The sequence below is a fragment of the Xyrauchen texanus genome, unplaced genomic scaffold (assembly GCF_025860055.1).
Source record: "Xyrauchen texanus isolate HMW12.3.18 unplaced genomic scaffold, RBS_HiC_50CHRs HiC_scaffold_53, whole genome shotgun sequence".
Classification (NCBI taxonomy): Eukaryota; Metazoa; Chordata; class Actinopteri; order Cypriniformes; family Catostomidae; genus Xyrauchen; species Xyrauchen texanus.
Window position 1 is genome coordinate 12097 of NW_026266500.1, and position 59056 is coordinate 71152.

At 44.0% G+C, this 59056-nt stretch overlaps 1 protein-coding gene, 7 non-coding genes and 1 pseudogene across 8 annotated transcripts; all 9 read left to right on the forward strand.

Annotated features, from left to right (window-relative positions):
• Positions 1–10230: 10230 nt before the first annotated feature.
• On the forward strand, positions 10231–10302 carry trnap-agg (transfer RNA proline (anticodon AGG)). Its single transcript has one exon. It is a non-coding gene; the product is annotated as a tRNA-Pro (tRNA).
• Positions 10303–20801: 10499 nt separating this feature from the next.
• LOC127642225 (uncharacterized) lies at positions 20802–21944 on the forward strand. The gene has a single exon (XM_052124893.1). It carries the CDS (start codon positions 20802–20804, stop codon positions 21942–21944), a length of 1143 nt encoding a protein of 380 aa, XP_051980853.1.
• Positions 21945–26966: 5022 nt separating this feature from the next.
• trnap-ugg (transfer RNA proline (anticodon UGG)) lies at positions 26967–27038 on the forward strand. The gene has a single exon. It is a non-coding gene; the product is annotated as a tRNA-Pro (tRNA).
• Positions 27039–37916: 10878 nt separating this feature from the next.
• Positions 37917–37988, forward strand: trnap-agg (transfer RNA proline (anticodon AGG)). The gene has a single exon. It is a non-coding gene; the product is annotated as a tRNA-Pro (tRNA).
• A 1789-nt stretch (positions 37989–39777) lies between these two features.
• Positions 39778–39849, forward strand: trnap-agg (transfer RNA proline (anticodon AGG)). Its single transcript has one exon. It is a non-coding gene; the product is annotated as a tRNA-Pro (tRNA).
• Positions 39850–40715: 866 nt separating this feature from the next.
• Positions 40716–40786, forward strand: trnap-agg (transfer RNA proline (anticodon AGG)). The gene has a single exon. It is a non-coding gene; the product is annotated as a tRNA-Pro (tRNA).
• Positions 40787–44658: 3872 nt separating this feature from the next.
• trnap-ugg (transfer RNA proline (anticodon UGG)) lies at positions 44659–44730 on the forward strand. Its single transcript has one exon. It is a non-coding gene; the product is annotated as a tRNA-Pro (tRNA).
• An 869-nt stretch (positions 44731–45599) lies between these two features.
• On the forward strand, positions 45600–45671 carry trnap-ugg (transfer RNA proline (anticodon UGG)). Its single transcript has one exon. It is a non-coding gene; the product is annotated as a tRNA-Pro (tRNA).
• Positions 45672–52795: 7124 nt separating this feature from the next.
• On the forward strand, positions 52796–54145 carry LOC127642226 (uncharacterized; annotated as a pseudogene).
• The last annotated feature ends 4911 nt before the right edge of the window (positions 54146–59056 follow it).

Consider the following 59056-nt stretch of genomic DNA (forward strand, 5'->3'; position numbering starts at 1 on the left):
TTCGGAAACTGCCAGTGTTGCTGAAATGACTAAGGTGGGTGAGAATTAGACTGAAGATCCATCCTCTTTAGGTTCCACGGTGTAGTAGCTAGCACTCTGAATCCAGCAATCCGACTTCAAATCTCAATGGGACCATTAATGGTGAATAAGTGAGAAATCAATCTGTTCATGTGTATGAAGCTTACAAAATGTAATTATTGCCTACAAGATCTTTCTGCTCTATAAAACCAACGAGGCAAGGAAGTGCAACTTAAATCGAACCACAACATCCACTGTTGATATTTCCACTTTCATCTACTGTTTTTAACCTGTGATTACCCCTTTTTCTTGCACTTTTTATGACAACAAGAAATCAATTGCGAGTGTTGCCACCTAATTAGTGCAAATAACTCCAAGAGTATGAGCACGTTGCGTGTTCAGAGTATGCGCATTTAGAACACTCTGGCCGCATATTTTCAGTGCTCAACTTTCAGCTGATGACAAATTTTTATACTGTCAAGTAGAGATATATTCTGGATTTTCATTGGCAGGTACTTTGCAGCCCATAGGTCCAAAATAGTTGGCTCGTTGATCTAGGGGTATGATTCTCGCTTAAGGTGTGATAGGTCCCGGTTTCAAATCCTGAACGAGCCGACTGTATACCATGTGCAGTTGGTTTGTGAGGAAGGTCTGCAGCAGGGGACTTCATGGATTTAGGTTGTCTTTTTCTAGTGTACTGCACCTCACATTTTTTATTACTAGATTTTCAGGAAATCAATGCTAAGGTGCTTATTAGTTACAGCTTGCCTGGTGCTAATCACACCTAGATTGCAGTTTCTTTCCGGTATCACCTACAGAGGGGACTTTAAGGGAGTTTTTTTGCAGGGGAGTTAAAGGCCTCAAAATGCTCTCATAGCCTCTCGCTCTGTGTTCTCCAGGCATATGTCAACACGAAGAGTGCTTCGGAAACTTCTAGATTTTCAGGAAATCAATGCTACACACTGCCAGCGACATCGCGCACGACAGCGACTCAATACCATTCATTTTCAATGCGATCACAGCGACTTCCGGCGACACGAGCTGTCGCGACAATTGGCGCTAGATGTGGGCATGTCCAGCGGCAGCGACAAAGTTGAGAAAAGTTAAACTTTGGAGCGACTAACGGACGCGACAGCCAATAGGAGAGAAGACGGGAGAGCTCACGTGATCCTTTCTCTCTCTCTCTCAGCTCCTGCAGTAACGGAAAGATGGATGAATGGCTAATTATTGCTGTTAGAAATTTTCCAGTGCTCTATGATATTTCTCTTCCCACGTACAAGGACATTTTTAAGAAAAATACTGCGTGGAAAGGTGTATCTGAGATCACGGGGATTTTATGGACCCAGACAGACCAGCATTTGAATTTTACGCCGCAGATAAACAGCCGCTATGGCAAACAGCGCGCCTTGTTTCTCATTCATCTTTGATATAAAGCATTTTATGTACTGATTCCATTTATATTTAGTCTTTTCCCTCCAAAATATTTATTTTTAGTGGCAAGAAAAGAGATTCGCTGTCAACAGCAATGGAATGACATCCGTGAATGTCATTTATAAGCGTTACTAGGCAACCAGTAGTGGGAACACGCACTAGCGACTTCACCGCCAGCAACTGGCGACCTGCAGCGATAAAGTCGCTGGCAGTGTGTACGCACCTTTAATGGTGAATAAGTGAGAAATCAATCTGTTCATGTGTATGAAGCTTACAAAATGTTATTATTGCCTACAAGATCTTTCTGCTCTATAAAACCAACGAGGCAAGGAAGTGCAACTTAAATCGAACCACAACATCCACTGTTGATATTTCCACTTTCATCTATTGTTTTTAACCTGTGATTACCCCTTTTTCTTGCACTTTTTATGACAACATGAAATCAATTGCAAGTGTTGCCACCTAATTAGTGCAAATAACTCCAAGAGTATGAGCACGTTGCGTGTTCAGAGTATGCGCATTTAGAACACTCTGGCCGCATATTTTCAGTGCTCAACTTTCAGCTGATGACAAATTTTTATACTCTCAAGTAGAGATATATTCTGGATTTTCATTGGCAGGTACTTTGCAGCCCATAGGTCAAAAAAGGTGGCTCGTTGATCTAGGGGTATGATTCTCGCTTAAGGTGTGATAGGTCCCGGTTTCAAATCCTGAACGAGCCGACTGTATACCATGTGCAGTTGGTTTGTGAGGAAGGACTGCAGCAGGGGACTTCATGGATTTAGGTTGTCTTTTTCTAGTGTACTGCACCTCACATTTTTTATTACTAGATTTTCAGGAAATCAATGCTAAGGTGCTTATTAGTTACAGCTTGCCTGGTGCTAATCACACCTAGATTGCAGTTTCTTTCCGGTATCACCTACAGAGGGGACTTTAAGGGAGTTTTTTGCAGGGGAGTTAAAGGCCTCAAAATGCTCTCATAGCCTCTCGCTCTGTGTTCTCCAGGCATATGTCAACATGAAGAGTGCTTCGGGAACTGCCAGTGTTGCTGAAATGACTAAGGTGGGTGAGAATTAGACTGAAGATCCATCCTCTTTAGGTTCCACGGTGTAGTAGCTAGCACTCTGAATCCAGCAATCCGACTTCAAATCTCAATGGGACCATTAATGGTGAATAAGTGAGAAATCAATCTGTTCATGTGTATGAAGCTTACAAAATGTAATTATTGCCTACAAGATCTTTCTGCTCTATAAAACCAACGAGGCAAGGAAGTGCAACTTAAATCGAACCACAACATCCACTGTTGATATTTCCACTTTCATCTATTGTTTTTAACCTGTGATTACCCCTTTTTCTTGCACTTTTTATGACAACATGAAATCAATTGCAAGTGTTGCCACCTAATTAGTGCAAATAACTCCAAGAGTATGAGCACGTTGCGTGTTCAGAGTATGCGCATTTAGAACACTCTGGCCGCATATTTTCAGTGCTCAACTTTCAGCTGATGACAAATTTTTATACTCTCAAGTAGAGATATATTCTGGATTTTCATTGGCAGGTACTTTGCAGCCCATAGGTCAATAAAGTTGGCTCGTTGGTCTAGGGGTATGATTCTCGCTTAAGGTGCGAGAGGTCCTGGGCTCAAATACCGGATGAGCCCACTGTGTACCATGTGCAGTTGGTTTGTGAGGAAGGTCTGCAGCAGGGGACTTCATGGATTTAGGTTGTCTTTTTCTAGTGTACTGCACCTCACATTTTTTATTACTAGATTTTCAGGAAATCAATGCTAAGGTGCTTATTAGTTACAGCTTGCCTGGTGCTAATCACACCTAGATTGCAGTTTCTTTCCCGGTATCACCTACAGAGGGGACTTTAAGGGAGTTTTTTTGCAGGGGGAGTTAAAGGCCTCAAAATGCTCTCATAGCCTCTCGCTCTGTGTTCTCCAGGCATATGTCAACATGAAGAGTGCTTCGGAAACTGCCAGTGTTGCTGAAATGACTAAGGTGGGTGAGAATTAGGCTGAAGATCCATCCTCTTTAGGTTCCACGGTGTAGTAGCTAGCACTCTGAATCCAGCAATCCGACTTCAAATCTCAATGGGACCATTAATGGTGAATAAGTGAGAAATCAATCTGTTCATGTGTTTGAAGCTTACAAAATGTAATTATTGCCTACAAGATCTTTCTGCTCTATAAAACCAACGAGGCAAGGAAGTGCAACTTAAATCGAACCACAACATCCACTGTTGATATTTCCACTTTCATCTACTGTTTTTAACCTGTGATTACCCCTTTTTCTTGCACTTTTTATGACAACAACAAATCAATTGCGAGTGTTGCCACCTAATTAGTGCAAATAACTCCAATAGTATGAGCACGTTAGCGTGTTCAGAGTATGCGCATTTAGAACACTCTGGCCGCATATTTTCAGTGCTCAACTTTCAGATGATGACAAATTTTTATACTGTCAAGTAGAGATATATTCTGGATTTTCATTGGCAGGTACTTTGCAGCCCATAGGTCCAAAATAGTTGGCTTGTTGATCTAGGGGTATGATTCTCGCTTAAGGTGTGATAGGTCCCGGTTTCAAATCCTGAACGAGCCCACTGTATACCATGTGCAGTTGGTTTGTGAGGAAGGTCTGCAGCAGGGGACTTCATAGATTTAGGTTGTCTTTTTCTAGTGTACTGCACCTCACATTTTTTATTACTAGATTTTCAGGAAATCAATGCTAAGGTGCTTATTAGTTACAGCTTGCCTGGTGCTAATCACACCTAGATTGCAGTTTCTTTCCGGTATCACCTACAGAGGGGACTTTAAGGGAGTTTTTTTGCAGGGGAGTTAAAGGCCTCAAAATGCTCTCATAGCCTCTCGCTCTGTGTTCTCCAGGCATATGTCAACACGAAGAGTGCTTCAGAAACTTCTAGATTTTCAGGAAATCAATGCTACACACTGCCAGCGACATCGCGCACGACAGCGACTCAATACCATTCATTTTCAATGCGAGCACAGCGACTTCCGGCGACACGAGCTGTCGCGACCATTGGCGCTAGATGTGGGCATGTCCAGCGACGCGACAAAGTTGAGAAAAGTTAAACTTTGGAGCGACTAACGGACGCGACAGCCAATAAGAGAGAAGACGGGAGAGCTCACGTGATCCTTTCTCTCTCTCTCTCAGCTCCTGCAGTAACGGAAAGATGGATTTTCCAGTGCTCTATGATATTTCTCTTCCCACGTACAAGGACATTTTTAAGAAAAATACTGCGTGGAAAGGTGTATCTGAGATCACGGGGATTTTATGGACCCAGACAGACCGGCATTTGAATTTTCGCCGCAGATAAACAGCCGCTATGGCAAACAGCACGCCTTGTTTCTCATTCATCTTTGATATAAAGCATTTTATGTACTGATTCCATTTATATTTAGTCTTTTCCCTCCAAAATATTTATTTTTAGTGGCAAGAAAAGAGATTCGCTGTCAACAGCAATGGAATGACATCCGTGAATGTCATTTATAAACGTTACTAGGCAACCAGTAGTGGGAACACCCACTAGCGACTTCACCGCCAGCAACTGGCGACCTGCAGCGATAAAGTCGCTGGCAGTGTGTACGCACCTTTAATGGTGAATAAGTGAGAAATCAATCTGTTCATGTGTATGAAGCTTACAAAATGTAATTATTGCCTACAAGATCTTTCTGCTCTATAAAACCAACGAGGCAAGGAAGTGCAACTTAAATCGAACCACAACATCCACTGTTGATATTTCCACTTTCATCTACTGTTTTTAACCTGTGATTACCCCTTTTTCTTGCACTTTTTATGACAAGAAGAAATCAATTGCGAGTGTTGCCACGGTCCGGGTATCGTTCGTTCATTTGTTTTTGCTTTCATATATAAAAACGAAAAAACGAGAAAACTACTCCTTTTTTCGTTTTTTCGTTTTTTTTTTGAAAAACGAAAAAACTAAATTATGACTTGATTTTTGGTTTTCCTGTTCTTGCACGGAAATCAGAAAAACGACTTGATATTCCGATTTTCCCCTGTGGGTGGGGCTAAATCTGATTGGCAGGATATGCATTCATTGTTTTTCAAATTAAGAGTTTTCCAAACACTGTATTTGTTAGCCTGTAAAATTAATAGTCTATATGCATGCTATTTGTCACCCAATTATTTGGCTTCACTGACTGAAAAAATCTATTGAAATAGCCTAAATTCAAGCCTAAAAGCCTGTTCACGCACTGACAGTTGTCATTATACAAATTTAAATAATACATTTATTCTTTGTTTTAGATGTTTTTATGAACTTAAATTCTTATGAATAATATATTTTCTATAATGTCTATTTGTTATTTATGGCCTGTATGCACATACACATAAATATGCTTTGAGGTTCCTAGTAATATGCCACATGCAGGCTATAGTCAAAGTTTAGTGCTATATTACATCGTCATTATAATACAATATAATGCAGGATTGTCATCTGTCCTCTTATGTCAGATTCTTAAATTTAGTCAACAAATTCAATCAGAATGCAAAGACACTGTGTTTGGTGTATGGTTACTATGACCAAATAAAAGGAAGTCGGTATCAATATAATACATTTTTGGATTGAGATTTTGGATTGAGATTGACCCAGGCTGTTTAGCCTGTGTCATGTGGATTTACACATACACAGCAAATTATAATTGCATAAATTATGTTAAGAGATTAATGTTTTAAATGTAAAAAATTGTATGTAGAAATATGAAATTATTGGAAAAAAATGAAACGTCTACTTTTTAACTATATGAAACTAACACCGCCATTAGGTGGCGGCAAGTCTCTAATGAGGGAGTTGATTCCTTTATTCCAGGGGGTCGACAAGTAAGGTTGGCATCGGGCCAAAAAATATTTTTGACACTAGATGGCTGGCCAGAACATAGTCAATGGATAATTTAAGAAATTAATTGATGAAAAATGCAACTAGAATTGCATGTGACAGACTGTTACAGTGTCTTTTGTAACTGGTGGTGAGCTGTTACTCTGTTAAATCCTGTAGTAGGACAGTCATTAACAAAAAGCCACATTTGTGTGGGGGTGTCCGGTTTTACACTGAATACATTAATAAAGCAGTAGGGATGAGTCACGATTTTCGAATATTCGATTTGTTGATTTAATTATAGAATATCGAATAGGTCGTGCGATTATTGTCTAAAAAAGATTGATGAAGTGTTTCTGCCAAATGCCTCTGTTGCAGCAGATATGTATCATCAAGAAGTTGGGTCAGCTCTGACCAGGTTGTCCATGTTTGGCAGTAATCCCATCACATCAGTAGAGGACAGAGCCAGTGTGGAACAGCACTTCACAGAACAGTGGCCTGACATTTCTGTTCTTTTTGATGAGGCAGTGAACTACAATGGCACACCTTTCAAAAATGCGTTGATGTGTCTAATAAACACAACAAAAAGATTTGCCTAAAAATTGTTCATGTTTTATTGATTATCTGATGTTTCAACGATTTACTTAATCAAAATAAATGCATGTAACAAGCTAAAATTTCTATAAGTGTTTCCATGCATATTGAAATATAATTTCATTTACATCTTAGTGAAAGCTACCCTACATTTCAGATGACAAATGTGGATATTTGTAGGCCTATGAGAATATTAATTCATGATTCAAAAGTGTAACAGTTGTTACTTATTTTTATATATTTGATATAGTCTATTGGTGAAGTAGCTTTTTTAATATAGAACTGCTTTTGAAATTATTATACAAATGTAAAGTCATTCTGTTGGATAATATTTGTTCCTTAGTGTAAAATGGAAGTATGGTAATTTTATTATATGAGCAAAAAACTATATGCTGTAACAGTTTTAGAACTAGACAAATCTCTGCATTAATAATATGGTATTAAATGCATTAATAGGCTAATATAAAAATTGCTGTGTTTGCTCGGGATTTGAACCCGTGTCATGATCGTAACGTAAGTTCTACCACTCGGCCATGAGTGTACTCACTGAGAAATGCCCAAACATTCGTTTCTCTAGTGTGTGTTCGCTCACATGAGCGAGAAGCGCTCTTCATTCGTTTCATTCCTCAATAGAATAGTAAAAAAATATCAGCTTAATTGCACCTAATTTATTTTTGTTTGTTTATTTGATTTTTTTTTTTTGTTATCGCGCTGCTCCCCGGCCCGGGGTTATAGGCTTATGTCGCCAACCGACGTCAAGATAGGCCTACAATATGAAATATATAGGCTATATATTGTTCTTGTCTCTATTTTTTCTATTTTTCTGGGCTAAAAATGTTTTATTCTGTTTACCATAGTTGTAGTATTTCATCTTTACTGTTAATTGACATTAACCCCACTTACAGGTGAAACTCGAAAAATTTGAATATCGTGCAAAAGTTAATTAATTTCAGTAATTCAACTTAAAAGGTGAAACTAATATATTATATAGACTCATTACAAGCAAAGTAAGATATTTCAAGCCTTTATTTGATATCATTTTGATGATTATGGCTTACAGCTTATGAAAACCCCAAATTCAGAATCTCAGAAAATTAGAATATTGTGAAAAGGTTCAGTATTGTAGGCTCAAAGTGTCACACTCTAATCAGCTAAACACCTGCAAAGGGTTCCTGAGCCTTTAAATGGTCTCTCAGTCTGGTTCAGTTGAATTCACAATCATGGGGAAGACTGCTGACCTGACAGTTGTTTAGAAAATCATCATTGACACCCTCCACAAGGAGGGAAAGCCTCAAAAGGTAATTGCAAAAGAAGTTGGATGTTCTCAAAGTGCTGTATCAAAGCACATTAATAGAAAGTTAAGTGGAAGGGAAAAGTGTGGAAGAAAAAGGTGCACAAGCAGCAGGGATGACCGTAGCCTGGAGAGGATTGTCAGGAAAAGGCCATTCAGATGTGTGGGGAGCTTCACAAGGAGTGGACTGAGGCTGGAGTTACTGCATCAAGAGCCACCACACACAGACGGGTCCTGGACATGGGCTTCAAATGTCAAACGTCTTACCTGGGCTAAAGAAAAAAGAACTGGTCTGTTGCTCAGTGGTCCAAAGTCCTCTTTTCTGATGAGAGCAAATTTTGCATCTCATTTGGAAACCAAGGTCCCAGAGTCTGGAGGAAGAATGGAGAGGCACACAATCCAAGATGCTTGAAGTCCAGTGTGAAGTTTCCACAGTCTGTGTTGGTTTGGGGAGCCATGTCATCGGCTGGTGTTGGTCCACTGTGCTTTATTAAGTCCAGAGTCAACGCAGCCGTCTACTGGGACATTTTAGGGCACTTCATGCTTCCTTCAGCAGACAAGCTTTATGGAGATGCTGACTTCATTTTCCAGCAGGACTTGGCACCTGCCCACACTGCCAAAAGTACCAAAACCTGGTTCAATGACCATGGTATTACTGTGCTTGATTGGCCAGCAAACTCGCCTGACCTGAACCCCATAGAGAATCTATGGGGCATTGCCAAGAGAAAGATGAGAGTCATGAGACCAAACAATGCAGAAGAGCTGAAGGCCGCTATTGAAGCATCTTGGTCTTCCATAACACCTCAGCAGTGCCACAGGCTGATAGCATCCATGCCACGCCGCATTGAGGCAGTAATTAATGCAAAAGGGGCCCAAACCAAGTACTGAGTACATATGCATGATTATACTTTTCAGAGGGCCGACATTTCTGTATTTAAAATCCTTTTTTTATTGATTTCATGTAATATTCTAATTTTCTGAGATTCTGAATTTGGGGTTTTCATAAGCTGTAAGCCATAATCATCAAAATGATATCAAATAAAGGCTTGAAATGTCTTACTTTGCTTGTAATGAGTCTATATAATATATTAGTTTCACCTTTTAAGTTGAATTACTGAAATTAATGAACTTTTGCACGATATTCTAATTTTTCGAGTTTCACCTGTACATTTCAAAATGCGGCAATTGCTGCTGTTTTGCACAATATCCATTTGCGCCACCTGGCGGTCATTTCACGAATGACTTGAAATGCGACTGGTTTATTTTTCTCTGCGGCGATAATAGGCATTTTGGTTGACTACTGTAGGTGTTTGCCAATGACTGTCTTGAAAGGCATCCTCAAAACTGTAGTGAGCAGGAGTATAGGGACGGCAAAAGTAACCTATATTGCGATGGAATGCAATATAAACTATAAGAAGCGCCTTCTCTCCATTCAGCCTTTTGTCTGATAACCACCGTGACAACTTCAATGCGTGAACATGTTTACATTTAGGCTATTTCAATAGATTTTTTAAGTCAGTGAAGCCAAATAATTGGGTGACAAATAGCATGCATATAGACTATTAATTTTACAGGCTAACAAATACAGTGTTTGGAAAACTCTTAATTTGAAAAACAATGAATGCATATCCTGCCAATCAGATTTAGCCCCACCCACAGGGGAAAATCGGAATATCAAGTCTTTTTTCTGATTTCCGTGCAAGAACGGGAAAACCAAAAATCAAGTCATAATTTAGTTTTTTCGTTTTTCAAAAAAAACGAAAAAACGAAAAAAGGAGTTGTTTTCTCGTTTTTTCGTTTTTATATATGAAAGCAAAAACAAATGAACGAACGATACCCGGACCTGCCACCTAATTAGTGCAAATAACTCCAAGAGTATGAGCACGTTGCGTGTTCAGAGTATGCGCATTTAGAACACTCTGGCCGCATATTTTCAGTGCTCAACTTTCAGCTGATGACAAATTTTTATACTCTCAAGAAGAGATATATTCTGGATATTCATTGGCAGGTACTTTGCAGCCCATAGGTCCAAAATAGGTGGCTCGTTGGTCTAGGGGTATGATTCTCGCTTAGGGTGCGAGAGGTCCCGGGTTCAATTCCCGGACGAGCCCGCTGTATACCATGTGCACTTGGTTTATGAGGAAGGTCTGCATCAGGGGACTTCTTGGATTTAGGTTGTCTTTTTCTAGCGTACTGCACCATAGATTTTCAGGAAATCAATGCTAAGGTGCTTATTAGTTACAGCTTGCCTGGTGCTAATCACACCTAGATTGCAGTTTCTTTCCCGGTATCACCTACAGAGGGGACTTTAAGGGAGTTTTTTTGCAGGGGGAGTTAAAGGCCTCAAAATGCTCTCATAGCCTCTCGCTCTGTGTTCTCCAGGCATATGTCAACATGAAGAGTGCTTCGGAAACTGCCAGTGTTGCTGAAATGACTAAGGTGGGTGAGAATTAGACTGAAGATCCATCCTCTTTAGGTTCCACGGTGTAGTAGCTAGCACTCTGAATCCAGCAATCCGACTTCATATCTCAATGGGACCATTAATGATGAATAAGTGAGAAATCAATCTGTTCATGTGTATGAAGCTTACAGAATGTAATTACTGCCTACAAGATCTTTCTGCTCTATAAAACCAACGAGGCAAGGAAGTGCAACTTAAATCGCACCACAACATCCACTGTTGATATTTCCACTTTCATCTACTGTTTTTAACCTGTGATTACCCCTTTTTCTTGCACTTTTTATGACAACAACAAATAAATTGCAAGTGTTGCCACCTAATTAGTGCAAATAACTCCAAGAGTATGAGCACGTTGCGTGTTCAGAGTATGCGCATTTAGAACACTCTGGCCGCATATTTTCAGTGCTCAACTTTCAGCTGATGACAAATTTTTATACTGTCAAGTAGAGATATATTCTGGATTTTCATTGGCAGGTACTTTGCAGCCCATAGGTCCAAAATAAGTGGCTCGTTGGTCTAGGTGTAGTATTCTCGCTTAGAGTGCGAGAAGTCCCGGGTTGAAATCCTGGACGAGCCCACTGTATACCATGTGCAGTTGGTTTGTGAGGAAGGTCTGCAGCAGGGGACTTCTTGGATTTAGGTTGTCTTTTTCTAGCGTACTGCACCTCACATTTTTTATTACTAGATTTTCAGGAAATCAATGCTAAGGTGCTTATTAGTTACAGCTTGCCTGGTGCTAATCACACCTAGATTGCAGTTTCTTTCCCGGTATCACCTACAGAGGGGACTTTAAGGGAGTTTTTTGCATTGGGAGTTAAAGGCCTCAAAATGCTCTCATAGCCTCTTGCTCTGTGTTCTCCAGGCATAGGTCAACATGAAGAGTGCTTCGGAAACTGCCAGTGTTGCTGAAATGACTAAGGTGGGTGAGAATTAGACTGAAGATCCATCCTCTTTAGGTTCCACGGTGTAGTAGCTAGCACTCTGAATCCAGCAATCCGACTTCAAATCTCAATGGGACCATTAATGGTGAATAAGTGAGAAATCAATCTGTTCATGTGTATGAAGCTTACAAAATGTAATTATTGCCTACAAGATCTTTCTGCTCTAAAAAATCAACGAGGCAAGGAAGTGCAACTTAAATCGAACCACAACATCCACTGTTGATATTTCCACTTTCATCTACTGTTTTTAACCTGTGATTACCCCTTTTTCTTGCACTTTTTCTGACAACAACAAATCAATTGCAGTTGGTTTGTGAGGAAGGTCTGCAGCAGGGGACTTCTTGGATTTAGGTTGTCTTTTTCTAGCGTACTGCACCTCACATTTTTTATTACTAGATTTTCAGGAAATCAATGCTAAGGTGCTTATTAGTTACAGCTTGCCTGGTGCTAATGACACCTAGATTGCAGTTTCTTTCCGGTATCACCTACAGAGGGGTCTTTAAGGGAGTTTTTTTGCAGGGGGAGTTAAAGGCCTCAAAATGCTCTCATAGCCTCTCGCTCTGTGTTCTCCAGGCATATGTCAACACGAAGAGTGCTTCGGAAACTTCTAGATTTTCAGGAAATCAATGCTAAGGTGCTTATTAGTTACAGCTTGCCTGGTGCTAATCACACCTAGATTGCAGTTTCTTTCCCGGTATCACCTACAGAGGGGACTTTAAGGGAGTTTTTTTGCAGGGGGAGTTAAAGGCCTCAAAATGCTCTCATAGCCTCTCAATCTGTGTTCTCCAGGCATATGTCAACATGAAGAGTGCTTCGGAAACTTCTAGATTTTCAGGAAATCAATGCTACACACTGCCAGCGACATCGCGCACGACAGCGACTCTATACCATTCATTTTCAATGCGAGCACAGCGACTTCCGGCGACACGAGCTGTCGCGACCATTGCCGCTAGATGTGGGCATGTCCAGCGACGCGACAAAGTTGAGAAAAGTTAAACTTTGGAGCGACTAACGGACGCGACAGCCAATAGGAGAGAAGACTGGAGAGCTCACGTGATCCTTTCTCTCTCTCTTTCAGCTCCTGCAGTAACTGAAAGATGGATGAATGGCTAATTCTTGCTGTTAGAAATTTTCCAGTGCTCTATGATATTTCTCTTCCCACGTACAAGGACATTTTTAAGAAAAATACTGCGTGTAAAGGTGTATCTGAGATCACAGGGATTTTATGGACCCAGACAGACCAGCATTTGAATTTTCGCCGCAGATAAACAGCCGCTATGGCAAACAGCACGCCTTGTTTGTCATTCATCTTTGATATAAAGCATTTTATGTACTGATTCCATTTATATTTAGTCTTTTCCCTCCAAAATATTTATTTTTAGTGGCAAGAAAAGAGATTCGCTGTCAACAGCAATGGAATGACATCCGTGAATGTCATTTATAAACGTTACTAGGCAACCAGTATTGGGAACACCCACTAGCGACTTCACCGCCAGCAACTGGCGACCTGCAGCGATAAAGTGGCTGGCAGTGTGTACGCACCTTTAATGGTGAATAAGTGAGAAATCAATCTGTTCATGTGTATGAAGCTTACAAAATGTAATTATTGCCTACAAGATCTTTCTACTCTATAAAACCAACGAGGCAAGGAAGTGCAACTTAAATCGAACCACAACATCCACTGTTGATATTTCCACTTTCATCTACTGATTTTAACCTGTGATTACCCCTTTTTCTTGCACTTTTTATGACAACAAGAAATCAATTGCGAGTGTTGCCACCTAATTAGTGCAAATAACTCCAAGAGTATGAGCACGTTGCGTGTTCAGAGTATCGCATTTAGAACACTCTGGCCGCATATTTTCAGTGCTCAACTTTCAGCTGATGACAAATTTTTATACTGTCAAGTAGAGATATATTCTGGAGTTTCATTGGCAGGTACTTTGCAGCCCATAGGTCCAAAATAGGTGGCTCGTTGGTCTAGGGGTATGATTCTCAGCTTAGGGTGCAAGAGGTCCCAGGTTCAAATCCTGGACGAGCCCACTTTATACCTTTAGCAGTTGGTTTATGAGGAAGGTCTTCAGCAGGGAACTTCTTGGATTTAGGTTGTCTTTTTCTAGCGTACTGCACCTCACATTTTTTATTTCTAGATTTTCAGGAAATCAATGCTAAGGTGCTTATTAGTTACAGCTTGCCTGGTGCTAATCACACCTAGATTGCAGTTTCTTTCCCGGTATCACCTACAGAGGGGACTTTAAGGGAGTTTTTTTGCAGGGGGAGTTAAAGGCCTCAAAATGCTCTCATAGCCTCTCGCTCTGTGTTCTCCAGGCATATGTCAACATGAAGAGTGCTTCGGAAACTTCTAGATTTTCAGGAAATCAATGCTAAGGTGCTTATTAGTTACAGCTTGCCTGGTGCTAATCACACCTAGATTGCAGTTTCTTTCCCGGTATCACCTACAGAGGGGACTTTAAGGGAGTTTTTTTGCAGGGGGAGTTAAAGGCCTCAAAATGCTCTCATAGCCTCTCGCTCTGTGTTCTCCAGGCATATGTCAACATGAAGAGTGCTTCGGGAACTGCCAGTGTTGCTGAAATGACTAAGGTGGGTGAGAATTAGACTGAAGATCCATCCTCTTTAAGTTCCACGGTGTAGTAGCTAGCACTCTGAATCCAGCAATCCGACTTCATATCTCAATGGGACCATTAATGGTGAATAAGTGAGAAATCAATCTGTTCATGTGTATGAAGCTTACAAAATGTAATTATTGCCTACAAGATCTTTCTGCTCTATAAAACCAACGAGGCAAGGAAGTGCAACTTAAATCGAACCACAACATCCACTGTTGATATTTCCACTTTCATCTACTGTTTTTAACCTGTGATTACCCCTTTTTCTTGCACTTTTTATGACAAGAAGAAATCAATTGCGAGTGTTGCCACCTAATTAGTGCAAATAACTCCAAGAGTATGAGCACGTTGCGTGTTCAGAGTATGCGCATTTAGAACACTCTGTCCGCATATTTTCAGTGCTCAACTTTCAGCTGATGACAAATTTTTAAACTGTCAAGTAGAGATATATTCTGGATTTTCATTGGCAGGTACTTTGCAGCCCATAGGTCCAAAATAGGTGGCTCGTTGGTCTAGGGGTATGATTCGCGCTTAGGGTGCGAGAGGTCACGGCTTCAAATCCTGGACGAGCCCACTGTAAACCATGTGCAGTTGGTTTATGAGGAAGGTCTTCAGCAGGGAGCTTCTTGCATTTAGGTTGTCTTTTTCTAGCGTACTGCACCTCACATTTTTTATTACTAGATTTTCAGGAAATCAATGCTAAGGTGCTTATTAGTTACAGCTTGCCTGGTGCTAATCACACCTAGATTGCAGTTTCTTTCCCGGTATCACCTACAGAGGGGACTTTAAGGGAGTTTTTTTGCAGGGGAGTTAAAGGCCTCAAAATGCTCTCATAGCCTCTCGCTCTGTGTTCTCCAGGCATATGTCAACATGAAGAGTGCTTCGGAAACTGCCAGTGTTGCTGAAATGACTAAGGTGGGTGAGAATTAGACTGAAGATCCATCCTCTTTAGGTTCCACGGTGTAGTAGCTAGCACTCTGAATCCAGCAATCCGACTTCAAATCTCAATGGGACTATTAAGGTGCGTACACACTGCCAGCGACATCGCGCACGACAGCGACTCTATACCATTCATTTTCAATGCGAGCACAGCGACTTCCGGCGACACGAGCTGTCGCGACCATTGGCGCTAGATGTGGGCATGTCCAGCGACGCGACAAAGTTGAGAAAAGTTAAACTTTGGAGCGACTAACGGACGCGACAGCCAATAGGAGAGAAGACTGGAGAGCTCACGTGATCCTTTCTCTCTCTCTTTCAGCTCCTGCAGTAACTGAAAGATGGATGAATGGCTAATTCTTGCTGTTAGAAATTTTCCAGTGCTCTATGATATTTCTCTTCCCACGTACAAGGACATTTTTAAGAAAAATACTGCGTGTAAAGGTGTATCTGAGATCACAGGGATTTTATGGACCCAGACAGACCAGCATTTGAATTTTCGCCGCAGATAAACAGCCGCTATGGCAAACAGCACGCCTTGTTTGTCATTCATCTTTGATATAAAGCATTTTATGTACTGATTCCATTTATATTTAGTCTTTTCCCTCCAAAATATTTATTTTTAGTGGCAAGAAAAGAGATTCGCTGTCAACAGCAATGGAATGACATCCGTGAATGTCATTTATAAACGTTACTAGGCAACCAGTAGTGGGAACACCCACTAGCGACTTCACCGCCAGCAACTGGCGACCTGCAGCGATAAAGTGGCTGGCAGTGTGTACGCACCTTTAATGGTGAATAAGTGAGAAATCAATCTTTTCACGTGTATGAAGCTTACAAAATGTAATTATTGCCTACAAGATCTTTCTGCTCTATAAAACCAACGAGGCAAGGAAGTGCAACTTAAATCGAACCACAACATCCACTGTTGATATTTCCACTTTCATCTATTGTTTTTAACCTGTGATTACCCCTTTTTCTTGCACTTTTTATGACAAGAAGAAATCAATTGCAAGTGTTGCCACCTAATTAGTACAAATAACTCCAAGAGTATGAGCACGTTACGTGTTCAGAGTATGCGTATTTAGAACACTCTGGCCGCATATTTTCAGTGCTCAACTTTCAGCTGATGACAAATTTTTATACTGTCAAGTAGAGATATATTCTGGATTTTCATTGGCAGGTACTTTGCAGCCCATAGGTCAAGAAAGCTGGCTCGTTGGTCTAGGGGTATGATTCTTGCTTTGGTTGCGAGAGGTCTCGGTTTCAAATCCCGGATGAGCCCACTGTATACCATGTGCAGTTGGTTTGTGAGGAAGGTCTGCAGCAGGGGACTTCTTGGATTTAGGTTGTCTTTTTCTAGCGTACTGCACCTCACATTTTTTATTACTAGATTTTCAGGAAATCAATGCTAAGGTGCTTATTAGTTACAGCTTGCCTGGTGCTAATCACACCTAGATTGCAGTTCTCTTTCATCATCTCGTGTTCGAGATCCACCTATGGGAAGGGCATCTGCACCTGACCTCTGCAGAAGCATCCAATTGCACCAAGTCTGGCCTGACAGACAGAAGCGCGTGTCCAATGCTCGGTAAGGGACCCGCCCCTTACCAAGTGTATAAAACACTCGTACGCGCTATCTTACCTCAGTTGTTATTCACTTCGCGACCTCTTTGCTTCGCAGCTCTACGTTTTCGCTGACTTCACCACAGTCAACAGGAGGAAATATCCATTTGATCAGCCTCCGCCAGGCGTGATTGTCAGACGGTTGCGTTTAGTTGCGATTAATTCGGGTTGCAAGCCACCCACGCTCGCTACCTGGATTTGCTCAGGCTGCCCGCCTGTTTATCAACTTTCACCTCTCCAATGGATCACAAGCTCTCCGGTAACCCACCGGACGTGCAGTCGCGTGCATGCCCTGCCGCCTGCGGTTCACTCATTGCCGCGAGGGATGCCCATCCCTTCTGCGTGGTGTGCATGGGACTAAGACACGCGCAGGAAGCGCTTTCACTTCCTGAGAACTGCACCCATTGCTTCGCCCTGCCTAGGAAGCTTCTTCGACGAAGACTCAAGGTTGCATCCTCTCAAGGCACGGACGAACATTACGATTCGGACGCTGGAGTAGGTGAAAGCGTTACAGCTCTGGGGACTTCCCAGAGCATGCCTGCTCTCAGTTGGGCTGACCAGTCTAACGAGGGCCTACTCGAGGAAATCCTTCCCGGTATTTCCTCGTTCGACGACGAGCCGCCCGGCTCAGGCGAGGACGAGGACCCCGCTATACTTGAGGACTCGGACGACGAGTTAACCACCCCGTCCGCCCAAGTTCCCCTGGTTAGCGGCTCGGCTACACTGCCGCACGTGGTCCTTCTCGAGGTGTGTGAGCGAGCGGCCGCTCGTCTCGGCATGGAATGGCCGGCCCTCCAGAACGCCGCCGACCAAGAGAGGGATGTGTATGACGGCGAACTCCTAGGTCCCCCTTCCGGTCCTAGGAAGCAGCTCATGCCTGTACTCCCTGCGTGCGCTAAGCACATGCGACTCTATTGGAAGGACCCGCTAGATCTTAAGCACGGCTTAGCGGGTCTGGAGGTTAAGGATATGGCAGCGTGTGGCATGGGCGACCCTCCCACCATCGAGCCCTCGATCGCCAGACACCTTAACCCCTCGCAGGAAGGATTACTGGCCCCTCCTAAGCCAGTTCTCCCTAATAAGATGGACCGCTTCTCAGCATCTGTCTTCCAGGCCTCGTACAAGGCCTCGGCTCTCACGGTAAGGGCTCTAAATGTTTCCTCCCTCCTCTCGGCCTACCAGGCCGAGCTGTTGGAGGACATGAGCACTCATTTGGAGAAAGGCGTGCCATCGCCAACGCTGTGGAAGGAGATCGTTACCGTGAACGACCTGGTCCTTCGTAACGCCCGCCAGGCCGTCCAAGCCGGCGGACGCTCCATGGCCCTATGTGTTGTGGGGGAACGGGCCCTCTGGCTCAATCTCTCTGGTCTGCCCGACAGCGAGAAAAGACGCATAGCAGGAGCCCCAGTGGAACCAGGCCAGGCTCTTTTTGGCCCTGCTGTTGCACTTATGCAACAGCGGTGCGATGATAAGAAGAAGGAGGATGAGGCGTTTAAACCGTGCCTGCCTAGAAAGGCCACTCCACACCAGCCCCCGCGACGGCCCCCTCAGGCCCCAGCCACAGGACGGCCGTACCGTATCACAGCCAGGCCTAAGGCTCGCAGCAGGCCACCCAGCCAGCAGCCTAGCCAGCAGCCCAACCATCCTCCTAAGCCCTGGGGTAAGACATCCTTCACGGCGGCTGCAGCTGAAAAAGCCCACCCACTCTACCCCGTCGGACGGGAAGAGGAAGAGGCCTACCTGATGCTCAGCTCCAGGGGCTTCTCGGTCCAGGTTTTCAGGCGACCAGCCCAGTGGACACAAGCTTGAGTTTTTTCCCCCCTTTACCCAAAAGGAGGAAGTTCTCAGCTCGAGGGCCCCTTTTCCCTCGTTCGGGTGCCCAACCCCAGTTCATTATGGACGTGTCACAAGTTCAGGTGTGGTCCATAAAAAATTCCCTCCCAGCTTCCAGTTCCAGAACTGGGGGAAATTCACTGTCCAGGTGTGCCCCTCCACTGTTGAAAAGTGCTCAACCACAGTCTCTTCACAGTTTGCACAAACCACTTCACACACATTCAATAAAGGTTCAATTCCCTGTGTGTGTTTCAAAAATAAAAACAACAAAAAACAAGAACAACAAAAATATCAAACACTGAGAGCTGAAAGCTCTGCCAAGTGCTGTTGTTCCCCTGAAATTCTACATGTCGCCCCTAAGTTGTCCACTAGATGGCACCATTGTATCACAAATGAACGATCCGGTTGTATTGCCTGCCCTAGGCAACTCGCCGGTGAGTGTGGGCTCTCTCACGTCACACGTGACAGCCTGGCAGTCTGTGTCTGCCCCAGAATGGGTGATTCGCACCATTACGAAGAGCTACAGACTTCAGTTTGCCAGAAAACCGCCACGCTTCAGCGGAGTTATCTTTTCTCACACAGAAGAGAGCTCGCGCACATTCTGAAAGACGAGATCTCTTCTCTTCTCGAGAAGGGGGCGGTGCGAGTGGTACCTCCGCATCAATGTCAACAGGGTTTTTACTCCCGTTATTTCCTGATTCCAAAAAAGGACGGTTCACTTCGTCCTATTCTGGATCTCAGAGTGTTGAACAAACATTTAAGGAAATACAATTTCAGAATGTTAACCCACAACGGTCTCTCTCGTGCAATAAAACAGAGCGATTGGTTCACGTCGATCGATCTGAAAGATGCGTTTTTTCACATCAACGTTTACCCGCCACACAGGAAGTTTCTTCGTTTCGCCTTCCAAGGCATATGTTACGAATTCACAGTACTTCCATTTGGCCTAGCACTCAGTCCAAGAGTGTTTTGTACGTGTGCGGAAGCAGGGTTAGCCCCGCTGAGAATAGCGGGGCTCAAAATCCTGATTTACATAGACGATTGGCTGATTATAGCCGATTCGAGAGAGATCGTCATGCAAAACACTGCCCGTGTGCTCGCTCACATCACAGCGCTCGGCTTCAGAGTGAACGTGAGCAAGAGCAATTTCATTCCCGCGCAGAGAGTTACTTTTCTGGGTTTGGAGCTGAATTCGGTTACAATGCGCGCGCGTCTCTCACAAGAGCGCGTTCTCTCCTTAATGAATTGCCTCTCACAATTCAAAGAAGGGGCGAGAATACATTATCGCGCATGTCTCAGGCTACAGGGTCTTATGGCTGCGGCTATACATGTCCTGCCTTTGGGCCTTCTGAGAATGAGGGCGTTCATGAAGTGGGTTTTAACTCTTCATCTCAGCCCTTTAAGCGATCTCTGCCGCTCTGTCACAGTGACGCTGCGTGCACAGCAGCGCTGCGCCACTGGAGGAACGCAGAGTTCTACGCGAATGGGACCCCTCTCGGGGCGATTATGCTGCGGAAAGTAGTGACGACAGACGCGTCCTTAACAGGATGGGGAGCCACGCAAGAGGGCAGAACAGTGAATGGTGTGTGGCCAAGCACACTTCACTCAGCCCATATAAATTATTTAGAGCTCCTCACTGTGTGGAAGGCTCTGAATCACTTTCTGCCCCGCTTGCAGGGGCATCATGTGCTGGTGCGCTGCGACAACACGACAGCTGTAGCATATATCAACTGCCGGGGGGATGCGCTCCTCCAAGCTGCATGCTCTCGCTCACAGGCTGTTAGTATGGAGCAGGCGGCATTTCCTGTCGTTACGGGCGGCCCATGTCCCGGGCATACTGAACAGGGGCGCAGACCTCTTGTCAAGGGGAAATCCGCTCTCACGGAGACTGGCGCTCCATCCTCAGATAGTTTGTCTACTGTGGAGGAGGTTCGGCCAGCCAACCGTAGATCTCTTCGCCGCCGAAAACGCCCATTGTCCTATGTTCTTCTCGCTACGGGACGAGGACGCCCCCCTCGGCGTGGACGCACTGGCCCACCCGTGGCCCAACGTGCTGCTCTATGCATTTCCTCCCCTTTGCCTCATAACGCCGTCTCTGGCCAGGGTGAGGGAACAGAGCTTGACCATGATTTTGATAGCTCCCAGGTGGCCCAAGGCGCCGTGGCTCTCTGAGATTATCCCTCTGCTGTATGCCCAGCCATGGCCCCTCCCACTTCGCACAGACCTTTTGTCTCAAGCTGAACGGGAAATTTATCACCAGCACCGGACAGGGTGGCCCTCTGGGCCTGGCCCGTGAGAGGGCCAACTTAAACACATTGGGGCTCCCCCCACGTGTTGTGGCCACCATTCAGTGTGCCAGAGCCTCTTCAACACGGTCTCTTTACGACTGTAAGTGGCGGGTGTTCGAAGAGTGGTGTGAAGGGCGACGGGTAACGTCATATCAGTGCTCAATCACCGACATCTTATGCTTTTTGCAGGACCTTATGGACAAGGGAAGATCCTTTTCCACTATTAAGGTCTATTTAGCGGCTATCGCTGCATGTCATGTGGGGTTCGACAGCGCTACGGTGGGGCAACACCCCCTTATTCGTAGGTTTATGAAGGGCGCACGCCGCTCTCTTCCAGTCCCCAGGAGAGTCGTTCCTGAATGGGACCTCTCCATGGTGCTGGACACAATGTCTCAACAGCCGTTTGAGCCCCTGGGGAGTATTTCCCTTAAGAATTTGTCTTTCAAGACAGCTTTGCTCTTGGCCTTGGCGTCTGCCAAGCGGGTCAGTGATATGCATGCATTCTCTGTTCATCCCTCGTGCACTAAATTCTCTCTCAGTGGAGATAAGGTTTTTCTCAGGCCCAACCCGGCCTTTATGCCAAAATGCTTCCCGGCATTCACGTGTGAGGTGATTGAGCTTTCCGCGTTGCACCCAGCTCCTTTCTCCTCCACAGAGGATCAGAGGTTGAACGCTTTGTGTCCTGTATGTGCCCTGCGGGTGTACTTAGACAGGACCAGCTCGTTTAGAAAAAGCGACCAGCTTTTCATCTCTTGGGGCCCCCCGCACTCAGGGAAACCCATTTCCAAGCAATGCCTTTCTCATTGGCTTGTGGAAGCTATATCTTTGGCATATGAATCAAGGGGAGTGCAGCCCCCAGAGGGCATCAGAGCTCACTCCACTAGAGGTATGGCTGCCTCTTGGGCTCTGTTTAAGGGAGTCTCTTTGCAGGACATATGTGCCGCTGCAAGCTGGGCCTCTCCCCATACGTTTGCCAGATACTACCGGCTAGATGTTACCAGAACCCCGGTAGCTCATTCTGTCCTGGGTGTCGGCTCTTTGTAGCTTTGTGCTCTTAGGCCCTCCACCCCTCTTTAAGTCTGGGCTGCCTAGTCCAGCACTTTAAAGTCACTAAGCATGTTTCTACTCTGCACCTGGCACCATATATTCACCATGATAGTGCGGTCAGGTTTATTCACGAATGCATGTTACCATATGCTATTCTTTGTTGCTAAAGTGGCTTCCTCACTTTGTGGGGTGGTTTCCGTGTGACGTGTCATGCACCGCCTTTTGAGGTGACCGTCCTTTGGCTTTCAGGGCCTCATTGTAGTGTATTGGGCAATCGGGAGCTGTCCATATCTCCCATAGGTGGATCTCGAACACGAGATGATGAAAGAGAACAATAGGTTACTGTCGTAACCCGGTTCTCTGAAACATCGAGTGGAGAGATCCACCAAGCTTGCCCCGCTTGCTGCACGAGAAGCTGAATATGCTCACTGAGGTAAGATAGCTGCGTACGCGTGTTTTATGCACTTGGTAAGGGCGGGTCCCTTACCGAGCACTGGACACGCGCTTCTGTCTGTCAGGCCAGACTTGGTGCAATTGGATGCTTCTGCAGAGGTCAGGTGCGGATGCCCTTCCCATAGGTGGATCTCTCCACTCGATGTTTCAGAGAACCGGGTTACGATAGTAACCTATTGTTTCTTTCCGGTATCACCTACAGAGGGACTTTAAGGGAGTTTTTTTGCAGGGGGAGTTAAAGGCCTCAAAATGCTCTCATAGCCTCTCGCTCTGTGTTCTCCAGGCATATGTCAACATGAAGAGTGCTTCGGAAACTGCCAGTGTTGCTGAAATGACTAAGGTGGGTGAGAATTAGACTGAAGATCCATCCTCTTTAGGTTCCACGGTGTAGTAGCTAGCACTCTGAATCCAGCAATCCGACTTCAAATCTCAATGGGACCATTAATGGTGAATAAGTGAGAAATCAATCTGTTCATGTGTATGAAGCTTACAAAATGTAATTATTGCCTACAAGATCTTTCTGCTCTATAAAACCAACGAGGCAAGGAAGTGCAACTTAAATCGAACCACAACATCCACTGTTGATATTTCCACTTTCATCTACTGTTTTTAACCTGTGATTACCCCTTTTTCTTGCACTTTTTATGACAACAAGAAATCAATTGCGAGTGTTGCCACCTAATTAGTGCAAATAACTCCAAGAGTATGAGCACGTTGCGTGTTCAGAGTATCGCATTTAGAACACTCTGGCCGCATATTTTCAGTGCTCAACTTTCAGCTGATGACAAATTTTTATACTGTCAAGTAGAGATATATTCTGGATTTTCATTGGCAGGTACTTTGCAGCCCATAGGTTCAAAATAGTTGGCTCGTTGATCTAGGGGTATGATTCTCGCTTAAGGTGTGATAGGTCCCGGTTTCAAATCCTGAACGAGCCGACTGTATACCATGTGCAGTTGGTTTGTGAGGAAGGTCTGCAGCAGGGGACTTCATGGATTTAGGTTGTCTTTTTCTAGTGTACTGCACCTCACATTTTTTATTACTAGATTTTCAGGAAATCAATGCTAAGGTGCTTATTAGTTACAGCTTGCCTGGTGCTAATCACACCTAGATTGCAGTTTCTTTCCGGTATCACCTACAGAGGGGACTTTAAGGGAGTTTTTTTGCAGGGGAGTTAAAGGCCTCAAAATGCTCTCATAGCCTCTCGCTCTGTGTTCTCCAGGCATATGTCAACACGAAGAGTGCTTCGAAACTTCTAGATTTTCAGGAAATCAATGCTACACACTGCCAGCGACATCGCGCACGACAGCGACTCAATACCATTCATTTTCAATGCGATCACAGCGACTTCCGGCGACACGAGCTGTCGCGACAATTGGCGCTAGATGTGGGCATGTCCAGCGACGCGACAAAGTTGAGAAAAGTTAAACTTTGGAGCGACTAACGGACGCGACAGCCAATAGGAGAGAAGACGGGAGAGCTCACGTGATCCTTTCTCTCTCTCTCTCAGCTCCTGCAGTAACGGAAAGATGGATGAATGGCTAATTATTGCTGTTAGAAATTTTCCAGTGCTCTATGATATTTCTCTTCCCACGTACAAGGACATTTTTAAGAAAAATACTGCGTGGAAAGGTGTATCTGAGATCACGGGGATTTTATGGACCCAGACAGACCGGCATTTGAATTTTCGCCGCAGATAAACAGCCGCTATGGCAAACAGCTGCCTTGTTTCTCATTCATCTTTGATATAAAGCATTTTATGTACTGATTCCATTTATATTTAGTCTTTTCCTCCAAAATATTTATTTTTAGTGGCAAGAAAAGAGATTCGCTGTCAACAGCAATGGAATGACATCCGTGAATGTCATTTATAAACGTTACTAGGCAACCAGTAGTGGGAACACGCACTAGCGACTTCACCGCCAGCAACTGGCGACCTGCAGCGATAAAGTCGCTGGCAGTGTGTACGCACCTTTAATGGTGAATAAGTGAGAAATGAATCTGTTCATGTGTATGAAGCTTACAAAATGTTATTATTGCCTACAAGATCTTTCTGCTCTATAAAACCAACGAGGCAAGGAAGTGCAACTTAAATCGAACCACAACATCCACTGTTGATATTTCCACTTTCATCTACTGTTTTTAACCTGTGATTACCCCTTTTTCTTGCACTTTTAATGACAACAACAAATCAATTGCAGTTGGTTTGTGAGGAAGGTCTGCAGCAGGGGACTTCTTGGATTTAGGTAGTCTTTTTCTAGCGTACTGCACCTAACATTTTTTTATTACTAGATTTTCAGGAAATCAATGCTAAGGTGCTTATTAGTTACAGCTTGCCTGGTGCTAATCACACCTAGATTGCAGTTTCTTTCCCTGTATCACCTACAGAGGGGACTTTAAGGGAGTTTTTTTGCAGGGGAGCTAAAGGCCTCAAAATGCTCTCATAGCCTCTCGCTCTGTGTTCTCCAGGCATATGTCAACATGAAGAGTGCTTCGGGAACTGCCAGTGTTGCTGAAATGACTAAGGTGGGTGAGAATTAGACTGAAGATCCATCCTCTTTAGGTTCCACGGTGTAGTAGCTAGCACTCTGAATCCAGCAATCCGACTTCAAATCTCAATGGGACCATTAATGGTGAATAAGTGAGAAATCAATCTGTTCATGTGTATGAAGCTTACAAAATGTAATTATTGCCTACAAGATCTTTCTGCTCTATAAAACCAACGAGGCAAGGAAGTGCAACTTAAATCGAACCACAACATCCACTGTTGATATTTCCACTTTCATCTACTGTTTTTAACCTGTGATTACCCCTTTTTCTTGCACTTTTTATGACAACAAGAAATCAATTGCGAGTGTTGCCACCTAATTAGTGCAAATAACTCCAAGAGTATGAGCACGCTATGCGTGTTCAGAGTATGCGCATTTAGAACACTCTGGCCGCATATTTTCAGTGCTCAACTTTCAGCTGATGACAAATTTTTATACTGTCAAGTAGAGATATATTCTGGATTTTCATTGGCAGGTACTTTGCAGCCCATAGGTCAAAAAAGGTGGCTCGTTGATCTAGGGGTATGATTCTCGCTTAAGGTGTGATAGGTCCCGGTTTCAAATCCTGAACGAGCCGACTGTATACCATGTGCAGTTGGTTTGTGAGGAAGGACTGCAGCAGGGGACTTCATGGATTTAGGTTGTCTTTTTCTAGTGTACTGCACCTCACATTTTTTATTACTAGATTTTCAGGAAATCAATGCTAAGGTGCTTATTAGTTACAGCTTGCCTGGTGCTAATCACACCTAGATTGCAGTTTCTTTCCGGTATCACCTACAGAGGGGACTTTAAGGGAGTTTTTTTGCAGGGGGAGTTAAAGGCCTCAAAATGCTCTCATAGCCTCTCGCTCTGTGTTCTCCAGGCATATGTCAACACGAAGAGTGCTTCGGAAACTTCTAGATTTTCAGGAAATCAATGCTACACACTGCCAGCGACATCGCGCACGACAGCGACTCAATACCATTCATTTTCAATGCGAGCACAGCGACTTCATTGCCGCTAGATGTGGGCATGTCCAGCGACGCGACAAAGTTGAGAAAAGTTAAACTTTGGAGCGACTAACGGACGCGACAGCCAATAGGAGAGAAGACGGGAGAGCTCACGTGATCCTTTCTCTCTCTCTCTCAGCTCCTGCAGTAACTGAAAGATGGATGAATGGCTAATTCTTGCTGTTAGAAATTTTCCAGTGCTCTATGATATTTCTCTTCCCACGTACAAGGACATTTTTAAGAAAAATACTGCGTGGAAAGGTGTATCTGAGATCACGGGGATTTTATGGACCCAGACAGACCGGCATTTGAATTTTCGCCGCAGATAAACAGCCGCTATGGCAAACAGCGCGCCTTGTTTCTCATTCATCTTTGATATAAAGCATTTTATGTACTGATTCCATTTATATTTAGTCTTTTCCTCCAAAATATTTATTTTTAGTGGCAAGAAAAGAAATTCGCTGTCAACAGCAATGGAATGACATCCGTGAATGTCATTTATAAACGTTACTAGGCAACCAGTAGTGGGAACACCCACTAGCGACTTCACCGCCAGCAACTGGCGACCTGCAGCGATAAAGTCGCTGGCAGTGTGTACGCACCTTTAATATTAAATAAGTGAGAAATCAATCTGTTCATGTGTATGAAGCTTACAAAATGTTATTATTGCCTACAAGATCTTTCTGCTCTATAAAACCAAAGAGGCAAGGAAGTGCAACTTAAATCGAACCACAACATCCACTGTTGATATTTCCACTTTCATCTATTGTTTTTAACCTGTGATTACCCCTTTTTCTTGCACTTTTTATGACAAGAAGAAATCAATTGCAAGTGTTGCCACCTAATTAGTGCAAATAACTCCAAGAGTATGAGCACGTTATGTGTTCAGAGTATGCGATTTAGAACACTCTGGCCGCATATTTTCAGTGCTCAACTTTCAGCTGATGACAAATTTTTATACTGTCAAGTAGAGATATATTCTGGATTTTCATTGGCAGGTACTTTGCAGCCCATAGGTCAAAAAAGGTGGCTCGTTGGTCTAGGGGTATGATTCTCGCTTTGGGTGCGAGAGGTCCCGGGTTCAAATCCCGGACGAGCCCACTGTATACCATGTGCAGTTGGTTTGTGAGGAAGGACTGCAGCAGGGGACTTCTTTGATTCAGGTTGTCTTTTTGTAGCGTACTGCACCTCACATTTTTTATTACTAGATTTTCAGGAAATCAATGCTAAGGTGCTTATTAGTTACAGCTTGCCTGGTGCTAATCACACCTAGATTGCAGTTTCTTTCCGGTATCACCTACAGAGGGGACTTTAAGGGAGTTTTTTGCAGGGGAGTTAAAGGCCTCAAAATGCTCTCATAGCCTCTCGCTCTGTGTTCTCCAGGCATATGTCAACACGAAGAGTGCTTCGAAACTTCTAGATTTTCAGGAAATCAATGCTACACACTGCCAGCTGACATCGCGCACGACAGCGACTCAATACCATTCATTTTCAATGCGAGCACAGCGACTTCCGGCGACACGAGCTGTCGCGACCATTGCCGCTAGATGTGGGCATGTCCAGCGACGCGACAAAGTTGAGAAAAGTTAAACTTTGGAGCGACTAACGGACGCGACAGCCAATAGGAGAGAAGACGGGAGAGCTCACGTGATCCTTTCTCTCTCTCTCTCAGCTCCTGCAGTAACTGAAAGATGGATGAATGGCTAATTCTTGCTGTTAGAAATTTTCCAGTGCTCTATGATATTTCTCTTCCCACGTACAAGGACATTTTTAAGAAAAATACTGCGTGGAAAGGTGTATCTGAGATCACGGGGATTTTATGGATCCAGACAGACCGGCATTTGAATTTTCGCCGCAGATAAACAGCCGCTATGGCAAACAGCTGCCTTGTTTCTCATTCATCTTTGATATAAAGCATTTTATGTACTGATTCCATTTATATTTAGTCTTTTCCCTCCAAAATATTTATTTTTAGTGGCAAGAAAAGAAATTCGCTGTCAACAGCAATGGAATGACATCCGTGAATGTCATTTATAAACGTTACTAGGCAACCAGTAGTGGGAACACCCACTAGCGACTTCACCGCCAGCAACTGGCGACCTGCAGCGATAAAGTCGCTGGCAGTGTGTACGCACCTTTAATATTAAATAAGTGAGAAATCAATCTGTTCATGTGTATGAAGCTTACAAAATGTTATTATTGCCTACAAGATCTTTCTGCTCTATAAAACCAACGAGGCAAGGAAGTGCAACTTAAATCGAACCACAACATCCACTGTTGATATTTCCACTTTCATCTATTGTTTTTAACCTGTGATTACCCCTTTTTCTTGCACTTTTTATGACAACAAGAAATCAATTGCAAGTGTTGCCACCTAATTAGTGCAAATAACTCCGAGAGTATGAGCACGTTGCGTGTTCAGAGTATGCGCATTTAGAACACTCTGGCCGCATATTTTCAGTGCTCAACTTTCAGCTGATGACAAATTTTTATACTGTCAAGTAGAGATATATTCTGGATTTTCATTGGCAGGTACTTTGCAGCCCATAGGTCAGAAAAGGTGGCTCGTTGGTCTAGGGGTATGATTCTAGCTTTGGGTGCGAGAGGTCCCGGGTTGAAATCCCGGACGAGCCCACTGTATACCATGTGCAGTTGGTTTGTGAGGAAGGTCTGCAGCAGGGCACTTCTTGAATTTTGGTTGTATTTTTCTAGCGTACTGCACCTCACATTTTTTTATTACTAGATTTTCAGGAAATCAATGCTAAGGTGCTTATTAGTTACAGCTTGCCTGGTGCTAATCACACCTAGATTGCAGTTTCTTTCCCGGTATCACCTACAGAGGGGACTTTAAGGGAGTTTTTTTGCAGGGGGAGTTAAAGGCCTCAAAATGCTCTCATAGCCTCTCGCTCTGTGTTCTCCAGGCATATGTCAACACGAAGAGTGCTTCGGAAACTTCTAGATTTTCAGGAAATCAATGCTAAGGTGCTTATTAGTTACAGCTTGCCTGGTGCTAATCACACCTAGATTGCAGTTTCTTTCCGGTATCACCTACAGAGGGGACTTTAAGGGAGTTTTTTGCAGGGGCAGTTAAAGGCCTCAAAATGATCTCATAGCCTCTCGCTCTGTGTTCTCCAGGCATATGTCAACATGAAGAGTGCTTCGGGAACTGCCAGTGTTGCTGAAATGACTAAGGTGGGTGAGAATTAGACTGAAGATCCATCCTCTTTAGGTTCCACGGTGTAGTAGCTAGCACTCTGAATCCAGCAATCCGACTTCATATCTCAATGGGACCATTAATGGTGAATAAGTGAGAAATCAATCTGTTCATGTGTATGAAGCTTACAAAATGTAATTATTGCCTACAAGATCTTTCTTCTCTATAAAACCAACGAGGCAAGGAAGTGCAACTTAAATCGTACCTCAACATCCACTGTTGATATTTCCACTTTCATCTACTGTTTTTAACCTGTGATTACCCCTTTTTCTTGCACTTTTTATGACAAGAAGAAATCAATTGCGAGTGTTGCCACCTAATTAGTGCAAATAACTCCAAGAGTATGAGCACGTTGTGTGTTCAGAGTATGCGCATTTAGAACACTCTGGCCGCATATTTTCAGTGCTCAACTTTCAGCTGATGACAAATTTTTATACTGTCAAGTAGAGATATATTCTGGATTTTCATTGGCAGGTACTTTGCAGCCCATAGGTCAAAAAAGGTGTCTCGTTGGTCTAGGGGTATGATTCTTGCTTTGGGTGCGAGAGGTCCAGGGTTCAAATCCTGTATGAGCCCACTGAATACCATGTGCAGTTGGTTTGTGAGGAAGGTGTGACGCAGGGGACTTCTTGGATTTAGGTTGTCTTTTTCTAGCGTACTGCACCTCACATTTTTTATTACTAGATTTTCAGGAAATCAATGCTAAGGTGCTTATTAGTTACAGCTTGCCTGGTACCCCCCTGTCGACGGGCCTCATTGTAGTGTATTGGGCAATCGGGGAGCTGTCCATATCTCCCATAGGTGGATCTCGAACACGAGATGATGAAAGAGAACAATAGGTTACTGTCGTAACCCCGGTTCTCTGAAACATCGAGTGGAGAGATCCACTAAGCTTGCCCCGCTTGCTGCACGAGAAGCGAATATGCTCACTGAGGTAAGATAGCGCGTACGCGTGTTTCATGCACTTGGTAAGGGGCGGGTCCCTTACCGAGCACTGGACACGCGCTTCTGTCTGTCAGGCCAGACTTGGTGCAATTGGATGCTTCTGCAGAGGTCAGGTGCGGATGCCCTTCCCATAGGTGGATCTCTCCACTCGATGTTTCAGAGAACCGGGCTTATGATAGTAACCTATTGTTTCTTTCCGGTATCACCTACAGAGGGGACTTTAAGGGAGTTTTTTGCAGGGGAGTTAAAGGCCTCAAAATGCTCTCATAGCCTCTCGCTCTGTGTTCTCCAGGCATATGTCAACATGAAGAGTGCTTCGGAAACTGCCAGTGTTGCTGAAATGACTAAGGTGGGTGAGAATTAGACTGAAGATCCATCCTCTTTAGGTTCCACAGTGTAGTAGCTAGCACTCTGAATCCAGCAATCCGACTTCAAATCTCAATGGGACTATTAAGGTGCGTACACACTGCCAGCGACATCAGCGCACGACAGCGACTCAATACCATTCATTTTCAATGCGAGCACAGCGACTTCCGGCGACACGAGCTGTCGCGACCATTGGCGCTAGATGTGGGCATGTCCAGCGACGCGACAAAGTTTAGAAAAGTTAAACTTTGGAGCGACTAACGGATGCGACAGCCAATAGGAGAGAAGACGGGAGAGCTCACGTGATCCTTTCTCTCTCTCTCAGCTCCTGCAGTAACGGAAAGATGGATGAATGGCTAATTCTTGCTGTTAGAAATTTTCCAGTGCTCTATGATATTTCTCTTCCCACGTACAAGGACATTTTTAAGAAAAATACTGCGTGTAAAGGTGTATCTGAGATCACAGGGATTTTATGGACCCAGACAGACCGGCATTTGAATTTTCGCCGCAGATAAACAGCCGCTATGGCAAACAGCAGGCCTTGTTTCTCATTCATCTTTGATATAAAGCATTTTATGTACTGATTCCATTTATATTTAGTCTTTTCCCTCCAAAATATTTATTTTTAGTGGCAAGAAAAGAGATTCGCTGTCAACAGCAATGGAATGACATCCGTGAATGTCATTTATAAACGTTACTAGGCAACCAGTAGTGGGAACACCCACTAGCGACTTCACCGCCAGCAAATGGCGACCTGCAGCGATAAAGTCGCTGGCAGTGTGTACGCACCTTTAATGGTGAATAAGTGAGAAATCAATCTGTTCATGTGTATGAAGCTTACAAAATGTAATTATTGCCTACAAGATCTTTCTGCTCTATAAAACCAACGAGGCAAGGAAGTGCAACTTAAATCGAACCACAACATCCACTGTTGATATTTCCACTTTCATCTATTGTTTTTAACCTGTGATTACCCCTTTTTCTTGCACTTTTTATGACAACAACAAATCAATTGCGAGTGTTGCCACCTAATTAGTGCAAATAACTCCAATAGTATGAGCACTTTGCGTGTTCAGAGTATGCGCATTTAGAACACTCTGGCCGCATATTTTCAGTGCTCAACTTTCAGATGATGACAAATTTTTATACTGTCAAGTAGAGATATATTCTGGATTTTCATTGGCAGGTACTTTGCAGCCCATAGGTCCAAAATAGTTGGCTTGTTGATCTAGTGGTATGATTCTCGCTTAAGGTGTGATAGGTCCCGGTTTCAAATCCTGAACGAGCCCACTGTATACCATGTGCAGTTGGTTTGTGAGGAAGGTCTGCAGCAGGGGACTTCATAGATTTAGGTTGTCTTTTTCTAGTGTACTGCACCTCACATTTTTTATTACTAGATTTTCAGGAAATCAATGCTAAGGTGCTTATTAGTTACAGCTTGCCTGGTGCTAATCACACCTAGATTGCAGTTTCTTTCCCGGTATCACCTACAGAGGGGACTTTAAGGGAGTTTTTTTGCAGGGGGAGTTAAAGGCCTCAAAATGCTCTCATAGCCTCTCGCTCTGTGTTCTCCAGGCATATGTCAACACGAAGAGTGCTTCAGAAACTTCTAGATTTTCAGGAAATCAATGCTACACACTGCCAGCTGACATCAGCGCACGACAGCGACTCAATACCATTCATTTTCAATGCGAGCACAGCGACTTCCGGCGACACGAGCTGTCGCGACCATTGGCGCTAGATGTGGGCATGTCCAGCGACGCGACAAAGTTGAGAAAAGTTAAACTTTGGAGCGACTAACGGACGCGACAGCCAATAAGAGAGAAGACGGGAGAGCTCACGTGATCCTTTCTCTCTCTCTCAGCTCCTGCAGTAACGGAAAGATGGATTTTCCAGTGCTCTATAATATTTCTCTTCCCACGTACAAGGACATTTTTAAGAAAAATACTGTGTGGAAAGGTGTATCTGAGATCACGGGATTTTATGGACCCAGACAGACCGGCATTTGAATTTTACGCGCAGATAAACAGCCGCTATGGCAAACAGCACGCTTTGTTTCTCATTCATCTTTGATATAAAGCATTTTATGTACTGATTCCATTTATATTTAGTCTTTTCCCTCCAAAATATTTATTTTTAGTGGCAAGAAAAGAGATTCGCTGTCAACAGCAATGGAATGACATCCGTGAATGTCATTTATAAACGTTACTAGGCAACCAGTAGTGGGAACACCCACTAGCGACTTCACCGCCAGCAACTGGCGACCTGCAGCGATAAAGTCGCTGGCAGTGTGTACGCACCTTTAATGGTGAATAAGTGAGAAATCAATCTGTTCATGTGTATGAAGCTTACAAAATGTAATTATTGCCTACAAGATCTTTCTGCTCTATAAAACCAACGAGGCAAGGAAGTGCAACTTAAATCGAACCACAACATCCACTGTTGATATTTCCACTTTCATCTACTGTTTTTAACCTGTGATTACCCCTTTTCTTGCACTTTTTATGACAAGAAGAAATCAATTGCGAGTGTTGCCACGGTCCGGTATCGTTCGTTCATTTGTTTTTGCTTTCATATATAAAAACGAAAAACGAGAAAACTACTCCTTTTTCGTTTTTTCGTTTTTTTTGAAAAACGAAAAACTAAATTATGACTTGATTTTTGGTTTTCCCGTTCTTGCACGGAAATCAGAAAAACGACTTGATATTCCGATTTTCCCCTGTGGGTGGGGCTAAATCTGATTGGCAGGATATGCATTCATTGTTTTTCAAATTAAGAGTTTTCCAAACACTGTATTTGTTAGCCTGTAAAATTAATAGTCTATATGCATGCTATTTGTCACCCAATTATTTGGCTTCACTGACTGAAAAAATCTATTGAAATAGCCTAAATTCAAGCCTAAAAGCCTGTTCACGCACTGACAGTTGTCATTATACAAATTTAAATAATACATTTATTCTTTGTTTTAGATGTTTTTATGAACTTAAATTCTTATGAATAATATATTTTCTATAATGTCTATTTGTTATTTATGGCCTGTATGCACATACACATAAATATGCTTTGAGGTTCCTAGTAATATGCCACATGCAGGCTATAGTCAAAGTTTAGTGCTATATTACATCGTCATTATAATACAATATAATGCAGGATTGTCATCTGTCCTCTTATGTCAGATTCTTAAATTTAGTCAACAAATTCAATCAGAATGCAAAGACACTGTGTTTGGTGTATGGTTACTATGACCAAATAAAAGGAAGTCGGTATCAATATAATACATTTTTGGATTGAGATTTTGGATTGAGATTGACCCAGGCTGTTTAGCCTGTGTCATGTGGATTTACACATACACAGCAAATTATAATTGCATAAATTATGTTAAGAGATTAATGTTTTAAATGTAAAAAATTGTATGTAGAAATATGAAATTATTGGAAAAAAAATGAAACGTCTACTTTTTAACTATATGAAACTAACACCGCCATTAGGTGGCGGCAAGTCTCTAATGAGGGAGTTGATTCCTTTATTCCAGGGGGTCGACAAGTAAGGTTGGCATCGGGCCAAAAAATATTTTTGACACTAGATGGCTGGCCAGAACATAGTCAATGGATAATTTAAGAAATTAATTGATGAAAAATGCAACTAGAATTGCATGTGACAGACTGTTACAGTGTCTTTTGTAACTGGTGGTGAGCTGTTACTCTGTTAAATCCTGTAGTAGGACAGTCATTAACAAAAAGCCACATTTGTGTGGGGGTGTCCGGGTTTTACACTGAATACATTAATAAAGCAGTAGGGATGAGTCACGATTTTCGAATATTCGATTTGTTGATTTAATTATAGAATATCGAATAGGTCGTGCGATTATTGTCTAAAAAAAGATTGATGAAGTGTTTCTGCCAAATGCCTCTGTTGCAGCAGATATGTATCATCAAGAAGTTGGGTCAGCTCTGACCAGGTTGTCCATGTTTGGCAGTAATCCCATCACATCAGTAGAGGACAGAGCCAGTGTGGAACAGCACTTCACAGAACAGTGGCCTGACATTTCTGTTCTTTTTGATGAGGCAGTGAACTACAATGGCACACCTTTCAAAAATGCGTTGATGTGTCTAATAAACACAACAAAAAGATTTGCCTAAAAATTGTTCATGTTTTATTGATTATCTGATGTTTCAACGATTTACTTAATCAAAATAAATGCATGTAACAAGCTAAAATTTCTGTAAGTGTTTCCATGCATATTGAAATATAATTTCATTTACATCTTAGTGAAAGCTACCCTACATTTCAGATGACAAATGTGGATATTTGTAGGCCTATGAGAATATTAATTCATGATTCAAAAGTGTAACAGTTGTTACTTATTTTTATATATTTGATATAGTCTATTGGTGAAGTAGCTTTTTTAATATAGAACTGCTTTTGAAATTATTATACAAATGTAAAGTCATTCTGTTGGATAATATTTGTTCCTTAGTGTAAAATGGAAGTATGGTAATTTTATTATATGAGCAAAAAACTATATGCTGTAACAGTTTTAGAACTAGACAAATCTCTGCATTAATAATATGGTATTAAATGCATTAATAGGCTAATATAAAAATTGCTGTGTTTGCTCGGATTTGAACCCGTGTCATGATCGTAACGTAAGTTCTACCACTCGGCCATGAGTGTACTCACTGAGAAATGCCCAAACATTCGTTTCTCTAGTGTGTGTTCAGCTCACATGAGCGAGAAGCTCTTCATTCGTTTCATTCCTCAATAGAATAGTAAAAAAATATCAGCTTAATTGCACCTAATTTATTTTTGTTTGTTTATTTGATTTTTTTTTTTTGTTATCGCTGCTCCCCGCCCGGGTTATAGGCTTATGTCGCCAACCGACGTCAAGATAGGCCTACAATATGAAATATATAGGCTATATATTGTTCTTGTCTCTATTTTTTCTATTTTTCTGGGCTAAAAATGTTTTATTCTGTTTACCATAGTTGTAGTATTTCATCTTTACTGTTAATTGACATTAACCCCACTTACAGGTGAAACTCGAAAAATTTGAATATCGTGCAAAAGTTAATTAATTTCAGTAATTCAACTTAAAAGGTGAAACTAATATATTATATAGACTCATTACAAGCAAAGTAAGATATTTCAAGCCTTTATTTGATATCATTTTGATGATTATGGCTTACAGCTTATGAAAACCCCAAATTCAGAATCTCAGAAAATTAGAATATTGTGAAAAGGTTCAGTATTGTAGGCTCAAAGTGTCACACTCTAATCAGCTAAACACCTGCAAAGGGTTCCTGAGCCTTTAAATGGTCTCTCAGTCTGGTTCAGTTGAATTCACAATCATGGGGAAGACTGCTGACCTGACAGTTGTTTAGAAAATCATCATTGACACCCTCCACAAGGAGGGAAAGCCTCAAAAGGTAATTGCAAAAGAAGTTGGATGTTCTCAAAGTGCTGTATCAAAGCACATTAATAGAAAGTTAAGTGGAAGGGAAAAGTGTGGAAGAAAAAGGTGCACAAGCAGCAGGGATGACCGTAGCCTGGAGAGGATTGTCAGGAAAAGGCCATTCAGATGTGTGGGGAGCTTCACAAGGAGTGGACTGAGGCTGGAGTTACTGCATCAAGAGCCACCACACACAGACGGGTCCTGGACATGGGCTTCAAATGTCAAACGCCTTACCTGGGCTAAAGAAAAAAAGAACTGGTCTGTTGCTCAGTGGTCCAAAGTCCTCTTTTCTGATGAGAGCAAATTTTGCATCTCATTTGGAAACCAAGGTCCCAGAGTCTGGAGGAAGAATGGAGAGGCACACAATCCAAGATGCTTGAAGTCCAGTGTGAAGTTTCCACAGTCTGTGTTGGTTTGGGGAGCCATGTCATCGGCTGGTGTTGGTCCACTGTGCTTTATTAAGTCCAGAGTCAACGCAGCCGCCTACCGGGACATTTTAGGGCACTTCATGCTTCCTTCAGCAGACAAGCTTTATGGAGATGCTGACTTCATTTTCCAGCAGGACTTGGCACCTGCCCACACTGCCAAAAGTACCAAAACCTGGTTCAATGACCATGGTATTACTGTGCTTGATTGGCCAGCAAACTCGCTTGACCTGAACCCCATAGAGAATCTATGGGGCATTGCCAAGAGAAAGATGAGAGTCATGAGACCAAACAATGCAGAAGAGCTGAAGGCCGCTATTGAAGCATCTTGGTCTTCCATAACACCTCAGCAGTGCCACAGGCTGATAGCATCCATGCCACGCCGCATTGAGGCAGTAATTAATGCAAAAGGGGCCCAAACCAAGTACTGAGTACATATGCATGATTATACTTTTCAGAGGGCCGACATTTCTGTATTTAAAATCCTTTTTTTATTGATTTCATGTAATATTCTAATTTTCTGAGATTCTGAATTTGGGGTTTTCATAAGCTGTAAGCCATAATCATCAAAATGATATCAAATAAAGGCTTGAAATGTCTTACTTTGCTTGTAATGAGTCTATATAATATATTAGTTTCACCTTTTAAGTTGAATTACTGAAATTAATGAACTTTTGCACGATATTCTAATTTTTCGAAGTTTCACCTGTACATTTCAAAATGCGGCAATTGCTGCTGTTTTGCACAATATCCATTTGCGCCACCTGGCGGTCATTTCGCGAATGACTTGAAATGCGACTGGTTTATTTTTTTCTGCGGCGATAATAGGCATTTTGGTTGACTACTGTAGGTGTTTGCCAATGACTGTCTTGAAAGGCATCCTCAAAACTGTAGTGAGCAGGAGTATAGGGATCGGCAAAAGTAACCTATATTGCGATGGAATGCAATATAAACTATAAGAAGCTCTTCTCTCCATTCAGCCTTTTGTCTGATAACCACCGTGACAACTTCAATGCGTGAACATGTTTACATTTAGGCTATTTCAATAGATTTTTAAGTCAGTGAAGCCAAATAATTGGGTGACAAATAGCATGCATATAGACTATTAATTTTACAGGCTAACAAATACAGTGTTTGGAAAACTCTTAATTTGAAAAACAATGAATGCATATCCTGCCAATCAGATTTAGCCCCACCCACAGGGGAAAATCGGAATATCAAGTCTTTTTTCTGATTTCCGTGCAAGAACGGAAAACCAAAAATCAAGTCATAATTTAGTTTTTTCGTTTTAAAAAACGAAAAACGAAAAAAGGAGTTGTTTTCTCGCTTTTTCGCTTTTATATATGAAAGCAAAAACAAATGAACGAACGATACCCGGACCTGCCACCTAATTAGTGCAAATAACTCCAAGAGTATGAGCACGCTATGTGTTCAGAGTATGCGCATTTAGAACACTCTGGCCGCATATTTTCAGTGCTCAACTTTCAGCTGATGACAAATTTTTATACTCTCAAGAAGAGATATATTCTGGATATTCATTGGCAGGTACTTTGCAGCCCATAGGTCCAAAATAAGTGGCTCGTTGGTCTAGGGGTATGATTCTCGCTTAGGGTGCGAGAGGTCTCGGGTTCAAATCCCGGACGAGCCCACTGTATACCATGTGCACTTGGTTTATGAGGAAGGTCTGCATCAGGGGACTTCTTGGATTTAGGTTGTCTTTTTCTAGCGTACTGCACCATAGATTTTCAGGAAATCAATGCTAAGGTGCTTATTAGTTACAGCTTGCCTGGTGCTAATCACACCTAGATTGCAGTTTCTTTCCCGGTATCACCTACAGAGGGGACTTTAAGGGAGTTTTTTTGCAGGGGGAGTTAAAGGCCTCAAAATGCTCTCATAGCCTCTCGCTCTGTGTTCTCCAGGCATATGTCAACATGAAGAGTGCTTCGAAACTGCCAGTGTTGCTGAAATGACTAAGGTGGGTGAGAATTAGACTGAAGATCCATCCTCTTTAGGTTCCACGGTGTAGTAGCTAGCACTCTGAATCCAGCAATCCGACTTCATATCTCAATGGGACCATTAATGATGAATAAGTGAGAAATCAATCTGTTCATGTGTATGAAGCTTACAGAATGTAATTATTGCCTACAAGATCTTTCTGCTCTATAAAACCAACGAGGCAAGGAAGTGCAACTTAAATCGCACCACAACATCCACTGTTGATATTTCCACTTTCATCTACTGTTTTTAACCTGTGATTACCCCTTTTTCTTGCACTTTTTATGACAACAACAAATAAATTGCAAGTGTTGCCACCTAATTAGTGCAAATAACTCCAAGAGTATGAGCACGCTATGTGTTCAGAGTATGCGATTTAGAACACTCTGGCACGATATTTTCAGTGCTCAACTTTCAGCTGATGACAAATTTTTATACTGTCAAGTAGAGATATATTCTGGATTTTCATGGGCAGGTACTTTGCAGCCCATAGGTCAAGAAAGGTGGCTCGTTGGTCTAGGGGTATGATTCTCGCTTTGGGTGCGAGAGGTCTCGGTTCAAATCCCGGACGAGCCCACTGTATACCATGTGCAGTTGGTTTGTGAGGAAGGTCTGCAGCAGGGGACTTCTTGGATTTAGGTTGTATTTTTCTAGCTGCACTGCACCTCACATTTTTTATTACTAGATTTTCAGGAAATCAATGCTAAGGTGCTTATTAGTTACAGCTTGCCTGGTGCTAATCACACCTAGATTGCAGTTTCTTTCCGGTATCACCTACAGAGGGACTTTAAGGGAGTTTTTTTGCAGGGGAGTTAAAGGCCTCAAAATGCTCTCATAGCCTCTCGCTCTGTGTTCTCCAGGCATATGTCAACATGAAGAGTGCTTCGAACTGCCAGTGTTGCTGAAATGACTAAGGTGGGTGAGAATTAGACTGAAGATCCATCCTCTTTAAGTTCCACGGTGTAGTAGCTAGCACTCTGACTCCAGCAATCCGACTTCATATCTCAATGGGACCATTAATGGTGAATAAGTGAGAAATCAATCTGTTCATGTGTATGAAGCTTACAAAATGTAATTATTGCCTACAAGATCTTTCTACTCTATAAAACCAACGAGGCAAGGAAGTACAACTTAAATCGAACCACAACATCCACTGTTGATATTTCCACTTTCATCTACTGATTTTAACCTGTGATTACCCCTTTTTCTTGCACTTTTATGACAACAAGAAATCAATTGCGAGTGTTGCCACCTAATTAGTGCAAATAACTCCAAGAGTATGAGCACGCTATGTGTTCAGAGTATGCGCATTTAGAACACTCTGGCCGCAGTATTTTCAGTGCTCAACTTTCAGCTGATGACAAATTTTTATACTGTCAAGTAGAGATATATTCTGGAGTTTCATTGGCAGGTACTTTGCAGCCCATAGGTCCAAAATAGGTGGCTCGTTGGTCTAGGGGTATGATTCTCGCTTAGGGTGCGAGAGGTCCCGGGTTCAAATCCTGGACGAGCCCACTTTATACCTTTTGCAGTTGGTTTATGAGGAAGGTCTTCAGCAGGGAACTTCTTGGATTTAGGTTGTATTTTTCTAGCGTACTGCACCTCACATTTTTTATTACTAGATTTTCAGGAAATCAATGCTAAGGTGCTTATTAGTTACAGCTTGCCTGGTGCTAATCACACCTAGATTGCAGTTTCTTTCCCGGTATCACCTACAGAGGGACTTTAAGGGAGTTTTTTGCAGGGGAGTTAAAGGCCTCAAAATACTCTCATAGCCTCTCGCTCTGTGTTCTCCAGGCATATGTCAACATGAAGAGTGCTTCGGAACTGCCAGTGTTGCTGAAATGACTAAGGTGGGTGAGAATTAGACTGAAGATCCATCCTCTTTAAGTTCCACGGTGTAGTAGCTAGCACTCTGACTCCAGCAATCCGACTTCATATCTCAATGGGACCATTAATGGTGAATAAGTGAGAAATCAATCTGTTCATGTGTATGAAGCTTACAAAATGTAATTATTGCCTACAAGATCTTTCTACTCTATAAAACCAACGAGGCAAGGAAGTACAACTTAAATCGAACCACAACATCCACTGTTGATATTTCCACTTTCATCTACTGATTTTAACCTGTGATTACCCCTTTTTCTTGCACTTTTTATGACAACAAGAAATCAATTGCGAGTGTTGCCACCTAATTAGTGCAAATAACTCCAAGAGTATGAGCACGCTATGTGTTCAGAGTATGCGATTTAGAACACTCTGGCCGCAGTATTTTCAGTGCTCAACTTTCAGCTGATGACAAATTTTTATACTGTCAAGTAGAGATATATTCTGGAGTTTCATTGGCAGGTACTTTGCAGCCCATAGGTCCAAAATAGGTGGCTCGTTGGTCTAGGGGTATGATTCTCGCTTAGGGTGCGAGAGGTCCCGGTTCAAATCCTGGACGAGCCCACTTTATACCTTTTGCAGTTGGTTTATGAGGAAGGTCTTCAGCAGGGAACTTCTTGGATTTAGGTTGTCTTTTTCTAGCGTACTGCACCTCACATTTTTTATTACTAGATTTTCAGGAAATCAATGCTAAGGTGCTTATTAGTTACAGCTTGCCTGGTGCTAATCACACCTAGATTGCAGTTTCTTTCCCGTATCACCTACAGAGGGACTTTAAGGGAGTTTTTTTGCAGGGGAGTTAAAGGCCTCAAAATGCTCTCATAGCCTCTCGCTCTGTGTTCTCCAGGCATATGTCAACATGAAGAGTGCTTCGAACTGCCAGTGTTGCTGAAATGACTAAGGTGGGTGAGAATTAGACTGAAGATCCATCCTCTTTAAGTTCCACGGTGTAGTAGCTAGCACTCTGAATCCAGCAATCCGACTTCATATCTCAATGGGACCATTAATGGTGAATAAGTGAGAAATTAATCTGTTCATGTGTATGAAGCTTACAAAATGTAATTATTGCCTACAAGATCTTTCTGCTCTATAAAACCAACGAGGCAAGGAAGTGCAACTTAAATCGAACCACAACATCCACTGTTGATATTTCCACTTTCATCTACTGTTTTTAACCTGTGATTACCCCTTTTTCTTGCACTTTTTATGACAAGAAGAAATCAATTGCGAGTGTTGCCACCTAATTAGTGCAAATAACTCCAAGAGTATGAGCACGCTATGTGTTCAGAGTATGCGATTTAGAACACTCTGGCCGCATATTTTCAGTGCTCAACTTTCAGCTGATGACAAATTTTTATACTGTCAAGTAGAGATATATTCTGGATTTTCATTGGCAGGTACTTTGCAGCCCATAGGTCCAAAATAGGTGGCTCGTTGGTCTAGGGGTATGATTCTCGCTTAGGGTGCTAGAGGTCCCGGTTCAAATCCCGGACGAGCCCACTGTAAACCATGTGCAGTTGGTTTATGAGGAAGGTCTTCAGCAGGGAGCTTCTTGCATTTAGGTTGTCTTTTTCTAGCGTACTGCACCTCACATTTTTTATTACTAGATTTTCAGGAAATCAATGCTAAGGTGCTTATTAGTTACAGCTTGCCTGGTGCTAATCACACCTAGATTGCAGTTTCTTTCCGGTATCACCTACAGAGGGGACTTTAAGGGAGTTTTTTGCAGGGGAGTTAAAGGCCTCAAAATGCTCTCATAGCCTCTTGCTCTGTGTTCTCCAGGCATATGTCAACATGAAGAGTGCTTCGAAACTGCCAGTGTTGCTGAAATGACTAAGGTGGGTGAGAATTAGACTAAGATCCATCCTCTTTAGGTTCCACAGTGTAGTAGCTAGCACTCTGAATCCAGCAATCCGACTTCAAATCTCAATGGGACTATTAAGGTGCGTACACACTGCCAGCGACATCGCGCACGACAGCCACTCTATACCATTCATTTTCAATGCGAGCACAGCGACTTCCGGCGACACGAGCTGTCGCGACCATTGGCGCTAGATGTGGGCATGTCCAGCGACGCGACAAAGTTGAGAAAAGTTAAACTTTGGAGCTGACTAACGGACGCTGACAGCCAATAGGAGAGAAGACTGGAGAGCTCACGTGATCCTTTCTCTCTCTTTCAGCTCCTGCAGTAACTGAAAGATGGATGAATGGCTAATTCTTGCTGTTAGAAATTTTCCAGTGCTCTATGATATTTCTCTTCCCACGTACAAGGACATTTTTAAGAAAAATACTGCGTGTAAAGGTGTATCTGAGATCACAGGGATTTTATGGACCCAGACAGACCAGCATTTGAATTTTCACCGCAGATAAACAGCCGCTATGGCAAACAGCACGCCTTGTTTGTCATTCATCTTTGATATAAAGCATTTTATGTACTGATTCCATTTATATTTAGTCTTTTCCCTCCAAAATATTTATTTTTAGTGGCAAGAAAAGAGATTCGCTGTCAACAGCAATGGAATGACATCCGTGAATGTCATTTATAAACGTTACTAGGCAACCAGTAGTGGGAACACCCACTAGCGACTTCACCGCCAGCAACTGGCGACCTGCAGCGATAAAGTGGCTGGCAGTGTACGCACCTTTAATGGTGAATAAGTGAGAAATCAATCTTTTCACGTGTATGAAGTTTACAAAATGTAATTATTGCCTACAAGATCTTTCTGCTCTATAAAACCAACGAGGCAAGGAAGTGCAACTTAAATCGAACCACAACATCCACTGTTGATATTTCCACTTTCATCTACTGTTTTTAACCTGTGATTACCCCTTTTTCTTGCACTTTTAATGACAACAACAAATCAATTGCAGTTGGTTTGTGTGGAAGCTCTGCAGCAGGGGACTTCTTGGATTTAGGTAGTCTTTTTCTAGCGTACTGCACCTCACATTTTTTTATTACTAGATTTTCAGGAAATCAATGCTAAGGTGCTTATTAGTTACAGCTTGCCTGGTGCTAATCACACCTAGATTGCAGTTTCTTTCCCGGTATCACCTACAGAGGGGACTTTAAGGGAGTTTTTTTGCAGGTGGAGTTAAAGGCCTCAAAATGCTCTCATAGCCTCTCGCTCTGTGTTCTCCAGGCATATGTCAACATGAAGAGTGCTTCGGAAACTGCCAGTGTTGCTGAAATGACTAAGGTGGGTGAGAATTAGACTGAAGATCCATCCTCTTTAGGTTCCACGGTGTAGTAGCTAGCACTCTGTATCCAGCAATCCGACTTCAAATCTCAATGGGACTATTAAGGTGCGTACACACTGCCAGCTGACATCGCAAGCACGACAGCTGACTCTATACCATTCATTTTCAATGCGAGCACAGCGACTTCCGGCGACACGAGCTGTCGCGACCATTGGCGCTAGATGTGGGCATGTCCAGCGACGCGACAAAGTTGAGAAAAGTTAAACTTTGGAGCGACTAACGGACGCGACAACCAATAGGAGAGAAGACTGGAGAGCTCACGTGATCCTTTCTCTCTCTCTTTCAGCTCCTGCAGTAACTGAAAGATGGATGAATGGCTAATTCTTGCTGTTAGAAATTTTCCAGTGCTCTATGATATTTCTCTTCCCACGTACAAGGACATTTTTAAGAAAAATACTGCGTGTAAAGGTGTATCTGAGATCACAGGGATTTTATGGACACAGACAGACCAGCATTTGAATTTTCGCCAGCAGATAAACAGCCGCTATGGCAAACAGCACGCCTTGTTTGTCATTCATCTTTGATATAAAGCATTTTATGTACTGATTCCATTTATATTTAGTCTTTTCCCTCCAAAATATTTATTTTTAGTGGCAAGAAAAGAGATTCGCTGTCAACAGCAATGGAATGACATCCGTGAATGTCATTTATAAACGTTACTAGGCAACCAGTAGTGGGAACACCCACTAGCGACTTCACCGCCAGCAACTGGCGACCTGCAGCGATAAAGTGGCTGGCAGTGTGTACGCACCTTTAATGGTGAATAAGTGAGAAATCAATCTTTTCACGTGTATGAAGCTTACAAAATGTAATTATTGCCTATAAGATCTTTCTGCTCTATAAAACCAACGAGGCAAGGAAGTGCAGCTTAAATCGAACCACAACATCCACTGTTGATATTTCCACTTTCATCTATTGTTTTTAACCTGTGATTACCCCTTTTTCTTGCACTTTTTATGACAACAAGAAATCAATTGCCAGTGTTGCCACCTAATTAGTGCAAATAACTCCAAGAGTATGAGCACGTTGCGTGTTCAGAGTATGCGCATTTAGAACACTCTGGCCGCATATTTTCAGTGCTCAACTTTCAGCTGATGACAAATTTTTATACTGTCAAGTAGAGATATATTCTGGATTTTCATGGGCAGGTACTTTGCAGCCCATAGGTCAAGAAAGGTGGCTCGTTGGTCTAGGGGTATGATTCTCGCTTTGGGTGCGAGAGGTCTCGGGTTCAAATCCCGGACGAGCCCACTGTATACCATGTGCAGTTGGTTTGTGAGGAAGGTCTGCAGCAGGGGACTTCTTGGATTTAGGTTGTATTTTTCTAGCGTACTGCACCTCACATTTTTTATTACTAGATTTTCAGGAAATCAATGCTAAGGTGCTTATTAGTTACAGCTTGCCTGGTGCTAATCACACCTAGATTGCAGTTTCTTTCCCGGTATCACCTACAGAGGGGACTTTAAGGGAGTTTTTTTGCAGGGGCAGTTAACCGCCTCAAAATGATCTCATAGCCTCTCGCTCTGTGTTCTCCAGGCATATGTCAACATGAAGAGTGCTTCGGGAACTGCCAGTGTTGCTGAAATGACTAAGGTGGGTGAGAATTAGACTGAAGATCCATCCTCTTTAGGTTCCACGGTGTAGTAGCTAGCACTCTGAATCCAGCAATCCGACTTCATATCTCAATGGGACCATTAATGGTGAATAAGTGAGAAATCAATCTGTTCATGTGTATGAAGCTTACAAAATGTAATTATTGCCTACAAGATCTTTCATCTCTATAAAACCAACGAGGCAAGGAAGTGCAACTTAAATCGTACCACAACATCCACTGTTGATATTTCCACTTTCATCTACTGTTTTTAACCTGTGATTACCCCTTTTTCTTGCACTTTTTATGACAAGAAGAAATCAATTGCGAGTGTTGCCACCTAATTAGTGCAAATAACTCCAAGAGTATGAGCACGTTGCGTGTTCAGAGTATGCGCATTTAGAACACTCTGGCCGCATATTTTCAGTGCTCAACTTTCAGCTGATGACAAATTTTTAAACTGTCAAGTAGAGATATATTCTGGATTTTCATTGGCAGGTACTTTGCAGCCCATAGGTCAAAAAAGGTGGCTTGTTGGTCTAGGGGTATGATTCTCGCTTTGGGTGCGAGAGGTCCCGGGTTCAAATCCCGGATGAGCCCACTGTATACCATGTGCAGTTGGTTTGTGAGGAAGGACTGCAGCAGGGGACTTCTTTGATTCAGGTTGTCTTTTTCTAGCGTACTGCACCTCACATTTTTTATTACTAGATTTTCAGGAAATCAATGCTAAGGTGCTTATTAGTTACAGCTTGCCTGGTGCTAATCACACCTAGATTGCAGTTTCTTTCCCGGTATCACCTACAGAGGGGACTTTAAGGGAGTTTTTTTGCAGGGGCAGTTAACCGCCTCAAAATGATCTCATAGCCTCTCGCTCTGTGTTCTCCAGGCATATGTCAACATGAAGAGTGCTTCGGGAACTGCCAGTGTTGCTGAAATGACTAAGGTGGGTGAGAATTAGACTGAAGATCCATCCTCTTTAGGTTCCACGGTGTAGTAGCTAGCACTCTGAATCCAGCAATCCGACTTCATATCTCAATGGGACCATTAATGGTGAATAAGTGAGAAATCAATCTGTTCATGTGTATGAAGCTTACAAAATGTAATTATTGCCTACAAGATCTTTCATCTCTATAAAACCAACGAGGCAAGGAAGTGCAACTTAAATCGTACCACAACATCCACTGTTGATATTTCCACTTTCATCTACTGTTTTTAACCTGTGATTACCCCTTTTTCTTTCACTTTTTATGACAAGAAGAAATCAATTGCGAGTGTTGCCACCTAATTAGTGCAAATAACTCCAAGAGTATGAGCACGTTGCGTGTTCAGAGTATGCGCATTTAGAACACTCTGGCCGCATATTTTCAGTGCTCAACTTTCAGCTGATGACAAATTTTTATACTGTCAAGTAGAGATATATTCTGGATTTTCATTGGCAGGTACTTTGCAGCCCATAGGTCAAAAAAGGTGTCTCGTTGATCTAGGGGTATGATTCTCGCTTTGGGTGCGAGAGGTCCAGGGTTCGAATCCTGTACGAGCCCACTGAATACCATGTGCAGTTGGTTTGTGAGGAAGGTGTGCAGCAGGGGACTTCTTGGATTTAGGTTGTCTTTTTCTAGCGTACTGCACCTCACATTTTTTATTACTAGATTTTCAGGAAATCAATGCTAAGGTGCTTATTAGTTACAGCTTGCCTGGTACCCCCCTGTCGACGGGCCTCATTGTAGTGTATTGGGCAATCGGGGAGCTGTCCATATCTCCCATAGGTGGATCTCGAACACGAGATGATGAAAGAGAACAATAGGTTACTGTCGTAACCCCGGTTCTCTGAAACATCGAGTGGAGAGATCCACTAAGCTTGCCCCGCTTGCTGTACGAGAAGCGAATATGCTCACTGAGGTAAGATAGCGCGTACGCGTGTTTTATGCACTTGGTAAGGGGCGGGTCCCTTACCGAGCACTGGACACGCGCTTCTGTCTGTCAGGCCAGACTTGGTGCAATTGGATGCTTCTGCAGAGGTCAGGTGCGGATGCCCTTCCCATAGGTGGATCTCTCCACTCGATGTTTCAGAGAACCGGGCTTATGATAGTAACCTATTGTTTCTTTCCCGGTATCACCTACAGAGGGGACTTTAAGGGAGTTTTTTTGCAGGGGGAGTTAAAGGCCTCAAAATGCTCTCATAGCCTCTCGCTCTGTGTTCTCCAGGCATATGTCAACATGAAGAGTGCTTCGGAAACTGCCAGTGTTGCTGAAATGACTAAGGTGGGTGAGAATTAGACTGAAGATCCATCCTCTTTAGGTTCCACAGTGTAGTAGCTAGCACTCTGAATCCAGCAATCCGACTTCAAATCTCAATGGGACTATTAAGGTGCGTACACACTGCCAGCGACATCGCGCACGACAGCGACTCAATACCATTCATTTTCAATGCGAGCACAGCGACTTCCGGCGACACGAGCTGTCGCGACCATTGGCGCTAGATGTGGGCATGTCCAGCGACGCGACAAAGTTTAGAAAAGTTAAACTTTGGAGCGACTAACGGATGCGACAGCCAATAGGAGAGAAGACGGGAGAGCTCACGTGATCCTTCTCTCTCTCTCTCAGCTCCTGCAGTAACGGAAAGATGGATGAATGGCTAATTCTTGCTGTTAGAAATTTTCCAGTGCTCTATGATATTTCTCTTCCCACGTACAAGGACATTTTTAAGAAAAATACTGCGTGGAAAGGTGTATCTGAGATCACGGGATTTTATGGACCCAGACAGACCGGCATTTGAATTTTCGCCGCAGATAAACAGCCGCTATGGCAAACAGCAGGCCTTGTTTCTCATTCATCTTTGATATAAAGCATTTTATGTACTGATTCCATTTATATTTAGTCTTTTCCCTCCAAAATATTTATTTTTAGTGGCAAGAAAAGAGATTCGCTGTCAACAGCAATGGAATGACATCCGTGAATGTCATTTATAAACGTTACTAGGCAACCAGTAGTGGGAACACCCACTAGCTGACTTCACCGCCAGCAAATGGCTGAACTGCAGCGATAAAGTCGCTGGCAGTGTGTACGCACCTTTAATGGTGAATAAGTGAGAAATCAATCTGTTCATGTGTATGAAGCTTACAAAATGTAATTATTGCCTACAAGATCTTTCTGCTCTATAAAACCAACGAGGCAAGGAAGTGCAACTTAAATCGAACCACAACATCCACTGTTGATATTTCCACTTTCATCTATTGTTTTTAACCTGTGATTACCCCTTTTTCTTGCACTTTTTATGACAAGAAGAAATCAATTGCAAGTGTTGCCACCTAATTAGTACAAATAACTCCAAGAGTATGAGCACGCTACGTGTTCAGAGTATGCGTATTTAGAACACTCTGGCCGCATATTTTCAGTGCTCAACTTTCAGCTGATGACAAATTTTTATACTGTCAAGTAGAGATATATTCTGGATTTTCATTGGCAGGTACTTTGCAGCCCATAGGTCAAGAAAGCTGGCTCGTAGGTCTAGGGGTATGGTTCTCGCTTTGGTTGCGAGAGGTCTCGGTTTCAAATCCCGGATGAGCCCACTGTATACCATGTGCAGTTGGTTTGTGAGGAAGGTCTGCAGCAGGGGACTTCTTGGATTTAGGTTGTCTTTTTCTAGCGTACTGCACCTCACATTTTTTATTACTAGATTTTCAGGAAATCAATGCTAAGGTGCTTATTAGTTACAGCTTGCCTGGTGCTAATCACACCTAGATTGCAGTTCTCTTTCATCATCTCGTGTTCGAGATCCACCTATGGGAAGGGCATCTGCACCTGACCTCTGCAGAAGCATCCAATTGCACCAAGTCTGGCCTGACAGACAGAAGCGCGTGTCCAATGCTCGGTAAGGGACCCGCCCCTTACCAAGTGTATAAAACACTCGTGCACGCTATCTTACCTCAGTTGTTATTCACTTCTCGCGACCTCTTTGCTTCGCAGCTCTACGTTTTTCGCTGACTTCACCACAGTCAACAGGAGGAAATATCCATTTGATCAGCCTCCGCCAGGCGTGATTGTCAGACGGTTGCGCTTAGTTGCGATTAATTCGGGTTGCAAGCCACCCACGCCGCTACCTGGATTTGCTCAGGCTGCCCGCCTGTTTATCAACTTTCACCTCTCCAATGGATCACAAGCTCTCCGGTAACCCACCGGACGTGCAGTCGCGTGCATGCCCTGCCGCCTGCGGTTCACTCATTGCCGCGAGGGATGCCCATCCCTTCTGCGTGGTGTGCATGGGACTAAGACACGCGCAGGAAGCGCTTTCACTTCCTGAGAACTGCACCCATTGCTTCGCCCTGCCTAGGAAGCTTCTTCGACGAAGACTCAAGGTTGTATCCTCTCAAGGCACGGACGAACATTACGATTCGGACGCTGGAGTAGGTGAAAGCGTTACAGCTCTGGGGACTTCCCAGAGCATGCCTGCTCTCAGTTGGGCTGACCAGTCTAACGAGGGCCTACTCGAGGAAATCCTTCCCGGTATTTCCTCGTTCGACGACGAGCCGCCCGGCTCAGGCGAGGACGAGGACCCCGCTATACTTGAGGACTCGGACGACGAGTTAACCACCCCGTCCGCCCAAGTTCCCCTGGTTAGCGGCTCGGCTACACTGCCGCGACGTGGTCCTTCTCGAGGTGTGTGAGCGAGCGGCCGCTCGTCTCGGCATGGAATGGCCGGCCCTCCAGAACGCCGCGACCAAGAGAGGGATGTGTATGATGGCTAACTCCTAGGTCCCCCTTCCGGTCCTAGGAAGCAGCTCATGCCTGTACTCCCTGCGTGCGCTAAGCACATGCGACTCTATTGGAAGGACCCGCTAGATCTTAAGCACGGCTTAGCGGGTCTGGAGGTTAAGGATATGGCAGCGTGTGGCATGGGCTGACCCTCCCACCATCGAGCCCTCGATCGCCAGACACCTTAACCCCTCGCAGGAAGGATTACTGGCCCCTCCTAAGCCAGTTCTCCCTAATAAGATGGACCGCTTCTCAGCATCTGTCTTCCAGGCCTCGTACAAGGCCTCGGCTCTCACGGTAAGGGCTCTAAATGTTTCCTCCCTCCTCTCGGCCTACCAGGCCGAGCTGTTGGAGGACATGAGCACTCATTTGGAGAAAGGCGTGCCATCGCCGACGCTATGGAAGGAGATCGTTACCGTGAACGACCTGGTCCTTCGTAACGCCCGCCAGGCCGTCCAAGCCGGCGGACGCTCCATGGCCCTATGTGTTGTGGGGGAACGGGCCCTCTGGCTCAATCTCTCTGGTCTGCCCGACAGCGAGAAAAGACGCATAGCAGGAGCCCCAGTGGAACCAGGCCAGGCTCTTTTTGGCCCTGCTGTTGCACTTATGCAACAGCGGTGCGATGATAAGAAGAAGGAGGATGAGGCGTTTAAACCGTGCCTGCCTAGAAAGGCCACTCCACACCAGCCCCCCACACGGCCCCCTCAGGCCCCAGCCACAGGACGGCCGCATGCAGTAATACAGCCAGGCCTAAGGCTCGCAGCAGGCCACCCAGCCAGCAGCCTAGCCAGCAGCCCAACCATCCTCCTAAGCCCTGGGGTAAGACATCCTTCGCAGCGGCTGCAGCTAAAAAGCCCACCCACTCTACCCCGTCCGGACGGGAAGAGGAAGAGGCCTACCTGATGCTCAGCTCCAGGGGCTTCTCGGTCCAGGTTTTCAGGCTGACCAGCCCAGTGGACACAAGCTTGAGTTTTTTCCCCTTTACCCAAAAGGAGGAAGTTCTCAGCTCGAGGGCCCCTTTTCCCTCGCTCGGGTGCCCAACCCCAGTTCATTATGGACGTGTCACAAGTTCAGGTGTGGTCCATAAAAAATTCCCTCCCAGCTTCCAGTTCCAGAACTGGGGGAAATTCACTGTCCAGGTGTGCCCCTCCACTGTTGAAAAGTGCTCAACCACAGTCTCTTCACAGTTTGCACAAACCACTTCACACACATTCAATAAAGGTTCAATTCCCTGTGTGTGTTTCAAAAATAAAAACAACAAAAAAACAAGAACAACAAAAATATCAAACACTGAGAGCTGAAAGCTCTGCCAAGTGCTGTTGTTCCCTGAAATTCTACATGTCGCCCCTAAGTTGTCCACTAGATGGCACCATTGTATCACAAATGAACGATCCGGTTGTATTGCCTGCCCTAGGCAACTCGCCGGTGAGTGTGGGCTCTCTCACGTCACACGTGACAGCCTGGCAGTCTGTGTCTGCCCCAGAATGGGTGATTCGCACCATTACGAAGAGCTACAGACTTCAGTTTGCCAGAAAACCGCCACGTTTCAGCGGAGTTATCTTTTCTCACACAGAAGAGAGCTCCGCGCACATTCTGAAAGACGAGATCTCTTCTCTTCTCGAGAAGGGGGCGGTGCGAGTGGTACCTCCGCATCAATGTCAACAGGGTTTTTACTCCCGTTATTTCCTGATTCCAAAAAAGGACGGTTCACTTCGCCCTATTCTGGATCTCAGAGTGTTGAACAAACATTTAAGGAAATACAATTTCAGAATGTTAACCCACAACGGTCTCTCTCGTGCAATAAAACAGAGCGATTGGTTCACGCCGATCGATCTGAAAGATGCGTTTTTCACATCAACGCTTACCCGCCACACAGGAAGTTTCTTCGTTTCGCCTTCCAAGGCATATGTTACTGAATTCACAGTACTTCCATTTGGCCTAGCACTCAGTCCAAGAGTGTTTTGTACGTGTGCGGAAGCAGGGTTAGCCCCGCTGAGAATAGCGGGCTCAAAATCCTGATTTACATAGACGATTGGCTGATTATAGCCGATTCGAGAGAGATCGTCATGCAAAACACTGCCCGTGTGCTCGCTCACATCACAGCCTCGGCTTCAGAGTGAACGTGAGCAAGAGCAATTTCATTCCCGCGCAGAGAGTTACTTTTCTGGGTTTGGAGCTGAATTCGGTTACAATGCGCTGCGTCTCTCACAAGAGCGCGTTCTCTCCTTAATGAATTGCCTCTCACAATTCAAAGAAGGGCGAGAATACATTATCGCAGCATGTCTCAGGCTACAGGGTCTTATGGCTGCGGCTATACATGTCCTGCCTTTGGGCCTTCTGAGAATGAGGGCGTTCATGAAGTGGGTTTTAACTCTTCATCTCAGCCCTTTAGCTGATCTCTGCCGCTCTGTCACAGTGACGCTCGTGCACAGCAGCGCTGCGCCACTGGAGGAACGCAGAGTTCTACGCGCATGGGACCCCTCTCGGGGCGATTATGCTGCGGAAAGTAGTGACGACAGACGCGTCCTTAACAGGATGGGGAGCCACGCAAGAGGGCAGAACAGTGAATGGTGTGTGGCCAAGCACACTTCACTCAGCCCATATAAATTATTTAGAGCTCCTCACTGTGTGGAAGGCTCTGAATCACTTTCTGCCCCGCTTGCAGGGGCATCATGTGCTGGTGCGCTGCGACAACACGACAGCTGTAGCATATATCAACTGCCGGGGGGATGCGCTCCTCCAAGCTGCATGCTCTCGCTCACAGGCTGTTAGTATGGAGCAGGCGGCATTTCCTGTCGTTACGGGCGGCCCATGTCCCGGGCATACTGAACAGGGGCGCAGACCTCTTGTCAAGGGGAAATCCGCTCTACGGAGACTGGCGCCTCCATCCTCAGATAGTTTGTCTACTGTGGAGGAGGTTCGGCCAGCCAACCGTAGATCTCTTCGCCTCGCGTGAAAACGCCCATTGTCCTATGTTCTTCTCGCTACGGGACGAGGACGCCCCCCTCGGCGTGGACGCACTGGCCCACCCGTGGCCCAACGTGCTGCTCTATGCATTTCTTCCCCTTTGCCTCATAACGCCGTCTCTGGCCAGGGTGAGGGAACAGAGCTTGACCATGATTTTGATAGCTCCCAGGTGGCCCAAGGCGCCGTGGCTCTCTGAGATTATCCCTCTGCTGTATGCCCAGCCATGGCCCCTCCCACTTCGCACAGACCTTTTGTCTCAAGCTTAACGGGAAATTTATCACCACGCACCTGGACAGGGTGGCCCTCTGGGCCTGGCCCGTGAGAGGGCCAACTTAAACACATTGGGGCTCCCCACGTGTTGTGGCCACCATTCAGTGTGCCAGAGCCTCTTCAACACGGTCTCTTTACGACTGTAAGTGGCGGGTGTTCAAGAGTGGTGTGAAGGGCGACGGGTAACGCCATATCAGTGCTCAATCACCGACATCTTATGCTTTTTGCAGGACCTTATGGACAAGGGAAGATCCTTTTCCACTATTAAGGTCTATTTAGCGGCTATCGCTGCATGTCATGTGGGGTTCGACAGCGCTACGGTGGGGCAACACCCCCTTATTCGTAGGTTTATGAAGGGCGCACGCCGCTCTCTTCCAGTCCCCAGGAGAGTCGTTCCTGAATGGGACCTCTCCATGGTGCTGGACACAATGTCTCAACAGCCGTTTGAGCCCCTGGGGAGTATTTCCCTTAAGAATTTGTCTTTCAAGACAGCTTTGCTCTTGGCCTTGGCGTCTGCCAAGCGGGTCAGTGATATGCATGCATTCTCTGTTCATCCCTCGTGCACTAAATTCTCTCTCAGTGGAGATAAGGTTTTTCTCAGGCCCAACCCGGCCTTTATGCCAAAATGCTTCGCGGCATTCACGTGTGAGGTGATTGAGCTTTCCGCGTTGCACCCAGCTCCTTTCTCCTCCACAGAGGATCAGAGGTTGAACGCTTTGTGTCCTGTATGTGCCCTGCGGGTGTACTTAGACAGGACCAGCTCGTTTAGAAAAAGCGACCAGCTTTTCATCTCTTGGGGCCCCCCGCACTCAGGGAAACCCATTTCCAAGCAATGCCTTTCTCATTGGCTTGTGGAAGCTATATCTTTGGCATATGAATCAAGGGGAGTGCAGCCCCCAGAGGGCATCAGAGCTCACTCCACTAGAGGTATGGCTGCCTCTTGGGCTCTGTTTAAGGGAGTCTCTTTGCAGGACATATGTGCCGCTGCAAGCTGGGCCTCTCCCCATACGTTTGCCAGATACTACCGGCTAGATGTTACCAGAACCCCGGTAGCTCATTCTGTCCTGGGTGTCGGCTCTTTGTAGCTTTGTGCTCTTAGGCCCTCCACCCCTCTTTAAGTCTGGGCTGCCTAGTCCAGCACTTTAAAGTCACTAAGCATGTTTCTACTCTGCACCTGGCACCATATATTCACCATGATAGTGCGGTCAGGTTTATTCACGAATGCATGTTACCATATGCTATTCTTTGTTGCTAAAGTGGCTTCCTCACTATGTGGGGTGGTTTCCGTGTGACGTGTCATGCACCGCCTTTTGAGGTGACCGTCCTCTGGCTTTCAGGGCCTCATTGTAGTGTATTGGGCAATCGGGGAGCTGTCCATATCTCCCATAGGTGGATCTCGAACACGAGATGATGAAAGAGAACAATAGGTTACTGTCGTAACCCCGGTTCTCTGAAACATCGAGTGGAGAGATCCACCAGCTTGCCCCGCTTGCTGCACGAGCAGCTTAATATGCTCACTGAGGTAAGATAGCGCGTACGGCGTGTTTTATGCACTTGGTAAGGGGCGGGTCCCTTACCGAGCACTGGACACGCGCTTCTGTCTGTCAGGCCAGACTTGGTGTAATTGGATGCTTCTGCAGAGGTCAGGTGCGGATGCCCTTCCCATAGGTGGATCTCTCCACTCGATGTTTCAGAGAACCGGGTTACGATAGTAACCTATTGTTTCTTTCCGGTATCACCTACAGAGGGACTTTAAGGGAGTTTTTTGCAGGGGAGTTAAAGGCCTCAAAATGCTCTCATAGCCTCTCGCTCTGTGTTCTCCAGGCATATGTCAACATGAAGAGTGCTTCGGAAACTGCCAGTGTTGCTGAAATGACTAAGGTGGGTGAGAATTAGACTGAAGATCCATCCTCTTTAGGTTCCACGGTGTAGTAGCTAGCACTCTGAATCCAGCAATCCGACTTCAAATCTCAATGGGACTATTAAGGTGCGTACACACTGCCAGCGACATCGCGCACGACAGCGACTCAATACCATTCATTTTCAATGCAAGCACAGCGACTTCCGGCGACACGAGCTGTCGCGACCATTGGAGCTAGATGTGGGCATGTCCAGCGACGCGACAAAGTTGAGAAAAGTTAAACTTTGGAGCGACTAACGGACGCGACAGCCAATAGGAGAGAAGACGGGAGAGCTCACGTGATCCTTTCTCTCTCTCTCTCAGCTCCTGCAGTAACGGAAAGATGGATGAATGGCTAATTATTGCTGTTAGAAATTTTCCAGTGCTCTATGATATTTCTCTTCCCACGTACAAGGACATTTTTAAGAAAAATACTGCGTGGAAAGGTGTATCTGAGATCACGGGGATTTTATGGACCCAGACAGACCGGCATTTGAATTTTCGCCGCAGATAAACAGCCGCTATGGCAAACAGCGCCTTGTTTCTCATTCATCTTTGATATAAAGCATTTTATGTACTGATTCCATTTATATTTAGTCTTTTCCCTCCAAAATATTTATTTTTAGTGGCAAGAAAAGAGATTCGCTGTCAACAGCAATGGAATGACATCCGTGAATGTCATTTATAAACGTTACTAGGCAACCAGTAGTGGGAACACCCACTAGCGACTTCACAGCCAGCAACTGGCGACCTGCAGCGATAAAGTCGCTGGCAGTGTGTACGCACCTTTGATGGTGAATAAGTGAGAAATCAATCTGTTCATGTGTATGAAGCTTACAAAATGTAATTATTGCCTACAAGATCTTTCTGCTCTATAACATTTACATTTACATTTATGCATTTGGCAGACGCTTTTATCCAAAGCGACTTACAGAGCCTTTATTACAGGGACAATCCCCCCGGAGCAACCTGGAGTTAAGTGCCTTGCTCAAGGACACAATGGTGGTGGCTGTGGGATTTGAACCAGTGTACTTCTGATTACCAGATTACCAGTTATGTGCTTAGACCACTACACCACCACCACTCCATATAAAACCAACGAGGCAAGGAAGTGCAACTTAAATCGAACCACAACATCCACTGTTGATATTTCCACTTTCATCTACTGTTTTTAACCTGTGATTACCCCTTTTTCTTGCACTTTTTATGACAACAAGAAATCAATTGCAAGTGTTGCCACCTAATTAGTGCAAATAACTCCAAGAGTATGAGCACGTTGCGTGTTCAGAGTATGCGCATTTAGAACACTCTGGCCGCATATTTTCAGTGCTCAACTTTCAGCTGATGACAAATTTTTATACTGTCAAGTAGAGATATATTCTGGATTTTCATTGGCAGGTACTTTGCAGCCCATAGGTGAAAAAAGGTGGCTCGTTGGTCTAGGGGTATGATTCTTGCTTTGGGTGTGAGAGGTCCCGGGTTGAAATCCCGGACGAGCCCACTGTATACCATGTGCAGTTGGTTTGTGAGGATGGTCTGCAGCAGGGGACTTTTTGGATTTATGTTGTCTTTTTCTAGCGTACTGCACCTCACATTTTTTATTACTAGATTTTCAGGAAATCAATGCTAAGGTGCTTATTAGTTACAGCTTGCCTGGTGCTAATCACACCTAGATTGCAGTTTCTTTCCCGGTATCACCTACAGAGGGGACTTTAAGGGAGTTTTTTTGCAGGGGGAGTTAAAGGCCTCAAAATGCTCTCATAGCCTCTCGCTCTGTGTTCTCCAGGCATATGTCAACATGAAGAGTGCTTCGGGAATTGCCAGTGTTGCTGAAATGACTAAGGTGGGTGAGAATTAGACTGAAGATCCATCCTCTTTAGGTTCCACGGTGTAGTAGCTAGCACTCTGAATCCAGCAATCCGACTTCATATCTCAATGGGACCATTAATGGTGAATAAGTGAGAAATCAATCTGTTCATGTGTATGAAGCTTACAAAATGTTATTATTGCCTACAAGATCTTTCTGCTCTATAAAACCAACGAGGCAAGGAAGTGCAACTTAAATCGAACCACAACATCCACTGTTGATATTTCCACTTTCATCTACTGTTTTTAACCTGTGATTACCCCTTTTTCTTGCACTTTTAATGACAACAACAAATCAATTGCAGTTGGTTTGTGAGGAAGGTCTGCAGCAGGGGACTTCTTGGATTTAGGTAGTCTTTTTCTAGCGTACTGCACCTCACATTTTTTTATTACTAGATTTTCAGGAAATCAATGCTAAGGTGCTTATTAGTTACAGCTTGCCTGGTGCTAATCACACCTAGATTGCAGTTTCTTTCCCTGTATCACCTACAGAGGGGACTTTAAGGGAGTTTTTTTGCAGGGGAGCTAAAGGCCTCAAAATGCTCTCATAGCCTCTCGCTCTGTGTTCTCCAGGCATATGTCAACATGAAGAGTGCTTCGGAAACTGCCAGTGTTGCTGAAATGACTAAGGTGGGTGAGAATTAGACTGAAGATCCATCCTCTTTAGGTTCCAGGGTGTAGTAGCTAGCACTCTGAATCCAGCAATCCGACTTCAAATCTCAATGGGACCATTAATGGTGAATAAGTGAGAAATCAATCTGTTCATGTGTATGAAGCTTACAAAATGTAATTATTGCCTACAAGATCTTTCTGCTCTATAAAACCAACGAGGCAAGGAAGTGCAACTTAAATCGAACCACAACATCCACTGTTGATATTTCCACTTTCATCTACTGTTTTTAACCTGTGATTACCCCTTTTTCTTGCACTTTTTATGACAACAACAAATCAATTGCAGTTGGTTTGTGAGGAAGGTCTGCAGCAGGGGACTTCTTGGATTTAGGTTGTCTTTTTCTAGCGTACTGCACCTCACATTTTTTATTACTAGATTTTAAGGAAATCAATGCTAAGGTGCTTATTAGTTACAGCTTCCCTGGTGCTAATCACACCTAGATTGCAGTTTCTTTCCCGGTATCACCTACAGAGGGGACTTTAAGGGAGTTTTTTTGCAGGGGGAGTTAAAGGCCTCAAAATGCTCTCATAGCCTCTCGCTCTGTGTTCTCCAGGCATATGTCAACACGAAGAGTGCTTCGGAAACTTCTAGATTTTCAGGAAATCAATGCTACACACTGCCAGCGACATCGCGCACGACAGCGACTCAATACCATTCATTTTCAATGCGATCACAGCGACTTCCGGCGACACGAGCTGTCGCGACAATTGGCGCTAGATGTGGGCATGTCCAGCGACGCGACAAAGTTGAGAAAAGTTAAACTTTGGAGCGACTAACGGACGCGACAGCCAATAGGAGAGAAGACGGGAGAGCTCACGTGATCCTTTCTCTCTCTCTCAGCTCCTGCAGTAACGGAAAGATGGATGAATGGCTAAATATTGCTGTTAGAAATTTTCCAGTGCGCTATGATATTTCTCTTCCCACGTACAAGGACATTTTTAAGAAAAATACTGCGTGGAAAGGTGTATCTGAGATCACGGGGATTTTATGGACCCAGACAGACCGGCATTTGAATTTTTCGCCGCAGATAAACAGCCGCTATGGCAAACAGCGCGCCTTGTTTCTCATTCATCTTTGATATAAAGCATTTTATGTACTGATTCCATTTATATTTAGTCTTTTCCTCCAAAATATTTATTTTTAGTGGCAAGAAAAGAGATTCGCTGTCAACAGCAATGGAATGACATCCGTGAATGTCATTTATAAACGTTATTAGGCAACCAGTAGTGGGAACACGCACTAGCGACTTCACCGCCAGCAACTGGCGACCTGCAGCGATAAAGTCGCTGGCAGTGTGTACGCACCTTTAATGGTGAATAAGTGAGAAATGAATCTGTTCATGTGTATGAAGCTTACAAAATGTTATTATTGCCTACAAGATCTTTCTGCTCTATAAAACCAACGAGGCAAGGAAGTGCAACTTAAATCGAACCACAACATCCACTGTTGATATTTCCACTTTCATCTACTGTTTTTAACCTGTGATTACCCCTTTTTCTTGCACTTTTAATGACAACAACAAATCAATTGCAGTTGGTTTGTGAGGAAGGTCTGCAG

Coding starts and splice junctions, on each gene's coding strand:
- LOC127642225 (XM_052124893.1), top strand. CDS start 20,802: ATGCCCAGCCATGGCCCCTCCCACTTCGCACAGACCTTTTGTCTCAAG.